General features: G+C 37.9%; 1 protein-coding gene across 1 annotated transcript; it reads left to right on the plus strand.

Annotated features, from left to right (window-relative positions):
• The first annotated feature begins 22,108 nt into the window (after nucleotides 1-22,108).
• LOC148833050 (cyclin-dependent kinase 4 inhibitor D-like) lies at nucleotides 22,109-24,852 on the plus strand. Its single transcript, XM_088919522.1, has 2 exons — nucleotides 22,109-22,249; nucleotides 24,493-24,852. The coding sequence occupies exons 1-2, from the start codon at nucleotides 22,109-22,111 to the stop codon at nucleotides 24,850-24,852; spliced, it is 501 nt and encodes a 166-aa protein (XP_088775648.1).
• Nucleotides 24,853-72,089: the final 47,237 nt, after the last annotated feature.

Raw genomic sequence — 72,089 nt, forward strand, 5'->3', positions numbered from 1 at the left:
TGGACAAAACACATTCTTAATTCTTAAAATAACTGCATTCTGTAATAGCAGTTTTTACCTACTGTATACTCATACAACTTATATACGTACTGTATGGTTAATACAGAGATACAATTTGACAAGATACACAGCAATATCCCAGGGAGATTTGATTCAATCAGGGACTGTAGCTGTAAGATTTTCAGTCATATAGCCCATGAGCCTGTTTAGCAAAATATGGAATTACAGCACACATTCATGCTGGTTAACGTAAAGGTCATCACTGTAGAATTCTATTAAAGCAACAGTGAATAATTTTAAACCAAATGTCACGATAGATTTCTGGGGTTGCAAAACTATTTGTGAAGGTCAGGCAAAGTATTGCCAACATATTTTAGACAACTACAAAAAAGACCTACAACAGCTGGTAACAAAACATATGAGAGTTAAAGTAGTTAAAGTACAGTAGTTAGCTGCTGCAGCATGCGTAGGCTGAAGAGGAACAAGTAAAAGCTCCACAGCTGAAACGCTGTGTTTCTTTTCTTCTCTTTTCAGCCTGGAATAAACCTTTACTTGTTCATATGACAGTTAACACTACCATTAAAGACAAGCTCTTCTGGTTATTGGTAATATTCTGGTTTCTTTGCTTTTTTTCCAGAATGTTCCTTTATTTGTGCCATCAAACATCCTAAGAGCAAGAAGACAAACAACTGTACATTATGAGAATGTATCGATCCATTTTCTAACTGCTTCATCCAATTCAGGGTTGTGGGGATGTTTTTACTAATAAAAAATAAATAAGAATGATTGTGGTCCAGGGGCATTCAACTGAAAGAATATCACACAAGTATGCCATCACTATTCACTGAGCATAAGAATGCTTACGAGCAAGAGGTCTACAGTAGCTTGTTTGGCTTTTAGTGGCTAATTGATCTAAGGATCCTGTCCAGCCTTTTCTTAAAAAAAACAAAACGAAAACATCGGATTCATTGGAAGAAAACCGTCTTTTCCATTTTACAAGCATTTCCCTTCGTTTCCATTTGCGCCCTTTGGTTTGTGGTCAGGTGTTGATTCTGAAGAAGTCCACTGTGCTGCCTTTGTCTAAGCCTTTGATGATTTTGAGCATTTGAATCAGGTCCTGTTGTAGCCTCCTCTGCTCTAAAAAACGAACAGGATTCAGTTTTTTCAGTCTGCCTTGAAGTCTGGGAACATATCTGTTATAAATCATAACATACTGCTTCTCCACATAATCTAGAATATGTACAGTAAAACATGAATCAGCACAATTATTTTGTAGAAGTAGCCTATTTAAGTTAAGCATGTCGCATATTATATTTCTAGTTTATGCATTTACTATCTGCATGCTGTACAACACCCTGAACTGTGTATGATACAAAAGTGGAAAATGAACAACATTGTTATGTTTATTCTTTCCAGTCCTCTGTCCTCATTCTCATACAATGAAATAACCAAAGCATGAGCACAGACCAGGCATGTAAAGTCTGAAAACACCCGCAGAAGCAATATTATGTAGTTCTATACAAAATAACTATATAAAATATAAATAATGTTTTTGGTAAGGCAAGAGAAAATGAAATTAGCTTATTTTTGCCAGGCTTCTACACAAAACTAAAAAGAAGGATAATTGATTCAGTATTACTGTACTTCTTGGCAGCATAGTTCACAAATATTCATTCAATTTTAGCCTACAGTAAGAAGCACATTTCATCATTACATACAATGATAAACCTCAAAGCCATGCAAATAATTGAATCGTTCTACAAAACATTCAAATTTGATTTTTGAAAAAAACAGATATTGAGTTTCTAGTACAAAATGCAGCTTGCTGTTACCAAACTTTGTTTACCAGCCTTTCTTTACTTAATTGATCAATAGCTCTATAAAGCCTGACAATTCAATTTGTTAGCTTAATATGCTGTATTACAGAAGTATCCAGTCATTAAGTAACCTTAAGCTTTAATAAGTACAATATAGGGTTTTCATAGACTTAAGAGACTCATTAAGCAGTAACTTAACAGAAATTATCTCCTGCCCCTCTCAGTCAGATTTCACTGGCCAGCAGATGTAAGAATTCCTGCCTGAAACGTTCTAAAGATAGATACTGTATGACACCAAGTGCAGCCAAGAGTTACAGTATATCGAATTGTTAATTTTGTTTTCTTCTGTGCAGTTCACTTTTGACTTGAACTGCCTGAGTGATTTTCTCTCCTCAAGGGTTCTTCAAGCTTCCTGTTCGATCAATAGACTGCTACCATTGCAGATATTTGGAGTGGAACTTCAACCAATTTGAAACCAAAGGCAATTTTACAAGCTGTATCCTGCACTGTGCCAATTTGCGATACAGCAAACAGCTACTGTATGCAGTACTGCTGGAAACTCAGGGTTGTGGGGGACTGCATATAAAGAAAGCTACTTTTAAAAGTAATCCATTCACTTACGAGTTATTTGTGTAAACGTTTACTATTTTAAAATCAACAAGATACTGAGGAAAAGGCCATCTATTTTCTAGCTGGGCTAGTCAATCGCAGGTGAGACACAGACACATACAGTACATACACACACTCACACCAGGGCCAATTAACCTACAGTACCAGTATGTCTTTGGACTGTGGGAGGAGACCCATACGAACTCGGGGAGAACATACAAATGCAGAATGCTCCCCAAGAGCAGATATGAACCCAGAACCCCAGCACTGCACGGCAGAAATGCTAACTACTGTGCTACTGTGCCCTCCACTGAGGGGGAAAATAATTTAATAATTCTACAATTACTGTTATCTAGGTACTGTACATACATTACCTCCTAAAAGCAATTTACCCCATTTTGTACATTTAGGAAAGTAACTAGTAACAGCAAAAGACTTATTTTTAAAAGTAACTTTAATGACTCTTACATATCAGCATTAGACAAGGCTGTAAGGTTAAAAAAAAAGGAAAAAAAAATTTTTCCCCCATCTATCTTTTTACTTTTCACCTTGGGATTAAACTCTGCTTATTCCTTTGCAGCTCTCAAACTGATGTAGATCACCACTCAAATTTCTTCCAAGAATACAACTCTCAGTTTTCCATTTCCACATTTGGAAGAAAGCAATATGGGAAATCAGTCCTAGGAATAGCCCGTTCTTGTATTAACAATATACTCAAGGGCTCTCACAGTGAAAGTGCACTAACTGAAGTGAAAGGGTGTAACGGGAGTGCTTCAAAAGACATACTTTCTATTGATTGCCCTGTTGGCTGAAAGTGCTTCTTAATGAGAACAGGCTGAGTTTAACGTGAGTCCATAAGAGGAGAAACTCTGATGAGTTGACTTCCGGGTATAAAAAAAACGTAATATTGTATAACTGTTATATTACATTTTCTTTGATTTTATTTGAATTTACCTTATCCATATGGACATTTTATGCTTAAATGTTGCTGTTGCTGGTGAATTCCGATGCACACCTCAATTTCTGGACAATCCTTTGGCGATTATTTCACCACTGTGAGCACTGTGTTCTTAAACTGTTTAATAAGAGCTAAAGTCTGCCTGTTATAATAGTTAAGTTATATTATAGCACCAAAACAGAAAACTCTTCTTATTGTTACACACCAGTTTAAATGTCAACCAGTTTCTAAATATAGCTTCACATATGTCCACTGAGAGTCCTTTCATTAATTAACTCGCAATCCTTGTTCATTACGTACAATACCACTGTGACCAAACATATATTCATCACCCATAGCTACCTGATCCTACTGATCCTTCGTGATGACATGGGGGAAAGACTACACCCTGGATGGGACACCAGTTCATCGCAGGGCATACACAGACACATGCACACTGGGGCAATTTAGAGACACCAGTAAATCTAGTCAGCAAGAGAAAGCCCACAATACAACAGGAAAACCATGTAGACTCCACACAGAAGGTACCCAAACCCAGGTCTTACCCAGCACCTAGGCAAGATGCCGCAGACATCATGGCAAAAATATTATTCTCATCTTTTATGTGTTTAATGAGGGACACTATGCTAGTAACACACCAGTCACTTCAGGTCCAAATTCTATTTAGAACAAAATGAGTTTAAATAGCTGTTTTTTTGTTAAGCATTTCCAACCTTTTTTATCAGCTATTTCCAATAGGCTGTTGCTAGCAATGCTGGCATCTGAACAGTGATTTGTTAAATTTCTTAAAAGTATGTTTATTTGGAGCCTTAATGTGTGTGCAGTACTCTGGTCCATGAGGGAACTGTTTTACGAAAGGCTACTTGCAGTGAGCCTCAAATGTAATGTCAAGACCACACACATCGTCGCAGCATTTATCGCCGTAAATCATAGAGGCCCGAGGTAACACCTGCTAATTTCCCATTTATTTGGGAAACAAAGCTTTCACCTGCTGACATGTGAAGGAAAACTCTACTCTAAGTGCTGTGTTGCCAACACTGGCTGCGTGCAACAATATCAACTCCAGCTGTGCTAATATGCTCTCAACCTGCCTCCTTCTAGAGCTAATTTCTCCCCCCAGTAAGACAACAGGCCTCCATACTTACTGTACCTCAACCCATTGACAGAAGCAGAGGTCCACTACCCCCACAGGAGGACAGAACACAGATTTTTCACAACACTTTGATCCATAACATTGCACCTTTCTTCAGCACTGGTTTGCACTGCACAGTACATGCCTATAGATCAACTAAGGAAACTGCTTTTCAGCTAAGAATTTGTCATGTCTGGTCGTTTGTCATGTTACGGTGAGAGAGGTGTAAGAGCTATTCACAAAGCACCAAGGGAACCATTATTTACTGTTCAGTAGAACTAGCCAGAAACTCGACTTTTATGAGTCACTTTAGTCACGGTTTTTGAATGCACATTCAACTGTTTAACCAATTACCGTCTAAAATGGTCAATTAAAATCCCTTCAGACAGAAACTCCTTTGGCTATCATTGTGTGCTTGGGTAAACACCTCACTTCAAGATTCAAAGTTCCCTTTGCTCCGGAAAGTAAAATTGACAAAGACTATTTAGAATATCGGAATACACAACAGTTTAAAATCCGTCTACAACTGAAAAACATTTTTCCTACAATCGGGATAAATACTATAACGAAAGGTCTGGTTAAAGGTATTTGCCCATTCACTACAATTACAGTATTAGGCAGCGCGTACTGTACAGCATACTGGTTTCTGTGCTATCCATTTTCAAAAGCCTTAACACAATAAACGTCCTCTACTTAAAATGCCACAGCTGAAAGCACTGGTGCCTTGGGTAATGTTTTTTCTGGGGTTTTTTTCTATGTGGTATACTGTAAATTCGGACGTTTCCACTTCCAATTTTTACCGAGGGTTGGTTATACAGTACTTACGAGCCGCACCAAATCGTCTAGACTCCAGGGAGGCCAAAATGCCGTTCTCTCCGTTTAAAATTAGAAACAAAAACACGCAACACAGGAAAACACAAAATTGCTTTATTGTGTGGCTATTTTTTTAAGAGCATCGAGTGTACTGTAAGTTGCATCTTCCTCTTTTGTCCACAAAGAAAGTGACAGATTCTAACATACCGATACCTCTGTCTCTACAGTATCTGCTGTAGGAATCCCTGAAAACAGACCTACTGTACTGTACTGTACGTGTAGAGGCTATGCCGGACAATATCTGCCACCTGTAATTCATCCAGTTAACTTTGTACTGTACTGTGGATAGCTTGAGGTCCAGTTAAAACTACTTCATTTTCAAATCCCAGTTCTGAACGTTATAACGTTTTAACTATGAACGGATGCGCAAAGGTACCGGATGATGAAGAGCTAATACAGCATTTGCATAAAAATGTGCTTTTTACACTTTTTAGAAATGCACACTATTTTTTTTTAACGTACTCGTATCATGTTTTGGAAAAAAAAAAACTCCGTCAAACAAAGCTTAGCGGTACTGAGGAAAAGGGACGCTCGAATACTAGCAAGAACGTCTTTATTTGAACTCAGAAAAAATACACAGGTTACTTACCTTTGGTGCTTTGGTCGTGGTGCACCTTGTAACACTGTTACTAACTCCTGCAGTTTGATTCATGGTCTACAAATGCCCCCAAATCTTAAAACAGCAGAAATACGGCTCCTCTTCGCCTCTCGTTGTGGCTACTCTTGGAAAATGTACAGTACATGAAAGGACTATAAAAGGTTTACTACAGTAAGAAATGACTCTATACCAATTATGTTTTTTTTTCTTTCAGGTTTGATCTCCTGTTGCGTGTTTAAACTTGACAATCATACAATTTGGTACTGGATGTTTCTGTAAAAAAACAACAACTTTTGTGTCCCCCGGGGATGGTTTCCTGCGCTTTGGATTCTGTTCAAGTGCCTCTCAAATCTGTTAAAGGCGCTGAACACGAGGATATCCTTTGATGATGTGAGTGGTTTTTTTTTTTCAGATGTTCACAGCCTTTTTTGTTCTCTTCATCCTCTTCTTTCCTTTATAAAACACCCTGTATAACTTCAACAAGAAAAGCACCAACAGTATAACGTCGGCAGAAAATTGTCCTGGTACCCTTATTGATGTAGTTTGATAATCCGTCCGTGTTAAGACCACTCGGCCTGCGCTAGCTCATGAAGAAACTTTCAGAAACGTAACCCTAACAAATGGGGGATCTTCAAGCAAGTTTAACTTCCTCTGCATCAATAGGGATTGTTAATGTCTGTTACGGAGTGATGCCTGCGACTGCTTTTCAAGTGCGCTGCCGCTTCTGAAACTCGGCACGGCCGCTGTTTTTTTTTTTTACACTATTTCAGTACTGTTATGGAAAAACGCAGGAAATTCATTTAGCTTGAAGTGAGCAATAGAAGCCGGTCCGGTTCATCCTGGCTGTAATTTGGGGTCCTCCCGGCGAAAGTAGAAAACGCAGCCGTGCACGAGCCTCCCCCAGCAGTTCTCGCGGAGCTGTCGAAAGGTGGCACGCGAGCCCCTAGCTGGAGCTGAAGCACAGGAAAATTGCTTCGGCACAGAGGTCAATGAAAATTTAGCCTCCTAATTACGACTGTGTCCGCAATCAGGCGGATAAATTGTTTTCTGGGTAACCGTGCTAAAGTTATTTTAAAGGGAAGCTGATGTGGGGGGCTTTTGAAATATACAATATGTGTATTTTTTACCTTCCAATCTCTCGGATTTAGTTTTTTTCCCCACCAGCCATCACTTAAAACTTACTCGTTCCACCTGATAAGCAGCCCACGGACTGATGCAGCGGTCTGCCTTGTCATTCCACGGCACTGACCGTGAGGATATCCGTTTCAAAACAAGCACGCCCCAGCACGACTGCTGCTACACGTGTTAACACTACCATTGATTAATACAAGCCTTTTAAGAATAATAGTAGCAACGTGTAAGTCATGTATTTTTTTAAATATTAGTAAAAACCACACTTTGGGTTTTGATATCCAACTTCCATATCAACTCCCTGCTTGCCATTACAATTCATGACACCAATATCCCAAGTTATACTGAGGAGCAAAAGATACAACTAACTTTTCATATGAGGAATGATAAGGGTTGGAAAAAAATCAAAGGCTCCTTTCACAGATGATTAATTAACAGTAGTAATTATTTTCAGGGACAGGCATGAATTGGATTAGATTCCATTAAGTGTAACTAATGCTGAGGTCATGATGCCACTGAATTAGATTCTCAGCTGCTGCCACTCAAAGCTTTAACAAAACACAACTTTTCCTAACTGAATCATTAGGACTCTCATCAACCATACATTCCATGCTTGTAAAGGCTTATTAACCCAAATGGTAAGCATATTAAACACAAGCAGAACTGTTCCCATCAAACTTTTGAAGGTTAAATTTAAGTCCTAGTATTGGTAGACTGAGAAGACAGCTATAATTAAATCTCGATCAATTCAAATGAGAAGCAGTTTCGTCATAAAGGTGAAGATTAAAAAGTACATTATTTGGCATTTTTTTTCAAAACTGGAGGGCTTTGGGGGGATCCCAGTTGTCTGCTGCTGAAGGCACTGTGATACAAATGTTTAAATGCAGAGCTCCTTGCTGCCTTTTCTAATTGAGCAATGCAAATGAATCACAGCAGTTTTTCGGTTCACCATAATACAGTGAACAGAAATAAATAACAGAAGAAGCTATGAGAACAGTGGGGTTGAGATAAAGGTGAAAGTCTAATTACAGTCAGCAGCTTCCCAAGAGCTGAATAAAGATCTTGTTATACACAGGATGTTTGACTGCTCGCATTACATAGAGATACAGTAGCCTTGGTGCAACTGCAAATGATAGAAGTGTCAATTTTGAGAAGCAGGCTTTCTAGTAACAGGATGTTTATGTAATGAGATTAGACTGTGAGGCCACTGAAAACGCATTTTTGTCTAAATGCTGGCACGCGTTTTGACACTAGAAATGCAAATTATTTGTGGTACAAAGTAAGGGTTAGATTTCACCTGTCTGGATGCATTTCTTTTCAAATCAATACATGTTACACTCCTCTGTTTTGGAAGAAGAATTGTTTTTGAGGGAGTGGCAGGGAGCGGTAAGCAGAGCTACAGTTAGGGAAGCCTAAGCAGGGCTTTTTTTGTTGAAGGGGTAATGGCTAGCATGCAGAGCTGTTAAGTCAGCTCTTTTTGTCTTTAGATAGGGCACATCTTCATAAAAATAGGCTGAAAACTAGGGAGAAAAGAAATTAAGACCGGTCTTATTCTATAAATACTTAAATTAAGCATACAATGAATTCTGCATTTAGATGTAACACATTGCCAGCATTTTAATAAATTGCTGAAGGACAGAATTTTCATACTAGGGGATCACTTGGTATATAGTAGAATCCTATGTACTGTAATAGGTAATTCTGAAATATGTGGCATAGGATGTGACCTAATTCCTAGAAGTTCCCTAACAGGTACTGAAGAGATCATCTACAGCACCTACTAAGAAAAAGTTCAATTCAATTGAAAGTGTCATTTTTAGTGGGGTTGTGATGTGTATTAACTGTGATCAGTATCTCAATAGGTAATTAACTATCTGAAATCAGGATCAGGCAATAAGAGAGGTAATTATTATATTGGGAAAGAGTTTTACACTGCAGATACAGTAGGAGAACAGTACAAGTCAACCAGGACAGCAAGCGCCAAAAAAGAACCTTCAATACAGAAAGCATATGTAGTAGCATATCTGTATAACACAACGTTATCCCAATTGTTCTGTTATACTGAATCCCATGGTTAGCATCTCAAATTATCGCAGCAATGTTCTGGGACCTGGGACTGTGCTCATTTAAATAAAAACAAAACTCTTCTCCTAACTCATGTTGTAAAAGAGATTGTACCTGGTTTGTAATCGCATCAATAACAACAGAATGCCTTCTTGTTTTATGACCAAGTGAGTAAGGGATTTAATAAAGGCAAAAGGTAAAGGTTTTTTATATAAAAGTATTTCATATTTTATTTTTGGATAACTTGTACATCAGTGGTCAACAAACCATGGAGCTGAAGAGCTCCAGTCCAGTTGTTCTCACAAGTCATCCTAAATCTCCTGCTATTTAAAGATTATGAGCATTTTGTTTAAGCACTTAATCAATTAAGCAACTAATATTTCAATAAAGGAAACATTGTTCTGTTGGGGCTGTAAGATATTCTCATTTTTATTCCTAATGACCTGTAAATGACTTAATTGAACACACCACCTATTTAATTGCTCATAATTAAATTGTTTCAGGCCTTAACAGATTGGCGATGTTAAGGAGACCTATAAAATCTACTGGACTGGGGCTCTCAGTGAGAACGATTAGTGTCCAGTGTAGTATAGGAAGAAGACATACTGTAAGGGACTACTGCCCTGTGATGGACTGGCGTCCTGTTCAGGGTGTGCCCTGACTTGTACCCGATGGTAACCCAGATAGGCTCTGCGACCTTGAATTGGAAGAAGTGGTTGGATAACGGATGGATGGAGAGACTACTTTTGAATAGGAATGCCAGTTGGAAAGGGGGGGGAGGATTCACAAAGAGATTAAAAAAAACACATTTAGAAAAAAGAAAATATGCAAAAGAGACAGGCAATGCAGGTGAATCAAAAAGAGGCACCAAGGGAAACACAAGATGATAACTGACTAGGTAATTAAATTCTTGTACCTTAACATTAAGATGATGAGGAACACAATGCAAAGAGATACAAGCAACCACATTGGCATGTACAGTAATTGGAATCGTGGAAACATGATTAACTGTAGAGAGGGTGAAGTAGCCTGATACTGTACATCACAAAAGAAGAATCTAGTTGAAGAAAAATAGTATGATGAACTGCGAGAGCAGGTTAGAAAGATCAAGAGAGTGACAGAAAAGAACATTCCAGTGGAGGCTAAAATGTTTTTTCAGCATCAGAATAGCAAAACAATAGTAAAGGACAAAGTAATGTCTGAGATAAAATAGGAAGCTTTTCGATCCTGAAAGGAAAATGGCAGGCTTATTAAATGACTATTTCACTTGGGTGTTTACCAAGGATAAAATGGGCAGTAGTAAAGGCTGAGCAAACACAGCATTCAGTCTTAAATAATACTAGCATGGAAAAAGAAGATACTATAAGCATTAAAAATCAACAGATTGCCAGGGAGTGATGGTTCTACCAATTAAACATAAGGAAACTAGAGATGTTAGTCATAGGACATTAACAAAACTCTCTCAGTTCACTAACTGGAATGTTTTTAGTGCACCTATCTATAAAATATTTGACAAAGCCAAACCAATTACTTATAGATCAAGAGATCTTCTATTGCATGCAAGGCCAAAGAAACAATAAACAGAACATAACTAGCAGACCATATGTACGGCCCCAAGATTTTAAGGAATGGTCATTGTGGATTTTGAAAATGTAAGGCTTGCTTAAATAAGTTGTTCCGTGTTCAAAGACTCCTTTGAACATAACAACAGCTCCAAGACAACATTAAGCATTAACTGGGTTCTTTCAAGTCCATGGAGAGAAAAAAAAGATCAATACTGTACATTTCAGAAGGCGGCACAACAAGAGTCCTACACAGGCAGAGTGAAGGAACTGAACCTCTTTAGTCTAGAGCAGAGAAGATCATGAAGAAACTCAAACTCAAAATGAACAGTGAAACACGAACCAGAGGCCACAAGAGGAAGATACTTGGCAGTGCATTTCAAACTGAGCAGAGACACTTCTCTACCCACAGGGTTGAGGGGATTTGGAATAAGATACTGATACTGGATGGATAAGAGTCTGATACTTTGCCATGTTTAAAGAGACAGTTGGATGAGATTTGCGGATTAATTAGCTACTCACTGCCAAATGTACTTAATGGGCTGAATGGCCTCTTGTTTGTAATTTTCCTTATGCTCTTAGTTTCAGTTTATTTTCATTCAGAACAGTCAAAAATATTAAATATGCATTTCCTAACTCCCACTTTCCTTGAGAACAGGTATAAAGATACACCTCTCCCTTTGTGGTTACTTTAACAGTGGGAGCATTAGCCCAGGTTTTGTAACTCTGGATAAAATTTATAATTATACTTCAATGTACTGCAGGTGGATATTTTTTTAATTTCCTTTTGGGATTTTTAATAACCACGGAGAGCTAGGACCTTGGTTTTTACATCTCATCCGAAGGACGGCGCCATCACTATACTGAGGCATTAGGATCCACACAGACTGCAGGATGTCCCACTGGGTCCCACCAACACCTCTTCCAACAGCAGCCTAAGCTTTCCCAGGAGGTCTCCCATCCAGGTACTGGCCAGACTCACACGTACGGTACATAGCTTCAGTGGGTTGCCAGTTATAAATTGCACAGCGATTTAGCCACTGGCTATAGTTAAAGAAACTCACCTTCCTCACCATCTCCTCCAGCTCCCATCTCAAGAGGAATTATAAATGAATCCATCTTTCAAACTGGTAAAGTACTAGGCCTGTATGCGTGAGAATAGCAAACACAGATTAAAGAGCGATAGAAGGGAGTATTGAAGTGAAGTTGAAAACATTTTTTTTTTCAGTAACAAAAACAGTAACAGATGAAGTCAAGTGTCTCTTTGATGTAAAAGGTAAACTGTGCATGAAATGCATTTCAAGCAGGGTTGTACCAAGGATGACATCTCAATCGTGTTCTGGGTAAAGTAGCTACAAAAGGCAAACAATGTTAGGATATCTGCAATGGACTGGTACTTACTCTAAAGGTGTATCCTACTCCTGTTGCTTGCCAGGACAGGCTCAACCACCTTCATGACCCTGAATTACGTGAAGCAGTTAGACAATGGACAATGGACAATTAGATAATTGATGTTAGAATACATAATTAAGAGTGTAGAATTTAAATAAGGGGTGTCATGCTAAAATACATTTGATACATTTCTGAGCTGAAAGGAAAGCTCTACTCTGACAAGCTAAATTAACCATTTTTCTATTTTTCTTGAACAGGGAACGATATGGCTGTACCTGATTAAAATAAGGAAAATGCTCATCAATAAAGTTTACTCAGTGGAATTCATCAGAATCAAAGCTGATGAATGATGTGGGCTTTCTCAGAATCCACAGTGGATACCTTTGGCAACTACATGCAGGTGCACTAAATGGTCAGTCCATACACTGACAAGTACACAATAATGAGATTCCTGTGTAACTGTGACGCTTTTCTGAAGAATTTCTTTGGTGATAACAATCCAATAAACAGGCAGGCTGAAAAGGAAAAAAAAAACATTTTACTTACAATGTGCTTTCATGCTGTGTTCAAAGATTCAGCGATGCTTTGAACCGCTGAAATAATGGCAAGCAGAAGGAACAGTGACTTGGACCTTCGGTACTTCTGTCTGCACAGATAAACTTGCTGTTTCTCCTGCTGATGGACTGCTGTGAAGAAGGGAGTGATTGTGAGTGACAGCAAAATAGCTCTGAAAGGCTCCTACACTGCAAAGCCACACGGCTATTACAGAACACAGCTCACAGTAGGCACAGAAGCTGGCAGGCACGGTGTACCAGAACACTTGGTTTCAAATTAATTTCAGCAATCTGGGAAAAAAAAAATGTCATCGGTTTTAATAAACAAACCAAGCCCTGTCCAGAATGCGACTGTATTGTATTATTGTTCTATTAGTAAGTGTACTATTGCAGCGTAGCCTGGGTCCTGGATTTGTAGTCCATCCTACGGAGTCAGATTATCCGAGTGTGATGTGTATGAGACTAGGAGCAAGCTCACTGCAGATATTACTAGACAACTGAAGACGGGAGCACTGCGAGGGGCTGAAAACATTAAGAACAATGGGTGAACAAGAAGTATGAAAATGACTCCAGGAGAGAACAAGAGCCCAGCAGGGGAGGGCTCATCTACATTAGTAGATATGAAGAGCAGGAGACAGGAATCTTTACAGGGTCTGGGGGAGGCTTTCATCCAGTACAGGATTGGGTTTGAGATATACAAATAATTTTTTTTCGCATTCTAAAAAAAAATAGATAATGAGTATGTCCTGAACTCACATGAACAGTGCAGTTAGCAACAAGCTGCCAATCGTAAGCATAATGGTTCAGTTGTGGACCTTGGGCACAGTGGTTTACGTTGCTGCCTTGCAGTGCTGGAGCTCGGGGTTTCAGTCTGGACCTGGAATCTGTCCGCTGTCTGTTGTCTGTGTGGAGTTTGTATGTTCTCCACGTTTGTATAGGTTTTTGCCTGGTGCCCTGGTTTTCTCTCACAGTCCAAATACATACTGAAAAACATACTGGTACAGTAGGTTAACTGCCTTCTGTGAAAATGGGCCCTGGGTGTGTGTATGTCTGTGTGTGCCCTAAGGTGGACTGGCGTCCGATCTGGGATGTATCCTGTTTTTTTCCTGTTTGCTTGCCCGGAATAGGCTCCGGCTCCCCCACGACCAAGAATGGGAAGAAGCAGTTAGAAAATGAATTGATGGATGATATTCGCGACACATGAAATGAAGAGCTTGAATATGCGTTATTAAAAAAAAAAATCGCACAGACATGATAAACAATTTTCATTGTGTTGATGGCAGAGTTGCGTCATCACAGATGTAAAGTCCGTTATTGTGACGTCTGGGTTGACGTTGCAAATGCGGCGCTGATATTTGCTGCGAAAGCGTGAGTTTATTAACAGTATGGATATCGAGTTTGAGTAATCATTATTTCGCGGTAAAACTGAACACGTGATGGACGGGCTCCATCACGATATACCTGACTATATTAGCTTCTGCCAGGTATGTACTTCTATTTACTTTCTGATAAATAGCCTTTTAAGAGCCATTGCTTATATTTTTATAAAACAACCCGACTACGGTAGATACCTGAATGTAACGGTTATCCGCTTTCTTTCAGCATAGATATTCCTGAATTTTAAAACTATGCAGTATGTATTTTTACATTATTTTGGTATTTGTGCATCTACGAAAGCTATTTTACACATCGTTCCCATTATTGTTCTTTAATTCGCTAAAGCATACGAAGCTCAACAGCCGAGGTAAGCAATGCCTACGCCTATACAGAGTATACACTTCCCCGTTGTTGCAGGCAATGTCTAGATATACAGAAAAAAAACACTTTAACAGATTTTGTCCGTTCAATTCAAAATCTGTCAAAGCGAGGTTTGCTGTATTCATTTTTTTCCGGTCAAACCCGACTGTTCGTTATCATTTGAATTCTGAGATATTAACGATTCCATACGTCGGAGTGACGTAATTCATTCTGTGACAGCATCTTCTAGTGTGCACAGACAAATCTACATAGAGACCTACAGTAGATTCATTATGTGTGTCTCATATTGCAAGTCTGAATTACCCATGCAACATGTACTGTATTGTATTTCATTTAATTTGTCTCTGCCCACTCTGTAATTTTGTTCAAATCTCTTTGTAATTCCCTTGCTGCTTATTCCTATGTTTGCCGCTTCCCCTACTTTTGTATTATTTCCAGTTTTAACTCATTTGCTACCTGCATCAGAATGTAAATTGCTGGTATAGATTAGGAAGAGCAGTGGGTTCAAAGCAGATCCCTGCAGTACACCACTGCTTATGTTTACCTAACAGAAGTTGTGCCCCATAAGATGACACACTGTTTCCTGTTCGTTCATCTGTTTTTGATTTACGTGTATTATTGTGAATTCTTAGAGTTTTAAATTTCAGTATCAGGCTTTTCATGAGGATTTAGCTTTTGGCAAGTCTAAATATATCACCTTTGGTGCTTTAGTTGTATCTATTATTCTTACTGTTAATTTGGGGAATTCTAGCAAGCTAGTTAAACAATATGTGCCTTTTCTAAATCACTATTGATCCTTTCTTAAAATCATTGTAATTGTTTTGTACATATTCTTCTAGTTTAATTCTAGGTTTTCTAAAACGTTTAAGTCTAACAGACATAAGGCCAATTGGTCGATAGTTTTATGGTTATATCCTGTCTCAGGTATTTTATATTTGCAATCTGTGAGTATTGCTTTCAAAGTAAGAAAAGAAAAACTCTAGTGAAGTCTGTAAATAATATGCCCCTTTTCAGGGTTCTCTCCTCCTTGAAAACTAGGGTCTATTAGGAATGTCAGCCTAAAATGTGTCATGTGTTAAATTTATTGTAAGGTTTCTGTTTGATGGCACGGTATGGGTATATATCTAACAAGAAGAAGCTATTAAAAAACCAAGTATTTGACAGTCATATTATCTGTTTATCCAAAAACATCTGTAGAATAAGGTATTAATTGTGGAGAAATTGAACAATAAGTACAAATATTTCTAATGTTACTTGCCCTTTTTAGTCCTGAATAATCTTGCAGAATCTTTGAAATAAACATAAAAATGCCCCTTTGGAATTGTCAGTCCTACCTTAATGCTCAACGGTACACATTTGGTGAAACAAAATATTAGTGGTGAAATGTGAAAAGTTCCCTACATCTGTCACGTTGATATAAAAGGTACTATAGAAGAGCAGAAATATTCCATCGATTCCATTGATAATAATATTGCACCTTCTACTAACAAGCCCATTTCACTTATGTATTTCCACAGTGTGGTTTTTCAGAATGTTATTATACAATGATTAATGGGTCTGCAGCACAGCACTGTTGTTCCAGGTTATGATCCATCCAGGGGATCCATCTGTCTGTGTGGAGTTTGAGTGATTCAGTGGGTTCTCTGGTCTCCTTACACAATCAAATGATATGCTCTCCAGGTTAATTGGAGTCTTTATATTGTCCCCCTTGTGCATGTGTGAGTGAATGTACTATATGTGTCTGCCCTGTCTCTCGTGTGCAGTATCTTGCTTTGTGCCCATGGTCTGACAGCTCGGGCTCCAGGTCCCGGATTGGACTAAGTGGCTATAAACATGGCTGGATGGATGTTTCGTGACATCTGTTGATTTCATTAGCAAAGTATTGATTCATTTCAATCTCATTTCTGTCAGTTAGATTTCATAATTAACTATGGGTATGGGTATGGGTAAGATCATTTAAAAAACATTATGCTTGATGTTTTTCTGCTTTCAACTCATCTTTCGCTAAATGCTGTAATTGTATTGTATTTTATCATTCAGTTTGAACTGTTTAGATTCTTCGTTGCTCTGTTGAACAATAAAGAAGATGGCTAATTTCAAGAACGTTCCCAAATCGTATTTGGGAGCAGTAGTCAATATTAGTGTGCTTGTCATCCAATTAAATACAGTTCTGCATTTTAGATAGTAGATGTATAATCTGCCCATTCTGAAGGGACTTGAATGACTAGTATAATACATGCAACCTTCTACAAAGAATGTATTTCCAGCAAAGAAAAAAAGTGTTTTATTTTAACATTTAGAACTTTTCGATTTGGCTCAACCACAGTGTAGTCATGGGTTTTAACAGAAGCAAATTATCTTAATTTGCTCCTTTGTTATTTGCACTCTCAAATGAGATAGTCAGCTTGTAAATGTAAATTATTTATCAGTAGTCCTTTTTCAAAAGGTTTTGGGAATAATTTATTTTAATTATCTTAATGAGAAAAAAAAAACTACAGTACTTATGATGCCCTTCAAAGTTAAAGACTTCACATCCAACCAGAAATAATGTAGAACACACTTATACTCACTAGAGAGACAGAAACCTGAATGTAACTTGCAGCTCAAAAGAGAAAAGCAGAAAGTCTACATGACAAGTGTGTAACTTGTGTATTGTTGAGCTATGGATTGTATTTAACTAATGCCTGGCACTATGGTTGGCTTTGCAGTACAGTATATTGCCACAAGGCCCTGCATTTCTTTCTGGGCTTAGAAGCCTTTATGTATAGATTTTATATATTCTCCTTCATATTAATACTACATTAATATGGATTTTGCTCAGATCTTCCAGATTGTTCCCACCTCTAACAGGTATGCAGAATAGGTTAGATTGGCAGCTTTAAATTTACTCCCAAAATGGAGTCTAATGAAAGTCTAGTGAAAGGATAACTGTAACCCTTACATTTACAGTGCCTTGCAAAAGTACTCAGACCCTTGACCAATTCTCTCATTTTACTGAGTTACAAATCCTACATTGAAATGTTGTTCTCTGTGATAGTTTTATTTGAAAGCACTGAAACTCAGACTTAATTGGTTTGGGAACCTTGGTTTTACATCTCATTCAAGGAACAGAACATTTTTTTACAGTATAGTGTCCCCATCACTATACTGGGGTATGAGGACAAACTGAAGGGTGAGTGCTTCCTACTGGTCCCACTAACACCTCTTCTAGCAGCAACCTCAGTTTTCCCAGGTTGTCTCCTATCCAGGCACTGGCCAGGCTCACACCTGCTTAGCTTCAGTGGATTGTCAGTTGTGAGTTTAGGGTGATATAGCTGCTGACAATAGTGTGATCTGTGGTGGGAAGAAGACCTACTGCTGGTGGAAGACAGTACTGTTTCAATTGCTGTGTATTACAAGTTATTTAGGGGTGTACATTTATGCTTTAAATTTAACTTTTTCCAACTACACTTTAATGGTTGTGTAACATAACCCTATATCTATCCTTAAACCTAACCTCAAGATTAACCATAGTTTTAGCAATTTAGCTCTAAACATAAACCTTAAACCTAGCCTGCCACTATACTACTCTGAAGTCCAAGTTTCAACTTTCAAGTTTGAGTGTAGTTTCTAAAAATAAGTAAAGAAGCAGCTGGTAGGTTGCCATATACTGTAAATGCCAAACAATTATCCACATAGAAAATATAATTATACATAAATATGATGACCTGTAATAAAACAAACGTCTGTTATTGACTATGCAAAAGGGCAGAATAGTAGACATAATGGATGAACAACATCAAACAGTAATTTTACAGCAGGGAAAATGAGAATAATTACTGTATCCTAAGGCATTTTAATCTGGCAAAGATGAGTCTTCCTAACAAGCATCTTTTATACACAATGAATCTGTTTACAGTTTTATCACCAGTTCACAGAACTGGATATTTGTAATTATGCTTTTCCTGTTGTCATTTTTATTACATTTCTACACCATAATCTATGTAAATGCCTTGTAATTTGCCTATCCATTGATTTTCTCATGCGGTAAATGGTTAAAGTTTATCTCACCTTTTTATGAGATACAGTATTGTATCACAGTATGTTTTAGTAATAATTAAAAGTAAATGGGCACCAAGTGTTTTGGTTGTGCATATATCTGTGCTGTTAACAAGTCATCGATGACCCATGAAGTCATAGGGAATAGAGAAACACAACATTTTTTAATTAAAATTAACAGCTACCTTTCCTCTCAAGATCAACCAGGATAAGGGAGTTCTTGTTTAGTTATCAGCCCCTTGGAGAATTCCTGGTCGCAGGTGAAATCCAGTCCACGACAGCACCTTGACTGGTTGAGTTACACTGCACTGGCTGATAAATACTGTATACTGACATCATGTCTGCATCTTGCTCAGACATTTTAAACAATCATTTACTATACATTCCTTTCTAACTGGGTGAAGGACTTTCATCCAAAACATTCAGAAACAAATGACTTTTTAAATCATTTACTCGTTGGGTGCAACATAAAAACATCTTTTTCAGTCGTTTATTTATGCAATGTAGTTCAGCCTCCTCCAAAAACCTAATTGTATATGTTTATGTAAATGCACATAAAAACAAAAGATATGACCATGTAAAATATATGCATGCATGTTTTTATATGTAGATGTACTGTACATGCATTGACATATACTGTAGATAAATATGTGTATTTTATACATTATTTCTTCCTTGTTTCTAATCAATGTCAATATATATTGTTCTCTGCATTTCTGTGGTAAGTTGGTGCTTTTGATTTTTGATCACTAAAACTGGAGATATACAGTCATTTATTTCTGAGATTCAACATCTTGGTGTACTTGATGCAGGTGCATGTCTCTAAAACATTTCTGACCATTCATTCAAGTAAATCTTTAAACAGTGCTTACTGACTGCAGTAGGCATGAGGAGACATTGGCACATCCCATGAGGCGCTGAGTAAATTCCAGACAGAAATGGCTGTGGTCAAAACAACCACAATTACGATGGAATAGCAGAAGTGAGGAGTTTGGCGGAGGAAGTTGGAGCCTGGCCAATCGGAATCCCCCAGGGAGAGCCATAGGAGCGCTATAGGGGGGAGGTGATGGGATACAGTAAGGGATGCAAAGCAGTGCCTTCTGGGAAGGGCTGTTACAAAAAAGTATTTGGATTACATAAAAGATGTTTATTTTTTTAAAGAAGAGGGCCATGCTGAAGGCCCTGTTCTTTTGTTCATGACTCCAACTTGGGAAAGGTCATAAAATGTTATACAGTAAAGGAAAATAAATGTAACTTATCTCTTAATCAACTTATCAGCTAAATAGGACCGACAAAAAAAATGAAACCATAAAAAAGCACACGGTTGGACGTAACGACAGAGAATATATAAACTTTAAAGATGGCAGCTCTTTTGTTCCTGAACATTGTTGAATATTTGTCATGATCGCAGTAGTAGGGCTAACCAAATCCGGGTTACTGTTCATAACCCCTAATATCAGGACCTGGCTCCTTCCTAAAACTCACAGTCACGCCCTGCTGTCAAGATCAAAAGCTTCCTTTTATGAGTTGAACGGTACTTGTTAAACTCAAAATATGTACGTCTTGTTTTCATACTGTATACTGTAGATCTTTTAAAAACACTAAACGTAGAGTATTTTAGATTTTTTTAAAAAATGGCCGTTCAATTTTTCATTCACTTGGGCCGTGAAGTCCTGCCTCAGGCCCCATTCCAATTTGTCCTCAGCAGTGGCTGGGGCTGCCAGTTCAAATGAAGGACTAAACAGCAACAAGAGAGCAGCCAGGACAAGGCTACAGTACACTGAGGAGACCTCACCAGGGAGAAACCTGTTTGTGGATCATCAATATTTAACAGCCTGTTTATTTATGTATGAGGCTATCGCAAACAAAAAAGATGTGAGGAGCACCATATTTGATTTAAAAATTAAAATCTTGATCTTCTCACTCTGTTTGTGTAGCAGTGTTGGGTTCTTAAGTATGTCGTTCAGAAAATCAATGTACATATAACCGATGCTTTTTTTTCCCCTGAGGCATTGGCACAAAGCTAATGTAGTCTATATGTAAATGGTTTATAGGTATATTAATGTAAGTTGCATAGTTTGTAATGGCGGTTGGGATCTGAGCTGTTGTAATATGGGGGTATTATCCCTAACGCATCTCATGTCTGCATGCTTATCCTCCAGAGAGGATTAGGCATGAAATGTCATTGGATATGGCACGCATTGCAATTTATAGGAATCCACTGTAGATGAGAAAAAAATGTTATTTTTCATTCTTCTAGGAAAGAAAACCCAAAAGAATCGTGTGACAGAGCCCCACACCAGGCAGCGTTGCCTAGTGGACTCCTGCATATGAGCCACTCCACACCCTGACACAACACAAAGCCACAGTACTCCTGGTGCTTCTCTACAGCCAACCAAGGCCTCTTCACTCAGTGCACTGCCTGCAATGGTCCCTATCAGCACAACTGTGCTGTGTCCTGTGTGCACATTCACATTCTCCAGACGTTCAATTAGACTTGACGAGCAATTACACACAGAGGTCGACTATTATGTACTGATTTGGCGGCCCCTAGTGGCTGGTCCATGGTCACTGAACCCTTAAATCTAAGGGCCAAGTGCAACAAGGCGCAAATCAGTTACTATCGTGTTTTCGAATACGGTTTAAGTTCACTTTACTTTAATACGTTGGGACTGGAATACTAATCTTATCTACACTTATGGAAAACGTGAACTACTTTCTTTTCTAGAACATGGTGTAAAAACTAAGGAATACTTGTAAGGGTTTAGAAGCAGGTAACGCTTTTATTTCAGTTGTTAAACTGGTCTATCGTATGTATGCAAAATGTTTAATTGTAGCTTCATATGGTAATACAAGCGCTTTTACCACAGCTGAAATGTGAAAGCAAAAGCATGATGAACTCGTGTGTTTCTCCCGTCTTCGCATCGATCTCTATGCTGCTGGACATTGCGATCTCTCTTTCAGTGCGGCAGCTCGCGATTGAACAGCCCGCCTTCTCCTGCCCGCTTCCCATTGGCTGGCCGGCCGGAGTTACCATGGCGACAGGGTGGCAACCAACCTGTGTCTCCGCCCTCTGGGCCTATGTGGTGTCAGGCCGCTCGGGGGTCCGCGCTGATTGGTGGAGATGCCCCCTCCCCCGACAGCGGGCGCTGAGCGCAAAATAAAGAAAGGTGAGCGGACCTCTGCCAAAGGTACCTTTTTATATCAAGTTTTTTCCCGAAATCGTTTATTCTTAAGAAATACGAGTATTTCAGATGTTAGCCAGGAGTATAGATATACACGTATGATGTACATATGTAGAATAGGTGAGTGTGTTTTCTTCAAAATCTTATAAAACGTAACATTTTTCTTGTAAAACTCGAAAGGCAATACATGACGCGTGACAGTTTAATTTTTTTTCTGAATGCTTTTAACTAAAGCGGTTTGACAAGATGTCAGTCCTTTCTACATACTGTGCATATAAATCAGTATTGATGCTGTTGCTGCACAGCACACAGGTGACAGCTCTCCCTAGACAGTGGCGGACGTACATCAACATGCAGGAGACACTAATTGATGATATTTCCAGACTTCTTCTCACTGTTGCTTTAAAACAGCTGATCCCTCCCCGCAGTCTTTTGCAATGGTGCTGGAAGAGACAGACGCCGGGAAGCGGCTGACCTCCGCTGCGGCCGGGGGGAGGCTCTCCGAGGTGCGCCGGCTGCTGCAGGATCAGCGCCTGCACCCCGACACGGTCAACGAGTTCGGGAAAACGGCGCTGCAGGTAATTCATGGGGTGGGGGTTGATCCTCAGGAAGGTCTCACCTCAACTCGGGCGAAACGTGTCCCTCGACCCCCGCCACTCTTTGCGTAAAGAGGGGCCCCACTGCTCTCGCTTTTAAACGCGCCTTTACAGCTCCCGCCCGTGTTGAACCTGAACTCGTCCGCTGCTTGGAGTTTGCCAGTGCCTTTGGATTTGATTTGCAACCCCCGACTCTAGGAAGGTCCGCTAATAGTATTAGAAATACAACTTTTAGACTGTGAGGTACAAGCCAAGTACGGTATTTGAAGTGTTCAGGGCGACACACCTGTCTGTTGGGATAATGTGTATGTATCCCAGCGCGTTATCGCTATAACGCGTGGTTTTATTGAGTGTGGTGCCGGAGCGCTCCTGTGATCCTTCGTCTTTAAATCGCCCTGTGAACAAGTTGCAACAAAACAGAAAGTTGTTTGGTTTCGACCTCGACAAGAAAGACCGGAGAGCCTCTGGTTTATTTCTTTTTTTTCTCCGAGACAAAACTGCGCGGAACGTGTCCCGTCCAAGACGCGCCTCGTACTCAGGGGCCAAGCCTACTGTGTACAAGGAAAGAAACTCCTGCATAAACTTCTGAAAAGCACTGCTATGTATATTAAAACTCATATTTTCGTTTAAAAGACATTTATTTGGCTTTGAAAACACAGGCGCGTCGTTGTTCCGCTATCGCGGGTCACCGAAGGTCGCAAACATCACCGCAACATCCTGACAACTTGATATGTTTTCCTACTCGCCTGTTGTTAACTAGTTTCTCTTCAGCGCGCAGATGCCACAGTACGCTGTAAGCCGATACATGTACATTTGTCTACACGTCTCTGAAATACAAAACAACGTTTCTAAATAAATAGGTGATGTGATGTCATACTATGGGAGAGTATAAAGGAGGAGTTATAATAAAACAGTGCTCTCCGGTGAGGAGTTTTTTTATTTCATCTGCGACATCGTTTTGCTATCTTCCAGATGAACGATTTTTGTTTCTGGTGCAGAAAGGCAGCTGAAGAAAACCGTTTATAAATGCTCAACTTTTTTTGTTGACCTGATTACAATTAATGTCCCATAAAATCATTTAAAACCCCAAATAAATCGATAATTACATTGAGTTAAGGTTGAAATAAACCCTTCTTACATTTCAATAAAATCTGATTCTACTGTCCATGGCCGACAAGACTATTTTTTTACCCTGCATTAAACTTAAATACTGTATTCCCCAACTCTACTTATAGGAGCAATTTTCCAAACAGAAAAGAGCAGGCAATAACTGGGAACAATGGCAGTAAAAATGACAGGATTAAAAAGAACGATTTAATCTCTTGGTTAGTCTGTAACTGAGTTGTATGTGTTGTTATCAATGTTGTTTTGTCTGATATAAAAATAGCTAATATACTGTACTTGTAGTCTGGTTTACCTTACTGTATGTTAACTGCCATGTTTGTATGGTACTCTAAAAGACATAAACAAACCGTTCAAGAAAACCCCAACCTTGAACAACAAGTGAAAATGTAAAAGGTTTTATGTCCCAATTTCTAAAAAGTCTGTACTATTTTAGAAATGTTTTAAGCGTTGAGATGAAGTGTGATTTATAGTAATAGCAGGGCTAGTCCTCCAGCACCAGCTGTTTGGAAAGAATGAAAAGGTGGATCAGTTGTGTATCACAGCAAACATGACCACAGTGCGGTTTCCTAGGAACACAGATCCCACAGCTAGAATTATAAACAACTGTAGTATAGCTCTGCTCTTCTGCTTTTAATTCGGTTTAGGCGTTTTGCAGGGCATGGGTGCTGGCAGTTTTATTCACATTGGTGCTGTTGATGCAGCATGGAGGCACAGTGGTTTAGTTGCTGCCTGGCAGCGCTGGGGCCCTGGGTTACTACCTGCGTGAAGTTTGTATGTTCTCCCTGTGCTTGTGTTCACATGGGTTTCCTCCAGCAGTCCAACGACATACTGGTAGGGTAACTGGGTTCTGGGCAAACTGGCCCTGGTGTGAGTGTGAGCACGTCTGTGTCTCTATGTGCCCTAGGGTGGTCTGGATTCCCACCCAGGGTGTATCCTGCCTGGTGCCTGCTGCCCGCTGGGATCGGACCCATGACCCTGAATTGGAAGAAGCAGTGAACAGCGGATGGATGACGCTGTTGTTATGGGTAGTGCATGTTGCCGCGGTGCCAGTCACGCTCGTTAGTAATGCTCATTTGTCTCTTGATCGCCCTGCTGCCCAGGTGATGATGATGGGCTGCTGCTCCGTGGCCCGAGCCCTCCTGGAGTGCGGCGCCAACCCCAACGTCCAGGACCACTCGGGCGTCACCCCCGCGCACGACGCTGCCCGGACAGGCTTCCTGGAGACGCTGCGGATCCTGGTGGAGTTTGGCGCGAAGGTCAACGTGGCCGACAGCGCGGGGGCGCTGCCCATCCACGTCGCCATCACGGAGGGGCACGCCGACGTGGTGGAGTTCCTGGCGCCCCGGTCCGACCTCGGCCACCCCAACGCCAGCGGGCACACCGCTCTGGACGTGGCCCGGGCCTCCTCCTGCCCAGACATGGTGCAGCTGCTGGAGAACCAGCTGGAATCGAGCCTGTAGTTCCAGTCACAGGCAGGGCGGCGCTATTGCCCCTTGTGCAGCTGAAGACTGTTCCTCGGAATTGTTACACTGTTGCTTTTGCAAACAGGCCTGTATAAAACCATGTGCAGGATGTTATGCGATTCATGTGGATGTTATGTGAAAAGCACTTTTTTTTTCTTCCCTGCAGATTATAATAGGTTTCAATCTCTTCTGGTTAGTGCTAGAAAATGTGCACACTCCAAAGACTTATCCTTTGTGTCCCGATTCAGTTTCAGACAAACTTTCCAAGCCTTTCGACAGTTGTATAAAATAGGATTACAGTGTGCTACAGTGTTTTTTCTCTAGTTAGCTAGGAATAGGTCATCTTTGTTATCTTTACACCAGCTACAGCTGTACAGCTCCAGTTCTGGAGGTTTTCATTCTTCCTGAGCTCTTAATTACTTCATAGATCTAGTTGTTGGCTTCACTAAACCTTCTAGGTCTGAATGTGAACACCCTGGTTTACAGTGACAGTCATCTGGGAATCACCAGTGTCTGCTTCTCAGGTTTGTCAAGTTGTTTAAGTAAAGCGTTCCGATAGTACATATCTTCAAAAATACTTAAATGTAGCTGGAATGTTAAGAAATGTCTCAGATGGAATTATAAATATGTATTATAATATTAAAAAGAAAACAGAGTGGAGCTATATTTTTACATTTTTAAAATCTCTTCTATTTAAATCTTAGAAAAAAATCTAAATTATTTTTTATTTATTCTTCGGGTAAACACTGTGATGGATTCAGATTATTTTTTCATCACATCAGCCTCTTCTTGCAGATGTACAGAGGATCGTTCTTATGATTGATGTGTCCACTGTTTATACATTGTACAGAACTTTTTATTTTGATTATATACAGTATATATATATATTCGAATTGCTGCACAAACGTTTATCCGTAGACATGTGCCATTGCAGAAAAATACAGATGTTTATATTTGAACTGGAAAAGAACTGTAAGTTTTTGCAATAACTGATTTAGTTGCACTGACATGAAAGCAGTTGTCCTTGTCTTGTATGTTTGTGTTTTGGCGCACAAATAAATCTCTTATCCATCAGTCTGTCTCTGTTGTTGTAGTGCTTGTGAAATCGTACCAGATTACTGTGTCCACAGAGCAGATGAAGAACAGCAAGCCTGCCTGCAATAATACCAGTACGTACTGTAGACTGACCACCCTCTCCTGAAGGGCGACCCATCAGGGTGGATATGAGAGTAACTCAAACCTCTTCCCTCCACCTAAACATTAAATTCCTGCCTGAGGATTTCCTTTCATTTATGACTAATTATTTGTTAACTTATTAACAATATTATTAACTTATTTAACAATACGCTTCAAGAGTATTGTTAGAAAGTATAATGCAGTCATACGTTCTTGCATTTATATAGTACCTTTGATTCGAAAAGCTCCCAGAGCACTTTTCCATATAGAAGGGGAACCCACTTCACTTCCTGAAATGCAGCAGCTACGCTTCATACAGTATGTGCCAACAGCTACACTTCACAGCAGATTAGGTGGAGAAATTGAGAATTTGTTCTAGAATCCAATTAAGAGGGACCTTAAGGTAGACCAGACTGAACAAAAGAGAGTGCAATTAAACAGGACACTGGGGCCAACACCCCAACTATTCTTTAGAGCAGTATAACCATGTAGTCAGGGCTTCTCACCTAGAGGACAGCACCTCCTAGAGTACAGTTTCCTCTGGTCTCTGTACTGAGGCATCGGTCAGGAAATTCTACTCCATAGGGGAGAGCTCTAACTACAGGTCTACCAACACCATTGGCAGCAAAACCGTGATTTTTTTCCGGAAATCTAACTCTAACTCTTGACAGGACCCAGCCTTGCTTAGAAGCTTAGACCTGGTGACTCTGGGCTACAAGATGGTAAGGCCTGCCAAACAATTAATTAGAAATAGATATGTTTTTTGCTAACCGGACCCACAAAATACATTGAAATTTGTCTGCATTCATGCAAATGTGAAATATAAAATAGGAATTGCAATAGAATTTCCAGTGTGACTGTATCGGACCTCTGTTTGCGTCACGGATTAAGAAGCAATCTGGAGGTTTCAGGAGTTAAAATGACATAGTGAAAGACAACAGTACGTCAAAGACCATGTGCCAATGTTCCAATAGTAAAAAAAAAAATCCCAGGACACAAGGAGTACAAAAAAGCTCTAACTGATTAAATTTAATTAAAACCATGTATTATTTTCCACATTGAGCATTTTGTACAGATCCTCTGTTTCATTGGGGCAGAGGCCTGTAATATGTGTCATGGAAACTTCCCTTTTAATTAGGAATGCAAGATAACAATAGCAGTGATGTAACTTGAATTAATTAATATTGTATTATCTTCCAATTACTCATTAATCTGAATTCAGTGATGCCTAAAATCCTTTGACTTTTGTCATTCACATTATGCATTCATTAACTATTTGAAGTGCGAACTGAAAACCAAGCATCCTACGTTGATAACCTTTATTTTATGAAGCATCTTTACTTAACAAAAGGAATTGCAACAGATTTATCATGTGTTTTATATATACAGTATTTCTTATATATTATATTATATTTTGCAGTCCATTTGCTTTCATTGTCATATTTTTCTAAGTTTTATATACTGAGCTATTTGAAATTATTATGTTTTTATTTTATTTTTATTTAGTCTTCTTCACTCTTGGGCTGTGGAACACACTTCTCTATGAAATCAGAAAGTCTGTATCTTGATTTTCCACCTCAAAGTTCCAACTTAAAATGTACTGGTTTAAGTTGGATTTCTTATAGTTTAATTATGTATAATGCTTATTGTGTTTATTGTTTAATGCTCTACTGTATATTGATGCATTGATTGTTTTGATTGTGTTTTTCAGCTTTAGTTGTTCAGAGCTTTGGAATACGTTTTATGAAGTACAGTATGTTTTATGGTGAAATCTGAAAGCTTTCACCATAAAACATACTTCATCAAACATATTTGTTAAAGGAGACTGATTCCTTTCATACCTTCAAAGCCAACATAATTATCTTAAATTCTATTCAAAAATGCACTGTGACAAGCACTGTATGTATTTAAAAGTTTCCCCCCTACTTCTAAAATCTACATCTCTAAAATCATGTTAAGAAGAGGTTTAAAAAAAAAACCTTCATAAAGTTGCATTATTTTCAGCACAGTTCATTACACTGAAATATTGTTTTATTTTTCATCACATTGCAGGAGAGTTTTCTCACTGATTAATTCAATTCTTAAATTTCTCCATCCATTTCCTAGCCATTATATCCACAGCAGGGACATACAGTAGGGGTGGTGGAGCCTATCCCAGCAGGCAAGCACCTCGAGGCAGGATACACCCTGGGCAAGACACCAGTCTATCACAGGGCACACACAGCCACAAACACACACACGCACACTAGGGCCAATTTTCCCACAAGCCAATGAACCTGCCAGCGTGTCTTTAGTCTGCAGGAAGAAACCGGAGCACCTGAAGGAAACCCATGTGCACTCAGGGAGAACATACAAACTCTTCGCAGATACGCAGATACGCAGATGGCACCCAAGGTCCAGAATTGAACCCAGGGCCCCAGTATTGCAAAGAAGCAATGCTAACCTCCACACCAGCGTGCTGCCCTTACTGTATTTATTTCAATGGAAAACATGAAAAGATCTACTTTGCACTCAGAGTGAGTCCTGTGGTAAAATAAAACCAATGTATTTGTTTTTTAACTACATTCGTGTTTTCAGCTAGTTAAATTTTGCCTTTAAACACATCAGTTCCAGATTGGCCATAAATGCCCTTCATTCTACATGAATACTCTATAATTAGCAATTACTTAACATGCTGAATGCTTCGTCTTGTGGATAAATTCCACTGGGAAGGCTTGATTGACAAATGGAGGATCTGCACTGAAAACTAGGTTAGGGACCTGTTTGGATTCACCCATGAATTTCCTGGAACCTTAGTTATATCCTCAATGATCTGTCAGGCTTACCTTACTTCACTGAAACTTTGCTCAATCAACTGCACACTTTTAAGAGAAGGCTAACACACAGCCTTTAAATCAGCAGTTAAAAATGCTTTCAGCAGCCTGTAAGTAGTGGTGATAGATGTCCAATCTTATTCATTGTTTTTCTTAATTTCTTAACAATTATCTTTCTGCCCACTTGACTTACACAGCAGCTCGGAGATCAGCAGAGGTCACGGACACTTAAGAGCAGGAAAGTGGAGCAGGCAGGGCAGACTCATAAAAAGGTAATCAGGTGCTGTGGTACACTTCTCCTATTACTCGGCCAACCAAGGTCTTAAACAGCTGCAAGGGCCTGGCCAGGGCAGCCCCGGAAGGGAAAGAGGTGATAGCTGAAATAAATGGATGAGCAGGCTCCCCAGGGCTGTGGGAATACAGTATGAAGTACTGAAGAGCTGGAATAACCTGTGTAAGGAGTGCAGGGATAGGAGGTGATGTTTGTCGTGCCAAGAAAGCGGTTTTGCTCCCATCCTGTCGCGTTATTGAATAGACATTTGGGTGGGATTCACGTTCTGTTCTCGCACTTCCTCTTACCCGAATAAAAGCTTCTTGGGTGAACTCGGCGCTACACACATCTTTCTAGCACCCCATCCTACTCCTCGACTTCACCATTGCAGCATTTACTCTGTGGCTTATCCCCCCTATAAGTGAGTGGGGGGGGGGGGGATTTCAGGCCAGCACTGTCATTTCCTCAGCCAAGTGAGTAAAAGCCAAAGTATTGAGCACGATATCTCTTTATATTCGTCAGCTCGTTTCGTCATTATCAGGATTCGACCGACCAACTGAAACAGCTTGACTTCTATGCTTTTGGACACTCAAGAATATCCGAAAACACAACATACTAACATATACTATGGCAAGTCAACGTTAGTGCTATTGCCTTAATACTTCTTCAGAGGTTGCTAATCTTCAGATTAACATGAACTGCCTGCAGATTGCAGGTTCATAGTTAATGTTTGTCCAGAATTAATATTATTATTTTTGAGGGCTTATACAGTATGTGTCAAAACAGAGACTTCCAATACCTTGTGAAGCAAATCGTACTGCTCTGCCATCTCACTGTACATTGTTACAATGGCCTCTATGCATGCTGGTGTTTCTTTTCTCAGTCAACAGAAACTGTGATGCTTGCTTTGAAGATCAAAGCAAATGTTTCCTTTATGGAGTCAGTATAAAAGGCAGAGAAATAACAGTACCCTAATTCAATCTGAATATTCATGAATAAGCAAATCTAGTTCACTTCTATTGAGTTTTTTTTTAAAAAACGACCACTTTTTCAAAGCTTTTTGATTTGGGGCAATTCTCAAGATTATTTGTCACCGTCCTTGGGAATTCATTCCTGTCTTTCTATTCCAGCTGCATTGTCTTTGATTTATTTGAAAGAATTGGCTTGTAACAGAAAGAGAATTAATAAAGAGTATTATTCTGGAAACGTGACTGTGTAAGCTTTCAATATGAAGCATTTTCATAAATGAATTAAGTGACTTGTAGTGGCGGCAAATGCAGTTATTAAGGATTTCACAAGGAATACTAATATTAATGTATTAGATCTGTTTAATGATTGTATACGTATTTACCTATTTAAGCAGCACAATGGTGCAGTGGTTAGCATTGCTGCCTTGCAGCACTGGGGTCCTGGGTTGCTGGGCTGCTACAAATATATACATGGAGTCGTATGTTCTCCCTGTGTTTGACTGGGTTTTCTCCTACAGTTCAAAGACATACTGGTTGGTTAATTGACTCCTGTGAAAATTCGCCCTGGTGTGAGATTCTTGTGATTTTTGTGAGCTTGCAGAAAAAGACGTTTCATTGCCAGCAACTACTGCTGCACGCCGTATTGTTGTGCGTTTGACAAATAAACTTTGACTTCGACTTTGAAACCAGTGCAACCTTAGCCGAGACTATTCCAGTTGCTTCATATTTATTGTGCTTATTATGTTATTTGTTGACAACACGTGCAAGGAGAAGAGTGCAGAGATTCAAGATGAAATACCAAGTACTTTGCAGTACTTTGAAGAAGACATGTCATAATCCCGACACACAGAGGTCAGAGGTCAGGTGGATCTTACTGTATCCATTTGTTAGGTCACTAGTTCTTTGGTGGTGCCTTATTAAACTCAAGGCACCAGCACTTTAGAAAAAAGATAACTAGGAATAATAAAAGGCGTTGCAGGAAATCAAGCAAAGCAGAGGCTCTCTTAAATCCATCTTTTCCAGCAGACTCAAACATACAACAAAAGGAAACATCCACTGATTACATGCGGGACTGATAACTACTGTTTGGTAATAATTTGGAAATCTGGAAACAATTTTTAAAGGGACCTCAAGTAGTCACTTCTTCCTGTATGTTTAGATTCGCCTTTTGCTCTTTCTCTCTCTTGCATATGCAATTTTGACTTCATCTAATGGGGAGAATGGCAGCATTGCAGTACACACCTCCTGTCCTCACCTCTGCTCCACCCCAACAGCATGCCTTCATCCCCGCCTTGCCACGCCCCCTACCGAACCCAGACCCCGCCTAGCAACATGCCCCGCCGTCACACCCCTCTCCAGTCGTCCTTTACCGCAGGTCCGGCAAGCAGCTGATGGTTAAAGGGTTAACAAAGCTCTGTTACGCGTAACTTATTTCTGGATATCTCCTGAAAGAAATTTATTCCTCACGTCAGTTAGCCTTTGTTCATTAAATGTTCATTAAATGTTAATCAAAAATATAATTCAATGATATTTGAAACAAATAATTTTATTTAATTTAATTAACTTTCTTAAAGTTTCATAATTTTGTACTATGTACAGTATATCAATCCAAAATGAGACAGCTGCTTATTCCTAGAGAGCATTGTGGCAAACAGGAACCTACCCTAAGGTTAACATATCCCTATTAATAAGGAATAAAAATGCCATTGTTTCAAATTCTTTTCTAAAACAAAATAGCAATTCTATGGTTTTATCAGAATTGCATCTATAATGCCTTAAAAAGAAACAAAGTAAACAATGACATACTGTATGCATTAGTATCTTCTACCAAGCTAATCATAATGATGTGTATTAACGGTGCATTAAATGTAAGAAGTATCTGTAGCAATTTAAAAATGTCTTAATTCTTAAGATTAATTAAGTAATCTAAAGATTAAAAACGATCTTTTCTCACTGAAAGCATACATTATGACACACTTTGAAAGGATTGCTAATATTATCGTCTGTTCAGCTAAGGTCAGTCGAATTCACCTCTACAAAAAGCCCTTATGTGAAACAAAGAAAATGAACCGTGCCTCTGAGTACAAAAGTTATGTGATATTTCTGGATGTTGCAGATTTCAAGTGCTATTTGGGCACCTTGTGCTGTTGACCTACATACTATTTAAGTGTTTTTGCTTTATTTATGCCAGACATAAAGGCATTGATCAGTCAATATTTAGAAAGTATCGTGTAACAGCCACACAGACTTTGTCTCCAATGACCTGCAAAAGATTTCCTGTCCCCAGAAGGTAGCAAATAACAACACTGCAGCTACAACTCTGCCTGTGACTGCTCCAAAGCACGTTTTGTTTTTCAAGACTATTAAAAGGGAAAAGAGAACCATTTCCACAAAAAAAGCAAGCAAGCAGCCAGTGATAATTAAAAAGAAAGCTAAAAGTATTCATCCATAATCACAAATCCTGCTTGATGTGCTTTTAATAGCCAGTATATGAAAATCGAAAGCGATGGTGAAAAGTCTTGAAAGTCACTGATCTGTTCTGCAGTAGGTTTAAATAAATATGAACTGGGACTTGTTGTGGAGTCAGTTCAAGCAGAGAAAACAACATTAAAGGATAATTCAGGATTGTTGTGTTTGTGCTGATATTTCAAAGTCCCTCACCACACAACAAGCAAATAATAGATTTCAAACATTCACAGGATACATCATGTAAAAACGCCTCATCAATGCACCAGAAATGCTGTTACGAAATCTTCAATGTGTCTTATCGCAAACCTGTCTGATAGCCGTCTAAAATACTGTAACGCAACGGGGGCTCAGGCGGGCGCCCTTGCCGCATCAGGTCGGCCCCACACCGTCCGGGGCTCGAACCCGGGACTTCCGCGTCTCTCTGCAGCGACCTAGCCCCGTGAGCTAAAGAGAGATCTCTCTACAGCCCAGTAGCTGTAGTCCTGCTATCACAGGGAAGGGCGGTGACGTCACCTGCTCTGGTACGCCGGCTCTTACAGTGTCTGTCGGCCGTAAGCGTTACAATACAAACAACAAATATTATTTTCTGCTGAAAATCCTGAATTGGACAGCAGCTTCTTTAAAAAGGGATCCAATCAAAACTGCTGCTCCTTGCTTGAATTTATTTAGGCTTCATCATCCTTACTCTGCGTTTACCATGCTTTTCTGTATCTGTATACAGTAAATCTTCTTAGGTTTAAGATGATTCTAGAGTAATTTAGAAATAATGAGAAAAAATAAGAACCAGCATGGTGTCTGCTTAGTCTGTGATTACAATCAGATGTACAAATACAAAATGCTATTTCTATTTTTATGGCTTTGATGTGGTTTTTTTGCGCTATTTATTTAATAACTTGACAGCTTTCAGTCACCTCTTTTGTCCTGTGCAAGCTGGTCGAGGCACCTGAGACTTAAAACCAGATATTGTACATTTCAGAGTAAGCGTTAGCGGTGCCTGTGTTTACGACGTCGACCTTATGATCTCTAACTATCTACAAGGTGATACATTATTACATTTATGGAGTTTGAAACAGAAATGCAGGAAGAGGTCAATAACTAATCTTAACAATTTTACTCACGTACCAAAAAAATGTTACGGCTCTTGCTTGCTCGTTTGTGCGCGTTTAGTTTTCGCTTAACTGTCTCCGCCCATCTTCGTCCTTGCGGCTGCTCCGTGCCCTGCCCGAACTACTGAGGTATTGATTTATATATTTATACACAACTCTTACTCGGAAACAAAACTTTTTAAGACATCCATCTAGCATGTATTACTACTAATTTATTGCTGAAATGCTGCTTGTTCAACACTCTTCAGCATGTCTTTTTCATGACACATGATGAGTATGTATTGGTTATTTATTACTACAGTAGGTAAATACAAACATAGCCAAACATTATACAGTGATTGTCCAATATACATAATATACTATATATAGTATATGATTAGTATATAAATATTAGTATATAATAATAATATTATTTGTTAATGTGTGTACAGTATATGTGTTAATACACCATATACTGTATACATCCATTAACTAATTTCTTACGTAATTAAACCATGTATTAAAAGTGTCTCCTATTCTAAAATATTACTGCATTTTGAATGTACTGCAAATGTCTGATGAAGAAGTTACAACCTTGATTTTACTGAGAAAATCTGCTGAAGCATTTGATTTGTTCCCAGATGTAGTTGTGTTATGTTTTTGCACACACGAACATGAGAAAGGAACATACTGTAAGAAAGGTTACAAATCAGAAGAGGCTATTTGGCACATTTAGACCATTTCATAGTTATCAGTTAAAATTTAATGGGTCCATGGATCTCATCCAGCCATTTTTGTAGAGGGTGATGGCATAGCTATACAAGTCCAACACATTTAAATTCAGCGCAACCGTCAATCGATATTGTAAGCAAGATACAGAAATTGCTGACATATTATCAGGCTATGAAAAAAATCAGTTTCCATATTGACATAAGTTTCTAATACTGAATCGCTGTTAAGATTCAATGTGCAGCACACAAAGCAATTTTCATACAATTGACAACTGATTAGTTAACATGAGGATAACTACATGTACAGTAAAATGATTCACTAGCAAAAAATGTAGCATATCCAGTAGTTAAGATCCTATGAAATAACAAAGTGAAATTGGTTAGAATTAATTTTTAATACAGTTATTAGATTCAGCAACATTCCTTCAGTTATCCACTCTAAAGTGCCTTTCTACACTGTTAGAGTGTAGAAAGGCACATTATAAAGCTACTTACAGTATGTGCCAGTACTGAAGTGATCTGTGCTATACTGTAAAACTGTCTGCAACAAGTAAAACTGTACTCGATGATCTATTATAAAAGAGTCAATTTGAAAACCGTGCATTTTCAAGGTGTTTAAATTCTACATACTGTACATAAGAACGCGAGGAAGTCTGCAAACGAGAGGAGGAAGTCAATCAGTACATCTTGCTCATTGGATAAGTGAGCAGCTAAGTGAGTATGAAATTTCATTCAGTCAATTTTTGTAGGAGCCCAGAAACTAGGCTTCAACTACCTGGCTGGGAAGTTTGTTCCAAATTCTTGCTTCTTTCTTGTATTTCCTATCCCTTGTCCTAAATGAATTAGTTCCCTTTTGGTGTCCAGTTGTGATCATACTGTATCTTTCATCACTGAGAGTGAAATACTCTTCTTGGTTGACCCCATCTACTGTATATCATTAAGAATTTTGAATGCTTGGATCAAATCACCTCTTAATCACCTTTGTTCCAAACTGGAATGATTTATTTCCTTTAAGGCCTTATATTACAATTGCCTGAGACCAAGACTAAATTCTAGACCAAGAGTTCTACGAATGCCACTCTCTCGGCTTAGCGCATGACTAGTAGACCTTTGACTTCTTGACAATATTCTTGTAAGCCATAGACAAGTTCTGCGACTGTCAGTGAAACTAGCAATCCTACAGTGTCTTTCTGGAAGAAAGGCCTTTTGAAAGTGCTGCACCATTGAGATAGTATAACTTAGCCTATTTTATCTTGTTGGAAGAAGTTTGAAAAGTGAAAGATATGGGGACTCCCGGCCTTTGGGCCCTAAACAACAGAAAGTGCAAATTAAGATTGACAATCTTTAATTAAATAAGGTTCTGCTGTGAAATGCATGATGGATAGTCTTTCCCATTTTTGCTGCACGCTATTTCTGAAAACCTATTCTCATGCAATTTCCGTGGAGGCCTGGGAGAGCAAACCACCTTCGTATGAGGCACATAAAGACAGATTTGCTCTCTGGAAAATAGAATAGTCAATAGTCAACATAAAGTCGCCATTTACAAACGTAAGCCTAGACCGTAATATCAAGGCTCTCCAGTAAAACAAAGTTAAGTTCAACGGCGGTCAATCTGTGTTTGCTGACAAGTAGAGACGGAAAGAAAGACAAGCAGGTCCTGGTGTCTGAAGAACTATATCAAAACCAAGCCTTTAGAATTTTTTTTTCCAGTTTTCCAATACAAAATGTCCAGAAAGCACAATATTATAACTGCAACAGAATGTGGAACTGCAGCTGTGGAAGCAATTTCATGCTTCTTGAACATTGACATATTTCTTATCAGATTGTGCTATTATCTTTCTTCACAAGATTTCTCTTACAGTTTCCACCCTTCTATATAGGAATAGAAGAACATTTGCAAATGAGATTCAGACCATCTTGCTCACTTGGATGTTAATAGCTAATTGGTCTGAGGATTTTACCAAGCAGTTTCCTGAACGAAGTACTGTAATGGTTATCAGCTTCAACAAATTGGCTAGTAGCATGTTTTAATCTCCCAAACGCACCTGCAAGCCTTAGTTTCAAATGCACTTCCAAGCAGTTCCAGCTTGTGTCCTTTGCTTTGCTTTTCACTGTCATTTCGGAAGAGGTTGATAGAGTGGAGAATTTGAATGTTGAATCAGGTCCCCTCCTATTCTTCACTGTAGAGAACTCCTCTCAGTTAAAAAGTAATCATTGCATTTAGTCTGGAAGTGTGGAACATTCCTTTGAGCTTGGGAAGATACATTGCTGTTGTTCCTGGAATGATTCCAATTGTAGTAGCAAGGATTATAATTACGCTTAGAATTGAGTGATTCAAAATATTTTTTAAACATCCCTTTCTGCTGCTTTAAATGGACAAGAACCTGACACATCTTAACTCCTCTGTTATATGCCTGATAGTCCTCTCTGATAAGCAACGTCTTAGCAGTACATTGTAAGTTGTGTCCTTCAATGATGAAATATTTCATAAGAGAATGACTTCTCTTCTGCAAATGGCTACGTTCATGATCCCTATATCATAATACTTTGCACTTCAATTTAACATAATTTTTTTGGGACAGATGTTTGTCCAATTTTAAAATCTATCTACATTTTTTTAAATTTCTTTTGATAGCCCTTACTGTATATTTTGGTATAATTTGCAAGTGTGACTACTGTAGCTTACTTATTGTAATAAAATCTAGAACAGTGAATACAGATTCCCATGGTATTCTAACTAGATCACTCCAACCTGAGTCACTGATCATTCCAATCTGATTAACAACTTAACTATACTTTTTTTTCAATCCATTAACCCAGACCATCTACCATATGAGAAATGATCTTTCATGGAATTATCAAAAGCCTTTGCAGTTTACGGTTTTCAAGTATTTGTCTGGGTTTCCTCCTAATTATTAAAGACAAGACAGTTACATTTAACTGCCTACTTTAAGTTGTCCATTTCCTGGGTTTTTGGGGAAAACAAAACACAGGCTATATAATTATAGAGAAATAAAAAATCAAAATGAGGGTCTGAAGCACCTCTTCTTACTGTGACCTATCTGATATTCTGAAGTATATTCTAATTATCATAACTCTCTCTTCAAGCCTTTCAGTGGTAATATTTTACACAAGTCTGCAGTTTGTTTATTAGACTCAATTTTCAAAATCAAGCTTAATAATTCATGGTATACCCATAAATGGCATATAGCTCTCAGGGGAGAGACATGTTTTCTAGTAAGCCAGAAATAATTATGTTTTCAGTCTGGTAAAAGAAAAACCTGTTGTGTTTCATTTGAAATTTTTCTAGTATTTTGCTTTAGGTAAAAACAGCAGATCCAAAACCATAAGCCTCAGAGTGTTTTTCGGTTTTTTAATGAATGACTATGAATGTCTGAGTACCTTCTATTTCTAAATGCTCTTATTTAAGTCCAAGGCACGTTTAACGGAAACGTGGTCAATAACAGTTTGACTGCATTCTAGGCTCTTTGAAATGAGACTCTCTGAAACTTCCCAAGTTGAATGGTGAAGTGACATATAGTCTTTCATAGGAAATATTCCAGGCACAAACAACAGGCTCAAATTTTAAGTGTTTTTCGGTTTTAGGGATATAGCAAAAGAACATCAAATGTAGTTTAATCAAGATTCCACAAAAAATAAAAAAACAAACCTTTGAGGAGACAATTCATGTATATGTACAGTATATGTATATGTATTCTTAAGCCAGTCATTAAAAAGCCCTTATATGACGGTACCTAAAACATGGCTTTCTACCTCTCATCACATAAACAAGATCAATCTTTATCAGCAAGAACTGCTGTCCGATTAGATTTTGCTGTAGATGTTGTTTTCTTGGTTGACTGAATACTATGACCACAAGAACACAAGTAGGGTTACAAATATAAGTGCAGATCATTTAATCGCCATTAGCTAAATGATTGGTGGTCTGATCCATCTGTTTCTTGAAAGAGGCCAGGGTATTAACAGCGTGGCTGGGTAGCTCATTCCAAACTCCACAGAAAAGCACCTCCTGTTCTCGGTTGTAAGTGCACTTCCAGCTAGTTTCCACTTGTGTCCTCTGATCCCATTTTTGTTTGTGCCCATTATGTCTTCTGTTTGTTCAAAAAACTCAACAAAATGAAAAAAAAAAACAAGTTACTTATTTAACGCCAACCTTTGTTTAAATCTATGCAGATTAATCCCAAAAATCCTATCATGTAAGTGATCCTGTGTTGTATTTCTAACCTTTGTAGTACCTTTCATGTAATACAATTACATGCATTTGGGCTAAAGCTACTTGATTTGATTTTATCACCACATGTAGTTGAGTTCTATAGTGTATTAGAAATTTTCCATCAAGGCAGCAGCAGGGAGACAGACAGGAGTCATTCAGTAAGCTGCAGCTCTAGAAGAAAATAAAATGGATATAGACAAGACAAACTCCCATCTCAACCTTTGTATTTAGCTTGAAGTCGAAGCTGGGATTCTTTTTGTCAAAATCACTTCATGACTCTAAGACATGTCCCTGAAGGTCCTCACATTTAGGCTAAACAAATCTGACTCTTTAAAGTCACTGTTTTTCTTTTAGTTCTTTCTCATTTTGCCTAACCATCCCTGTTGTTTGAGTGCAGTACATAGTCAAAATCATCCTGAAAATCCTGATAAATTAGCATGACTCCTTCTTAAATCAGTTAAACCTGTTCACTTATTCACGTGTTCTACTTTATAGCAGATTTCACTGGCACTGTACAAATACAGATAGATTTTTTATTTTTTTATTCTTAAAACATTTGTGCCTCCTTTTTTATTCTTAAATTAGCCGTAAAAATTAAGCGGTGAAAGGCTAGAAAAAGTCATCTAAGCACTAAACTATCTTTAATTATTGCCTTTATAATCTTGTTAGGGATGAGATAATTTGATCTGTGACTACTAGGTCCAGTGTTATAAATAAATATAAATAAGATTAACTCAAATGTTTCCTAACAGAGCAGTAGCATATCATAATGAGCATGACTCCAAAGAAATTCATACAGTTTTCATAAAGTTCTTCCACGCCCTGTAGTATTATTATTATTTTTTGCTGGACAGTCCCTAAGTAACTCAATGCCAAGCTACCAGATTTGAATGGAATCTTTTTTTCATTTTGCTTCATGTTTGTCATTGTTTCATTATATCTGTCTCAAGACTGTTCAATATGACAGGGACCTTTAAACAACATTCCTTATGGCTTATTTCTCTGGACTAGGAATGTGGCCTAGAGCATGCTATTGAAATCGTACCCCTGCTGTAGAGTTTGCTTACTCTGATTCTCAATATGAATTCAGATTACATAGACTGAAATTACAGCTGGGCAAAATGGTCCCTTCCTATTTGAAGCTATATGCTCAGGTTTAAACCAAAGACATGTGTTCTAGTATTAACCCTTAGCCTGCAAGTTTAATTAAGCGTGTAGTGCAAGGATCACATAAGACAATCCCAGGGGCAGAGTGGTGGCTCTGTGGCTAAGCATCTGCGCCTGTGGCTGGGAGGTTGCCGGTTCAAATCCCGTGGCTGGCAGAGGAATCCTACTCCGTTGGGCCCCTGAGCAAGGCCCTTAACCCCAGCTGCTCCAGGGGCGCTGTACAATGGCTGACCCTGCGCTCTGACCCCCAGCTTCTCTGCCTGTCAGTGTGTGTCTCATGGAGAGAAAGCTGGAGTATGTGAAAAGATAAATTCATCATGCAAGAAATTGTATAGGGCTACTAAAGCGATCTGATCTGACAATGAAGGTAACAGACCTTGAGACCTCTGCTCTATGCAGTATGTGGAACGGGTGAGCATGCAAGGCTCTTGTAATACAGTCACTTTGGCTCAGGGTATTTTGTGTTTGAATGTCCAGCAGCTTGCATATCCTAAGTTTGCTAAATTACTTCCGACTGGAATAGCCTGCAATGCGTTGTTTGCTGACTTGGGAAATTTATGGGATTGCACATGCAGAAATGTGATAGATTACTAATGGAACCTCACGAGACTTCTCAGATCTCACAAGTTAAGCAATACTGGGATAGGAGACCTGCAAGGAAAAACAGGTTGTTGCTTTAAGTACTGTGGGTTTGCCAGTAGGAGATGCTCTTCTCTCTGGATCAGAATTTCCAAACACCGCTCCAGTATGAATACCAGAGACATTGCTTGCTATAGAATGTGCTCGGCGGTGGGTGAAGTGAAATTTGGACTGAAATTCTGGGATCCTTTTGAATGAAAAGTGCCAAATAAACAGAATGTATTATATTTGCTGTCCTGAAAAAAATATTTCAGATGAAAGTTTGCCTAAAAGATTCGTTTCTAAAAACTTTGAAAGATTTATTATGTTTGTTTCTTTAAAACCCGCTTTGTTTCTCAATAAATGCTAAATCTGGAAGAAATGTAACAAAAGTTAGGTTGAATAATCCAAGTATGTCAACCAATATTATTTTTTAAGACATAAAAGGTGAAAAAAATGTCTTTGGGCACAAAATCTTTAATCACAGAAAATTTGCTGGAAAACCTATCACCAATATTAATTAGAAAGACTGATATATAAGAAAAACAGGTGGTCCATCTATCACAAGCATACTGAACCAAGCACTGAACTTGTATTTAATAATCATAATAAAGCAAAGGTTTCAGTGTCCACATTATAAATTAAAAGACATTTCTATTTCTGGAATTGCTGAAACTTTAGCTTGTTAGTTTTAACTTTGTTAACATTGAATCTTTGTGTGCAACATTGATTTGAATAAAGCAATTTAACTTATTCATTTGAGGAATATTGGCCCACCTCTATATTTTTGAGGCCTTTAGGAAAATTAGCATTTTAATTTTCACTCTGAAGGTCAAACAATCTGCTTTTCTGACAAATGTTATTAACTTATCCTGTGAAGTATTACGTCTTTAATGTAAAGAGGCAGACACCAAAACTACAAGACAAGCTACTGTCCATCTTAATTTACGTTTTTTTTTGCAGTAGAGCTTTCTACTGTAAAAGTGGATACAGTAGCAGTTACTTCAGCGATTTTATCACTGTGAAGTCTTTGTAGTAATAGCAATTAAAATACAAAAACAATCCAATTGCATTCATTTCCATGAACTATTGTTACTTTTTTAATTAAAGTGTGGAAGCAATATTGGGGCATTTTAATTGGAATAATCATTGGATTATTGAAGTTTCATGTCATTGTTGAGTTTCTCACCATAGACTGCAGTTTATGCTCTAAGGGATAGATTTGTTACAGTTAGCAAGGTCAGTTACATCTGCATCTGATAATGTGATAATGTTTCTTTATTAGCCCTATACAATTTCTTGCATTAGGAATTCGTCTTTTCGCATACCCCAGCTTTTCTCCATGGAGACACAGACAGGGAGAGAAGCTTGGGGTCAGAGCACAGGGTCTGCCATTGTACGGCGCCCCTGGAGCAGTTAGGGTTAAGGGCCTTGCTCAGGGGCCCAACGGAGTAGGATTCCTCTGCCGGCCACGGGATTTGAACTGGCAACCTTCCAGCCACAGGCGCAGATCCTTAGCCACACATCTGGCAACGTGTGTCCTGATCTGTGTCTCATTATTGATTCTTATTAGTAAACTGTGAAGATACAGTGCAAATGCATTGGTTTATTGATGAGCGTTTGCCTTAATAAAACCCATACTTTAAAAAATGCATCTTGATCAGTAAATGTAAAGGTAAGTATAAATGTAAAGTGTCTCACCTGCAATCCCCCAGTATACTGTAGATCTAGGTTGACCCCTCTGCCTTTACAGTACATGGAGCAGAACTGCTGCATATTGGTAAGAAAAACAGCCATAGATTTCCTGTTACATCAAAAGCAAAACATGCAAAACATATTCTGTCCCTCACATCAAATATATAGACCCAGGACTGCACCCATCAGCAGGCTATTTGAAAATACTGATTTAATTGTCAGCCACTGAACCGTGTGTTATGTTGCATGAAGATCTGGATGTGCCAACAATGAGAAATTGAAAGCGATTCCTCTGCAATCCAAAATTACAGCAACCTTGCAGTTTGAACCACACAGTCGTTCACGGACAGGCAGGAACTTTCACAATCCTCATTTGAAAAAAACCCCATCAAAAACTCATCACAGGGGTTGTAGATAGTCTTTCCAGGCACTGTTTCCCTATTTCTGAAGAAGACCGGTGAAAAGGAAAAATGCTTTTTTTACAACATCAGTGGCTTTCACAAGGAATATGTTATGTAGACAACATGGATTTACCCATTAAAACCTGCAGGCATCAGTGAGACTGAAGGTGACCACTTCTGAAATGCTCGCATCATCTATGACTTGACATGTACAGTAGAATTATCATCATTCTAAGCAATTATCCCAAGTTAAGCTGTAATGGTAACACATGAGCAAAGCGTTCAGAATGTCCGAGAAATACAAACCATTGTAATTGTAGAAAATTAATTCATAGTACATCCGTGCGGAATATGTTGTCTACAGGTGATGAGGAAACCTTGTACACTTCACTCACAGAAAGAAGAAAGTCAAGACAGTATATACAGTAATAAAGTTCACTGTATTACTGAGAATGTTATTAAAAGGCCATTCGGATCCTGAAAGCTTGTGGATTTGTAAAACAAGGTCCACCTAAATCAGAAAAGCTGAGCAGCTGAATGAAATTCCACTGATGGCACTGGTGACCAGGAAGCAGATGTCAGTTACACTGCTGATGGGGCTGATTCCACAGATATTGCAGACGTGAAGTGCAAATTTGGCAGATCTATTAGACGTGCCTCTCTCAGACCCTTTTCATACACAGGGGGGTGGGGATGGAGTGGGGAGGATTAGGGAAAACCAAGAATAAAAACTTACGTTATGGCTTTATGCTTTCCCTCATAGCACTTGAACACTGCTGATCGCTTTTGTTTAAAAAAAAAAACACATGAATTTGAACAGAAGCGCAAGTCCTCTTAATAAAGAATCACATTTGCTTTTGTTTAAATATTTACACAATTTGTGCAATTCTCTTTCCCAAAGGTGTCTCCGTACAGATCTCAGGACAAGGCTGGGCCTGGTACTGGGAGAGAGGCCTAAGGAAAACAAATAGTGCCAGTAGGGGGCGCTCTTCTCCCTTGCCCAGAATTTCCAAGTCAGTGCCCCATTATGGTAACCAGGGACACTATCCTGTAGAAGACAACTGGCAAGTAAGGTTCATGACCCATAGTGACAGACATGGTGCCTTTCGAAATATTAGTTGTATTAATGCTGGTGTCCTAGTTAAATTATGCTCTGGGCCTGCACAAACTCAAGCTGCTTATCTTAATTCATTTGGAGAAGCACTTCCTCACTTCTCCATGTAATGTGCTGTGTAGAGGGACTGTTGGCGCACAGGTAGGCGACTGCTTAACTGGTGGATGAAATGGGGCTCTTTCTGCATGTAAATTGATTAGAATGCTTTTAGATGAAAGGTGTTATGTAGCTGCATAGATACATTACAGCTTTATCTGCTGTACAGTACTGTGCAGTAGTGGAGGAGCTTGGAATGGGGCTTGCTAATCCTCTTATCATCTTTTATTGTTTTCTTGGGGGCACGAACAGCTGTTACTGACACGGAGGGAGAAGAAATGCTTGATTCACACAACATATGTAATGCACTATTAATTAAAGGCATTGCACTATAAAATAAATATATATATTTACACTTCTGCATATGCTCTCTGCACTGCATATTATGAACAATATATTGCATGTTAATATACAAAGCCTATTCGAGTATTGACATTAGTGTCAAGCAACGTAAACTGAGGTAGAGTAGTTCCACAAGCTTATTTTGTCCTGTGCCTGGTGAATTGATTACCAGAGTGATGTATCTGTGAAGCATCGGGCAATGGAACAGCTGCAAAGTATTTGTTAATGAACGTATAGGGGAGCACACTGGTAAATGGGAACCAGCCTTGAGGCTGTTATACTGACACCTAGTGGCAGGGCCATGATAATTACACATCTCTGACACAAGTACTTTACCACGATACTGTACCTGAACTGAACAGGGACAATGGTGAAAAAGAATATAATGAATTGCAAGCACAGGCAAAAAAAAAAGGATATTATAGAGCTCATGTAGTTGCCCCTCCTTAAAAAAGGTAACAAAGCTATTAAGGATAATCTTTTTTACAATCATAATCTACTATAAATCTAAGTTATAGATCAAGTATGTCTTACTTCTAGTACTTCACAATAATTAGAACTAAACTAGAGGACCATGTATATGAAAACTGGATCGCAATGGATATTCAACATTTAAAAAAAAATGTTTAACTTGAGTTCTTTGAATGAGTAGCAACTGTACTGAAAATACAAAAAGAATACAGTATGGTATTTTGTTAAATGTTCAGAAGGTCTTTTGTTTTGGTAAAGATAAAGAGAACAGATAGTACAGTAAAGGGGTGATTGCTCAAATTATAATTATCAAAGTACCCCTGGGAATCTATATTAAAACCACTCTTCTTTATTTAATCTGGTATTCTGGATCAATATGGTAGATTCAGGTTTTTTGTGCAGTTAGTATATTAGTGTATTAGACCAAAAAAGGGGAAGTTACAAAGATTTTAGAAGCTTTGGTTGAAATTAAAAAATATTTAGATGAAAATCAAGAGCAACTGGCAGATAATGTTCAGAATATGCCACACTATCTTACACCTAAGCTTTCAAGCATCTGAAAAAGGCTAAGTTGATTACAGACACATCACTTACATCTTGTTGACAGTGCAAGGAAGTAAAAAAGGCAAACAGAATTTTACGATATAAAGTTAAAAGCACCGAATTTCATTCAAGAGATCCTACGCTAAAATCATTTAATGCACTTGTAAGGCCTCTAGAATATTATGTACAATTTTGGTCATCACGTTACATAAAAAGATACTGCTGCTCTGAAATGAGTCCAGATAAGAACAAATAGATGCATTCCTATGCTTAAAAATCCTGCATTGATTAGCTGAAGGAAACAAGTTTTGAGAAGAGTTTTATGAAGGGACCTAAGTCAAGTATTGAGAATTCTCAAAGGCACTGACAAAGTCAACCACTTCAGAACCTACATATAAGAAAAAATATGAACCAGAAGACAGAAACTGAAGAGTAATGCATTTAAATTTGAATAAGAAGAGCAGGGACTTCTTCACACAAAGAGTTGTGGGAATACAGAACATGTTATCCAGTAACATTTTTAAATCTAGTAGTATCAGTTTTCAAATCTCGTGAAGATTTCCAGTTGTAACCACTTCTACCGTTCCATTCCAAATGCGTTGTGTCTCTTCTACAAATGCTTCAGATAATGTATCTGTCTTCTCCAAGACTTAAAATAATATTTTATAGAGAGAGAATCTGTGACTTCCTTTGCCTTTATCACATCCATCCATTTTCTAACCACTTCTTCCAGTTCAGTGCTGCGTGGAAACCGAAGCCTATCCCAGCAAGCAATGGGCAAAAAACAGGATACACCCTTGACAGGAGGCCAGTCCATCACAGGGCACATACACAAGCACATACACCAAAACTAAGGCCAATTTTTCCAAAAGCTCAGTATGTAACTCAGTATGTAACTTACCAGTAGATTTTTTTAAACAGGGGGAAGAAATAGTAGCACCTGGAGGAAACATACCTGAATGTGGGGAGAACATACAAACTCCATGTAGAGAGTACTCCAGCATGAACTTAGGGCCCACTGCACCACTGCGCCACCCGCCTTTATCAAGTACTGTACTAATCCGAATTCCACAGAATACATCATTAGCAGTTTGTAGGGATGCAAGTCACAGTCACAGTGCATGTCAGTATAGCTCTGAAATAAGTTTAAGTAAGACCAGAGAGAGCAGAGAGAAATACCAAGTTATCTCAGAGGTCAAATCTTAAAACACAAGCACTTTAAAGCACATTTTATAAAACGGACACAGCCAGTCTTTTGTATGATCAATCTTTTGTATTATCTCAAAATTCATGTTCTGGACAAGGATACAAAGATACTGCATTGAAACACAGAAGATAAAAAGGCATACATGATTCAGAATAGGGATATTTTTAAATACCAACACCAAATGTATATTCCAATGTTTGAGAATACCACACACTCTTAAAGTCAGTCAAAGACATAAATCTTGTCACTTCTGTGGTCACACAACAAGTGTACTGCCTGCTTTCCTGAAATAAAGGAGCTATGTCTGAATTCTGAAAGCTCAGTACTCAGACCTGGTCAATTATTTTCATACTAGTTTCTATTTGGTGCTTTGACACTGTTGCGATTAATGTTCTGGTTCAATATTTGTTGTGATTTACCCTGACAGCACCAGTGTCAGTGCTTCCTGATGTTTTTGATGGTTACACGAATGAGGCCGGCTACTGTGTCTTAACAGGGATATATGGACATACTGTCTATTTTTTTAAATAACGGATTTTGCCTTCTGCTATGGTGCTATGGTTTAGTTCTTCCCTTTGCGAGGAATGGGGCTGTGAAGTCAGTGTGCCTATGTGCACAAGGACCAAATCCTGGCAATGGCAGAACTGCATTTATTTCACATCCAGGTAACATCCCCGCACTTCCAAGTCAACCAGCAAACCCTCACAGTCTTTAAAACATCAGCGCAGCAGGTGAACATGGCACTGACTCAGGTGTAGAATATTATTTTCACTCAAGCAGCAGTTCTTGAGCTCAATTAAAAATCTACTCCATCATTTCTTCTTGCACAGTTCACTTTAAGCAGCTGTTGGAGGGCTAGACAGCGTGTTTTGTTTTTGTTTTCTTCGAAACAACATCAATGATTTGTTCCCTTCTCTGTGAATCAAGAACAAACCAACAAGATAATTAATGATCTCTGCATGGAGCATGTTTTGGTCTTGTTCATATTGATGTAATGCTGACAGCAATCTCTCCGCTTATTACTGAACTTTGGACACATGCTGGTGCTTAAATGCATTCAGCCTTTAGTGTTACAGACAGTTTTATTATCAGAATTTGCTTCTGATTGGCAGTCCTCGTTTTTTTTTAATCTCTCAGACCGGCTATTTTTAAGTAACTGCTCAGCCATCGACACGCTACATCATTCCAATTTTAGACCAGCGGGACAATTTGTCCCAGGGAGCCAATACATATCATTAGTTCAAAAAGCTTTTTGGAGGAAGGCAGTTGTAATATTAAAAAGGAAACCGAAACAACAGGAGCTTTTTCAAATTTGAGCCACCAATTTTCTGCAATCTTTGAACACAATTCTAAGCTCTTATTGCTCTTATTGTCTCCACATAATATGCACATCTGCTGCAGTGTTAAACATAGGTAAAAGGTTTTCAGTTATGCATTTTTTTTCATCTCTCTTCATCCATACCATCAAACCTTTCTACATTAAAAAGTTTATAAATGCAGACCTACGATAGACTCTGTTTTATTAGAGCACATTGGGAGACATTATTAGCCAGTTGTGGCACCCAATTGGGAGGAATGTGCTACAGCCAGGTGAGGCCTCTTGAGTCTTATTGTGAAACAACCAGTCCACCCGTGATGTTTCAGGTACCTGTTATGTTTGAGTATTATGAACGAGAGCCGCGTCTCTTCTCCAATCAGTACTGTCTCTGCTGTAGCTGCCGTGAGTGGAAAGGGTAGTGGAGATTTTGTAAGAAGGCAACTAACATCCCCTGTAAACCCAACTTGATTACTGTTGGTGATAAAATTAGAGTCCATAAAAGAAAAAAAATAATAATTTGAGGTTTCGTATTTCTAAAAACTAAATTATTCACAAGCAAGGATTAGGAAAGCAAGAACGCTTTTACAAAAGGTTACAGATAAGAGGAGACCATTCAGGCCAACTAGCAAAGGCTTTGAGAATTATTCAGTAAACTGTCTCTAGTGAAAAAGCCATTTAACAAAATCAAATATGTGGTCTTTCAGATTTTCATAGGAACAAATCTTGGAATGAAGACATTTTGTTATTACGTTTGATTAAATCCCTTAGTGTGTATCAGTCTGACAAGTTCAGTTACATTTTTTATACTTATTCTGATTTTGTTTTATTTTTAATTTTGTGATTGCCTTAGTGCGTAAGTCTTAAAAATAATTTGCTGGAAATAAAATGTTTTTTTCTTCAACAAAACAAGAAAAGATATTTAAAAAACTGTGTATTCTTTCCACAGTTATACTGTACATGTAATACATTTAACTTCTGTTAATCCTAAATCTTTGCTTACTTCTTAGCAGCTCTAGTTATTATTTTTCACTTTGAGGGAGGCCGAGATTAATGAAATGAGTTTGTGCAGGTACCTGCCTGCCAAAAAATACATCTTCATCAATCAGTTTTAGCTGATGTTTCATGATAAACTGCTGAAGAAGACTTACAGGAAATTGCAGTGCCGATGACATAAATGTACACATCAGCTTTTCGAAATTCTCAATTTGAAGTGAGCACTCGACAGTTGCAGTACAACTTCAAAAATGATTTGTCTTATGTTTTGTCAACCTTGACCTATATTTCCATTTCTTTAGATATTGTGTGTTCCTAGTTCCATACATGCACAGCCAGTATTATAATCTACTACTTGTTATTCTTCACAGGTGTGTAATCTTGAATGCGTATTGGCAAAAGATGCACATCTGAAGGCGACTTTCATATTTTTTCTGATAGATCTATTGTATTCCAACAGAATATCATGTATATAAATAAAATCTCACGGCTTTGTGCTTTATCCTTCCGAGAAATTCTAAATTTTAAACTATAACTACTGTACCTAAGTATACTTTTCCTAAACTTGAAAAATATTCAAAGTCACTCAACATGAAAACCATATACAGTATAAAGCATACAGTCATATAAGGAAAAAGTTAGAAATATAGACAGTTGTAGATTGAAGGAAGCACGACCTATTTATTTATCTATCAGCAAAACAATAAAAAAATATTTGAAATGTAACTCCTCGGAAGAACGTTTCCCATGCAGGGGCCAAAATAGACACAAAATCGTCAAAATGACATTGTCGATCACTATAACATATTCAATCACCACAGAAATTTATCAGTTTTAGAAACATGTCACGATCGCTACTCCCCCTCTTAAGGGCGCTCCAGCCCTTCCTCGTTTTCCCCCATTGCTTACACCTGTTCCTTTGCCCAGCCCCTCTTTAGTTCCACCTTTAAAGCCAGACACAGGCGTTTGTCCGAGGCTTCTCATTGAATCCCGTTTCCTGCCGCATCTGGCTCCGTCATGGTTTTAGTTTCCTGTTCCTGATTCCCTGCCCCGCCGGTTCCGACCCGGTTCTTGTTTTTAGTTCCTTTGGATGGATTCCCTGGTCTTGGACTCTGCCTCCCGTTTTTGGATATCCCCTTTGGATTTACCCTTGGATTGTTCGCCTTGGATTCACTCCCCCCCGGACACCTGCACTCCTCGGACACGCCCCCCGTCTCCAGACCCTTCTCCTGCATGACTATTTTCCCTATTCTATCCTCACATTCCGGATCGTGTCGTCCGCATAGGGCCCGGAAAGAACTGATCGTTACAAAACATTTCTTACGCAAAGCTTATTAAGGACAGATAATGATTTGAATGTGAAATTCAGCCCAATTTAATTGATTAAAAACAGTAACTGGACTAAAAACAAAAAAATAAAATAAAATAGTTCATATGATGACCCTGGGGTCTACTAGTCTCTGAAGATTAATGTTGTTATGCATAATTTCAAAGCCATGCATTTCAACAATTATTCAATAATTAAATAGTTCAGTGTGGACTTATCTTCATTGAAAAGTTTTGTACCCTTATCACCGTTTGACAATTATATTTTCTCCAGAAAATATAAATGTCAAATTTCACTCTCTTTTTATTTGAAAGCAATGAAAGAATTTAATTGACTTTCTCGGCATGTTGAAATAACAGCTATTGCTTTCCCGTGATGCATCTTTTATACGTGTCCATTTCTGTCATTTGCAATGATTTGATTTGCCGCAAATGTGAAAACACATAAAAAAAGGGGAGAGAAAGACCCAACGTTTACTGTAAAATGATTCGTTCAAAGCAGCAGCTAAATCAGAATGGCATATGGTTTGCGCATTTATTTCTCACTCAACACAGATCTCAGAGCCATCAATTTGCAATTATATACAGAAGAAAAAAAGAAATCATAGGAAGGACAATAAAACGTCATGCCTGCCAAGGCAGTTAGCAGTGATCCTTTTAAATTAATGACACATTAGCCACACTGCATTTCATAGTGTTTACCCATTCAAGGACAACCTTCACACCTAATTGCACGAAACAGATTCTCAGCAGGGGAAATGTGAGAAATAAATTTGGCCCATTCTTTACTTACGCTTTGTGTCCACTGAATGTATTCCACTGCCACCCAGCCTTAGAGTATAACAAAGTACATATTACAGAAAAAACAACAACATTTCTAATCACTAAAATTCACAAAGCAAAGCAGGGGAGTTTCATTTCAGAACACACGTACTTCCAACCATATCATGTTTTTTAATCATGTACCATGGTAAATCTGTTCTATATAACCATGCGGAATGGCCTCTTCTCTTTTGTAACCATTCTTATTTTCTAATGTTGTAGACATGCAAGTGGTAAGTGGTAAAAATAGCATAATAGTCGTTTCAATAAAGGTTATTCTTTGTGCCAAAAAGCACAACATTTTGAAAAAGACTGTATTTAATGTTAGACATAATAAGTGCTAAGCAATTCAGTATCACAATATAAAATAAGTTATTAACTGTATTAAAAATAATGTTGCACAAATAGTCTCATGAGTGCTTAACTTTGCCTGGCTTAATTCTTTAATGTATAAGCAGTAGTGTCAATGACGAACATTTTCCAAGAGCTACATGGTTTACCTTTAAAAATGGTAGACACATTTCTCACCAAAGAACATAAGAATGGTCTCCTTGATATGCCATATGACAAAAGCAACTGCAAGTTCTTACATTATATTATGGTTTAGACCGTGGCATGTGACCTGAAACTGATACACAATCTTTCCAGAGGAGTTTACTGTACATTATATGGCAAAAATACAGGTACAGTACAGCACATTACTCAACCAACTGTGGACTGAGCTTAAAACCAGGTCAATATTTCTGGGGTCTTGGAAACAGAAGAATATCTTCTTCGGTCAACATGTGCACACAAAGTTAAGTTCTAATTTGGTTCCACTTACACTGTACGTCTGTGAGATGCTTCCCCCCCCTTTCCGTTTTTTTTTTTCATTGCAAATATTGCACTTGTCTCACAGATGATCATACAATGGACTGTATAAGTCTGGCCATCTCAGACTATGTCTCAGATCTCAAAGCGCTCTCAGACAGTGTGCATTCACAAGAGACACAGTGACAAGTGAGCATTATGTTACTGTTGGCAAACAGTTTTGGCTTTGTGAGAAAGTAGCATTTTTAAAGGACAGACAAGATGACAGTAATCCAGAATCGAGCATCATTTACAGAATTCTGTTCACCTCACTTTTTTCCAATCTCGGGCAGTTCCTCCAGACTAGGATTTGTCAGCTTCATTTCTCTTTTTTATTTCACCTGCCAAGACTGCCAGCTCTTTTTACATCCACCAAAGTTTATCCTGAGCTCCAAGCCATGAACTCTCCAAATCCCCTTGCATTTATGCTGCCTAGACAGACTGAAACAGACTAGTCAGTCCATTCTTTTTTTCTGGCATTATTTCGATTGCTGTTATTATTTCACAACTGTAAATCAGAAGAGATCTATTCTTTCAAAATCCTATACCTGATAGATACTGACATTCTGACAGACGTTCTCTGTTCTATCAGAGTCATTAATTCTTATTAACAACCATTAGCCCATTTAGCCCATTTAAAGGGGAGCTGCAGTCCCAATTTTTCAGAATGGTTATTAAATCTTGGTAACAAAATAAATTCAGTGATGGCAAAAATGTACAAATTTCAAATTAAGCACAAAGTCGTGAACTTTGTGAAAGTCGCCGTGTTGTCGCAAAACTCTGGTTTCGCCACAGGCAAGAGCCAGAGTTCCCACGAATTGTGATGTGATGCAGACCTTCCTGCTTGCTAGTCGCTGTGATGACTAATGTAATGTGATGTACTGTACGAGTGAATAAGCACAGGTTGTGCAGCAGACATTTCACCTCAGAAATGTTCCAACGTGACCTGCATGCAGAGTTAACAAGCAAGTTGTATTTGTCAGCAAAACCATCTCGCAATTGAGAGCAATATTTTTATTGGATTAACAAGAGGCTATACACAAGCCTGCTTGATAACAATGTAATAGGGCTGCAACACGTCACCTGAAGTATTATTGCCTCATTCTGAATCACAGAACATGACACTGCTGATACTTGGACATTTCGTCTATTTTGTAATGTAAATTGGAGGTTTTACTGTGAAGTTGCTGCATACATTTTACTTTCAGTGTGGTTTGAAATGCACTCATTAATGCTGATTCTTTCAAAAAATAAAAAAATACCGTTACAGTTCCCCTTTAATAGTTTACAGCTAATTGATCAAGTGTTTCCTCCAGCCTTTTCCTGGAAGAAGCCAGGGTATCAATGTAGTTTGTTCTATACTCCCACGGCCCTCTGGGTAAAGAAGAGTCTCCTGTTCTCGGTTTCAAATGCACCTCCACATGGTTTCCAGTTCTGTTCTCTGGTTTACATTTTAATACCCATTCTCAAAAAACCTGCTACTTTTATGTAAATTGATGTAAATTATGTATCAGCATGAACACATACTGTAAATAAGTTCTCCTACTAATTTGGCATCATCTGCAAACTTGACTAGTTTGCTAATTATTCTGAAATCAAGATCTCTGATATCTGTTAAGAAGAGCAGTGGTCCTGGTATAGATCCATGTGGTACTCCACTAATTACATTACACCAATTTGATTATTCAACCTTCATCTGTACCCTCTGTTTATTATTTAATAACCAATTCTCAAACCAAACACTCATATTTCCATGATTGCCTACAGCCTGCAATTTGAGAATTAATCTTTTATGGAGAACTTCTGAAAATCTAAACATACTATATTATATGCCTTGTGAGAATCCATCACTGTCAGCTTGCTCAAAGAACTCTACATTTCTTTAATCAACACCCTTATAAACAGTAGTTGAATTATTGTGGGACCATGGTAAAAAAAAAATAAAAGACTTCATGACTTAAAATCTGTATCGATTACAGTAACAATATACAAGTACTCAGGTAGCTTGCCTCCTACATTTGTCCAATTTATCTTACTTGACTACCTTAACAAAAATTAAGTATTTATTATTGTATTTTAAACAAACTTATATTAGTAATTGTTGTTCTTAGCTTTTTATGCAAATGTTTTCAAGCCAAAAAGTTTTCCCTGAGGCTTAATACTGTATTGAATTTGTCTTGTGATTTATAGCAACTATTTACTAAATAAAAAAAAAATTGAGGCACTGTGGCAAAAAAAAATAGGCCCAGCAACATTTCAATTACTAACATGCCAAAATGTCACTGGAATAGCATATAAATGAAAAATGCCGTTTTTTAATTCAAATTCTTGGATTGTAGAAAGATATTACAATTACATGAATCTCTGAGATCAAATTTAAGAATGGACATGTTTTATATTAAATAAAAGCTTCAGTTGCACTGTATTTTACTCCTTCTTTTCAAGCTGCAATTCAAAGTGCATTGGTTTTTAACCTTGGGAATCTTACTTCTTGATTTTTCCCTTAGGGAATGCCCTTGTACTTGATATACCTATGAAACAATGAAAACCCACTACGACCTTAATTAAAGAGTTCTTCTAAGTTACACATTTTCGTAGCATTTGACATATTTTCTTTTTCACTGGCACCTTGATCAGAAAAGGGCATGTGATGCTCTGATCAATTATTAGCAACCAACCAGAATGGATATCCTGATTAACCAGTCACAGCAAGTGCCCAGGACTATTTTATCATAATTATGTATCTTTGCATTCAAAGCACACAGTGCAGAGTAAAATTCACACCTGGAAATCAAAGTATGTCAGTTAATCTGTGCCACTAGTTCTTTTGTTCTGAGATATTTATGCAAAAAAAGAAGTCCACACTCAATACTTTCTTCACAGACCACGTCTTTCTTCCAGAAACATCCAAGCATCAACTTCAAGCAAGTAACACATCTGCTGGCACCACATTAAGTGGAATAATATGCTTTCCCTTATAGAATAAAAATTTACATCCCATTGATTATCTCATTGACATACTTTATTTGATCTCAAGGTTAGTGTTCTTCAAAGACATCCCCAAATCCTAGTACAACTTGAGCAGGTGTTTGTCAGTCAATGGAATAGAAAGTCATTCCACTGCATCAGATTGCAATTCTGGATTAGATCTATGATGAATTCATAGGACACAGACATTATTATAAGGGGTAGTTACAGCCGAGCACTGAAAAACGTGGCTTCGTCTGAACTTGTCTAGGCAAAGTACACAAAATATAAGGGTGATTGTATATTGGGAATGACATACGAAAGAAATTGTAAATTATAAATGTTCGAAGTGTTGCAGTTTTGCAGGATTATGGACTGCTTTTTAAAAACAAAATGCCAGAATACATCTATGTTAAATGTACAGTTTTATCTGCAGCAGAGTAAACTTAGTGGATTCAACCTTACTCCTGGAAATCTGGATACAACTTAACACACTACAGACAGTAGCTAGAGAACAGGAAGACACCTGGCAGGAATGAATAATCATCTTCATGATCTGATCTGAGTCACAAGCATAGCCACAGCAACTTCTGCTGCCTGATTAAGCTCTTAGTGCTTTTCTGGTTACAGTTTAACATGGTGCATTACATTTCATTACTGGGTTCACACTTGTAAACCTCCTAAAATCAACAGTCTGTCATGTTTTGAAAATGAGCCATATGGATAAATTGTTATCCAAATGAAAGGTGATACACACTGCTCTTAAAGTAGATGTTTTAAATAGTATTTGGTCTATGTGGAAGCACAATCTGCAAATATGTTTTTTTTTAAATAGAAATAAAATTATTGAATAAAATAATTAAAAAACAGAAACATAGAGGACACAGATGATATTGACTATGACTTTGTAAAGTCATAGTCCAGTGGCACATGTTTTGCATGGTTCCATTTCTATATATCACAATTTTTCTATCTTACTACAGAAGTCTAATGATATATTGTAGTTGTTTGAATAGATCAACCAGCTTTCTAAGCATCAGTGTTTTTTTTTTCTTGAGCACAACTGTCTGGTGTTTAGAAAATTATAGCTAATGTTTTTAGCACTTTTCAATAGTTTATCTTTGAACAGTCCTGAGGTTCTGATTATTAGCAGCCACCTTTCCTTTACAATATTTTTATAGCCTCAGGAGGAATTCAATACACTTTTAAGTGTGACTGATATTTGAATTTAGCAGTACATTTTATGTTCTTTGTGACAGAATTCTCGCTGCTGTCAGTCATTTCATTAAACACTTACGTTAAAAAGGATAGAAAAGGTTTTTCATGCAAATTTTACCCCATAGTGCCCATAAAAAGAACTTCAATAAATAAAATACTTACAATTCTACTCATTATGTGTGTGTTCTTTCAAGGACACTATTTGCTATTGACTAGAACTATGAATATTTAAGTGTACTGCTATGTGTCAGTGAACATTTTGGTGAATAGAAACAAGAAGTGCAAGAGATCATATGAAGATGGAGTTTTGAATATTGCCATAGCTAATCTACAGTATGAGCTTTGCTCTGAAGACATGCTATCTGAGTTTATATATCATTACTACTAATTAAAACAAAAGACTTTTGAAATAATGATGCTGCATTTCAGGTGGAAAAAAACAATTTAGCAAATATTTTGAGAATTACGGGTGCATCAGATGGGCTGTTTAGACCATCTGTTAGCTTAACCTTTTATTTTACAAAATAGGGAATATGCGTCAGGTGGAGATAATGGAGAATTTTATAATCCTAATATTCATTTACCTGTAGTATAAATGGTATTCATCAAGAAGAAAAGTGCTGCTGAAAATGGTCAAACTGCAACCAGTTGCACAACTCATGGAATATGCATTTTTGCATCTTCTGCCATGCAAAATGGCTGATTTTATCAAACTGTTTCAATGGCTCAACAGTTTCTATGCATGATATTGAAGAGAAATCACATCATAATGCCAAGTGTACAGTAGCTTTGATGGATTACTCGTGTGACGCATGAGAAGAGAAGGTAAATTAAATACCCTGACAAGAAGATATATGGCTACAAGTTTCTTAATACCATGTTCTGTATCATCACTTTACAAGAATCATCCTGATGCATTTTAAAGTAAGTGTGTTTTTTCCGTATCAGAAGCCATTCATTTATAGTTTATCTGTAATCACCAGAGAGACATGGCCACAAGGCAAGCATTTACAAGAGTGTACCTCCATCAGCAACGTGTTGTAAGATTGCATTCTGTCTTCATGAAGAAGATTAATGTCACTCTTAAAACTATTCTCCTCCTCTGTTGCTCCTTCATTTTGGCTATAGCTGGAAAGTGTTCTTATTTACTTAATGTATTGTCCAGCTTTTTCTAAAGAGTCAGCTGTGTGTCTCTTTCTTGAGCAAGAAATCTTTTCGTTCTCAAAAAGCAAAAAGTAAGATGAGACAAAAGTAAGGGCAAGATGAGACTGTTGTAGTGACGTTAATTTCTAGGACTCCTAACGGTATTTGAGCTCTCCACAGCAACGTGCTGCTGTTTTATCCTAGAGTGATGATCTGCTGCTCAGTGGGAGGTTTAAGATTTGCCACAAGTTGGCGGTTCACTCCTACATCATGAATGAACATGTCCGTGCTGGGTGTCAGACCTCTGATATCGATGCCTTTTACTGATGTGGGTATTACTGTAGATTTTGGAGAGGAGAGTATAACAGATCTCATAATAATCTAAGCTGATGCACTGGAGCAATTCTCCGGTACACCCAACAACATCCAAAGCCTATTCCGCTCAGGGGCTGACCTTTTAGCAAAGAAGACTTATCTGCTTTTTCTGTACACTGTGTGACTTGGGTACTGGGAGAAAGATATGAGGCAGTGGAATTAATCCTAATAAGAGAATATCCACAACATGCTGGATTTTTATATGCAATCTTACTTCATGAATATTATATAAATGTTGTTCACCTAATTATTATGCATTTAGCAAACAAAGAGAACGAAAGAAAATAAAAGAAAGATTTTCATTTTGATGTTAAGGGATAAATTACAAAGTCTCAGAGAGACTCATACATCTAAATTGCATTATTATTCATGGGGAATTGAAGTATTGACTACATTTAAGAATTTTGGTGCAAGGTCACAGGCATTTAGGGTACTTAAATGGAACAAACACAGTTTTAAACACAGATCACAGACAAAAACAGATGTACTGTAACATACTGAATGAAAGAGTGTATCCAGGAAACCATAATCTGTGACAAGCTATTCTGACTTTTATGGTTGGGTCAACCATAGTGCCAATCCTACCAATTTTAGATCCATTGTATTACTAGTACAGACATAATGAACTACTGTAGTTAACCAAACAGAAAATATTCTCTATTATGAGGCAGTGCACTTGATTTTTTTAATCTAAAATTAGGTCTTCAGGTATTGATTTTGAATTACTTTTCTTTTTTTTTTAAATGAATGATTCCCCAATGAGCTACAGTAGGCACTTCACTGGGATTGCTCTATAAAAAGACCAGTTGTATGAGTAAGGTAAGTAAAATAGATTAGTAGGGTCCTGTGCAAATAATCGCTTTGGATAAAAGCGTCAGACAAATAAAATAAAAATAATACTTGGTGGTGTTACTGCCTTTTTCACATGGACTTTATCCTGCTCCTTCTTTGGGATTTAGTCTGTACTTCCAGATCTGCTAGTTTACAGACTCTTGGCACTCTGAAATGTTATTGCTCCTGCCTTTTAACAGCTCCAGTGCGCTTTTGAAATATACTGAACAAATCTTCTGTGCTATGTTTGCAAAGGTGAATGGCCCAGAAATAATTTTTACTGTGACAACTGAGCAATAAAATCAAACCCTGTTCACATTCAGTCAATCTGAACTTTTCTTCCCTCTGTGCATCCACAAACTTTTTGTCTTTCAAGTGACCTAAATCCCATTTTTTTAATTACATCAATCTTGGCCCACAATTTCCTTTACCACTCCTGTTCTTAACATTTCTTTTAGCCAGCCTACTCATTTTTGAAAATGGCACTGACCCTTTCAACAGCAATTCCTTACAGTTCTGCATACTGTAGTTTCGTTTTTCACCTCTTAGCCAATATGCGCTAATAATGCACTACTAAACCTTTTGCTAATGTTAGTCACGGCCTGCACCATCAGGTTCCTACGGGATTACAATCTCTTCAATTTCCCACCATTCCCAGTGTATTCTGGGAGGTCGTCTTTTCTTTTTCTTAAAGCTCCCTGCCTGCCTCGGTCATGGGCTATGGGCAGAAACATGGGATTCAGCTTTTAGAGACACCACCTTTCACGAGGAATAATGTTATCTAAGAATACATTGTGAATGTTTATGGAGTATTTAAGTAAGTTTTAGTTTCACTTGCTTGGTTAAGGAGGTAGCCCCCTGACCATAGAATAAATCAGAGGAGTTTCAGAGAGGAGTCAACCAAAGGTGGAGAAGGGGTGAGTTGAACGTGAACAATGCAATGTTGTTAATGGTCATTTTTAGGAACAGCTGGGTGAAATTGGCTAGTCTGTCATTATCCCTCACGAACTTCAGATAAGAACTTCCATGTAATATCTGTATCTACTGTACATTTTCCTGTTAGATTTTCTTTTCTCTCAGTTTCTATAGTATATTCTTAGAGAACCTGACTTCACCATCTTCTGACCAAATATGGAACCATATGGCTTTAACGTTCCAAAACCAAACTCAACAATATTGTTTAAATTCTGTTCATATGTGCAGCAATTATTGAATGCAAAATAATTATTCTAACTTTATTTTCCCTCCACGTGTTAAATATTTATCATGCTTTGGACCTAGATTGAAATGCATCTGCTTTTGCATAATTCTGATGAGTAAAACCATTTGTAGAGGTACAATAGGCAATCTGCAAAGCCGTGATTAGAAAATACATGGGCTCTTTGTAATGCACTCTGGGGAAAATTAAATTTAATGAGGAAAGTAATCTAGCACTGAGTTTAATAGAATCACTTGTATATAACCAAGATGCGTGCCCTGAGGTTAAATGAATGACACTTTCCCCCCCGTTCAGCATTAGATTGATAATTGAAAAAGGCATGAGCATTGTTTTATAGTGGACTCATCATGAGCAGGTTATTATTCTGGGCTTTGCTGTGGAATATCTGAATTACAAAAACTCTCAAAATACCTTTTTAAAATGTGTAGATCTCTGAAAAGATCTGTGTAGTGTTGTGTTGAGAGGGTCTCTGGGAGCTTTGTACACACTTTTCCTGCAGAACATGCAATATTTTATAAGGTGGACGTTCAGAACTGATTTGAACTGGATTGGAAGAATGCTGAACAAAAGCCTACTATGTAATCCTATACTGGTACACAGGTATGTGTGCTACAAACCTAAATAACCAATTGTATTAAAATAAGTTATCTTTAGCAAATAGGGAAGCAGGAAGATGTGCGTGATTTTGGAACAATGACAATCTTGTAAGCACAATGAAGCATGATAGATAACAGAAAAATATTTAAGGACTGTTCTAGTTTAATTACTTTGAGAAAAATACCCCAAGCATCTGTGTGTTTCGCTCCCATGTGCATGAAATAGAAAATTCTTTTAAGGTTTTGAGACGGACTCCTGACTTTTAAGGGGAAGCGGGAAAAAAAATTCTCCAACAATTGCATAAGTACTAATGTAATAAAATGAAATATTATTGCAGTGAAAAAGATCACTGTTCGCAGTACAAGATTAAAAAAATATATCTAAAAAGCACCATTGCATCACTTTAAATTGATATTACACTATCTGGCTCTTTACTGCAAGCCATGCCTTATAACTGAGCAGCTTTATCAGTCTTCAAAACTAGTAAGAGAAGACACATAGGAAGTCATGTCACAATTATTGTATTTCAAGCTTCTTCAAAATTAATCCACATACAACAAATACATCATGAGGCTACCCTTTGCATTAAGTTTTCAATATTCACTTTATGCTCTGTTATCCTTTGATTTTTAATGGTCTTACGATCGTTAATGGAAAAAGAACCAAAAGGTATTCCAAAAATCTTGTTTCACACTTGTTGTGTGACACAATCCGGAGAAATATTTGTAGTGATATAAAGCAACAAATCCGTGTCCTTTCCTGCAGGACCCATTTGATATAGTGCCCTTCAGCTGTGTTCATATCCCTGATGAGATAAGAACCACAAGCATCAGATTACAGCTTGGAAGTTTCTGTCATAAACAATTGCAAAAATATTATCTTAATAGCATTGCATAGAGCAATGTTGTAGTTGTCATAAATAATTAAAGACCCTATACGTATATGACTCCAGAGGCTTCCATTGCACTACCAAAGAGCAGAATGCATTTGTAAATTTGGTTTAGTTGGATTCCTTTAAAAATGATTCCCAGAGGTGTGAATGAATGTGACCCTCTTGTGTTGTGGAATGTTTTCTGGAATTATTTATGACCACTATGACTTTGGACCGTGCGATGGTATTAAGATTACAGCATAACATACAGTACATGCACAACATCCAGGCCTTGGCTCTACCAAATGATTCTTTTGGGAGATTGCTTATATTCAATGTAATTTGTAATAACATATGGGAGGGGTTACAGAGGGAGTATATTTTGGGCCAAGAGTTGTGAAAAGCCTCTACGCACTATAACCCAGTCCATGGAGATCCCTACCTTGTTGGAAACCTGTACATTTCCAAGTAGGCAAAGATGATTAGCTTGTTTCCTGCCTGACAAGACTCAGGTATTATTGCTTAATATGCCTCTCAGAGCTCTATGTATTTTGTTTGAAGGATATGGAACACTGAAGTTGCTCTATAAGAGAAACTAGAGAAAAGAGAGATTGAAATAGAGGTTTTCTGGAGAAAACTGTGATGCTCTTTGGCCATTGGTAAAAGGTTGGGAAATAAAGGTTTAGATAGCCAACATCCAGAGAGCTTGAGAAATTGTTTCTGGGGCCCTAAAGGTGGAGATTGTTTTTAATTTTTATTGGGTCTGGTGGTGACCTAAAACAAGGATATTGGAGACCATGAAGGCCACTTATAGAAATAAAGTGGAGGCCACTTTATGGAAATAAAGGATTACATTTTAAGAGGAAGCTTTTCACGAAACTAGATTATCACCGTACGCTAGAGTTGCTCTAGAAGACTGCAGCCAGTAGTGATATGCTGTCCCTAAAATTGTCACAAACTGCTTATACAGTATTTTAAATTTAGTGTTTAATTAGGTAATGGATGACGAATCACGTAATCCTGTGTTGAATATATCTTATACAAATCTGTCTTTTTTGTGTTCCACATATTCACAGCGTAGGGTCATTACATTTACTGTATATAGTGCTTTTCTTCCTAAAGGATCCCTAAGTGCTTTCCATTTAGGAGGGGGCCTACCTCATCTACCACTGCAGTCCAGCACCTACCAGGATGAGACGGTACATTTATTCTGCTAAATGACATACTTATTTTGTGCAAAGCTGCTCAAGTGAGAAAGAAATTAAAATGGATCATTCAGGACAGTAAACTGTTTCCTCTTGGCAAGCTTGTTTATTTTTAATAGGAGCAAAAAATCCTGACAAAAGCCTTGTCCAAGCCAGTCGTTCACACATTTGCCATTTTCACAGCTGTAGCTGAGAGAATGGATCATTATTTCATAAAATGCCCAGTACTGAGGTATTTTGCAGGTATTTCAGGTTTGTTATTTAGTAAGGCTTCCCTTCTACAATGTTGCAGTCCTCATTGTCTCCATTATACTCTATGTTAATGTTGCAGAACCTCTAAGCTTTGCAATGTCACTAGCACTGGAAATTATTTTCTTTTTAGTTTAGAAATGTGCATCCAAACAGTAGAAATTATACATTGAAGAGCATTGAAACATGAATGCTGTTAGATTCAGTGAGTGCAGAGCAACATGAATTAATTTTGAACATAGTGTTTTAAAATAAAATAAACAAAATTAGAGGTTAGTGCATTATGAAAAAAAAAACTTGGGAGGAAAGCTATGGAAAAGAGATGCCTTTAATTTTTTTAAGTTGCCTCAACATCTGCCTTCATCATTCTTGGCAAAGAGATTATGACATCTCAGACCCTTTTTATCTGTTCTTCAAGTATTTATAGACATGTTTGCCCTACTTGTGCAGTTCAACTGAATTCAGTCTCAAATGTTTCGTGAACATTTCCAGACTTGTAGAAATGCAATACAACTTTTCATTTAAATATATCATTACGGCTCAAAGTTTTTTTTTAAAATATAAGAAATATCATGGATTGTGAACAGAATGTTGAGAATGTTGACTAAGGTGTCTATAGATTTATTTTTTTGAAGAAAACACAGAGTACATAAAGTAATGTCTGCCACACCACCCATTACACCTTTTGAGACAGGGAAGAATAAAAATCTAACTCTAAAATAATTAATTTAATTGTATTTGTATTGTACTGTATGTCTACTGAAATTCTGATCCTAGAAATACATCTGACAATTTTGCAACTTTATGGCCAAAGGGTGTTTGTGGTTGTATATTATTATAAGCAAAAACTGTTCAGATTTTTTTTCATTTAATAGATGTTAATTTCTGAGGAAAACAAATCAAGCCTCAAAATATGGTGGAACAAATTAAATGGTGTATTGGAAACGTAGTTTCAAAGGTTGTGAACTTTTTCTTCACAACTTTGCACCTCCAATTAAACATCCAACAAGTCTACAGTTATCCATCCACTAAACACACCTTCAACCTGTAACACAGGACACAGATGCACATTCAGATACAACACTTCTACTTGTACATGTTCAGCTAATTATAGATTCAGAACAGATACCTGTTCATATTTAAACCTGAAGCAAGTGGAGGTCTGTAATGCCAACATCACAACATTCCAATACTACTCCTGATCAGGATATGACAGGGGAGACAAAACATGACAATTACAACATTTACATTACAGTATGTATGAAGGGCTGTTGCAATATATACACTTGATGAGGATTTGTGTCCATGTAAAATGTTCGAGTGTCAGTTTTTGATTGTGTCTGTTGCTATTTGTGTCTCTCATTTATCCACATGCCTTGGTTGCAAGTGATAAATCAGGGGACAATGGTGTGCCTACCTTTTTGTGTGTGTCTGGATTGTTTGTAAGGTCTCCATGACACCATTGTCACACCAGGCTTTACTTTCTGGTTTTAGGGCTCAGCTCCATGCTTTTCCATGTGGCTATCTGAGTCTTTCTCTTTTTAACTTCACTGAGCAGGGCTATTGTTCTGCAGTATTCTATAGTATTGTTAATTTCCATCACAGAAAAAAATAACACAGCATCAATTACAGTTGTGTTGGTATTATGGTATTCTCTGTAAATTTAGCATGGTGAAAGTTTTTTATTTAGTGCATCAACTTATGCTTATAAACCGTAACAGTAATTTACATTTGAGTAACCATAAGAAATAAATATTTCATGCAAAAAAAAAACATTTGCATTTTTACAATGGAAGACGGATGCATTTGTTTAAGGAAGACATGTCAAATGGTCTGCCTTCCCAAAAACTAGAGCGGTGTTTAATTTAATGAGGACAGAAATGTTTTAGAAAGCCTTCAGTCCACTTTTTGAAAGCAGACCTGAGAAGAAATGCACATGTAACTGGGGTGGAGGTTTCCCATTATCACCCCAAATCCCTCTATACCAGCATTACTTTAGCTTCTTCAACCATGCCAGTTTAGTCCTTTATTTTTATTAATTGGTTGCAGTCGTGAAATTAAATCAGAACAACTGTTCACTTCTTGTTTCATCCATAATCTCCTGTCTTTGAGTATATTAATTCATAGATTTTTTTTTCTCTGCAATGTTTATGACATAAATACCTTTATGCTTTGTTAATGTAATTCAAAGGTAAAGATTTTTATATGATGTTAAAGCCAATTATTATTTTCATACCACACCACATATACAGTAAGTAATAAACAACACATTATGCTGTGTAAATGCATAAATGATGCATACTGTTTTCTTCTATACAGAGTGCTTGATTGGTTTACATCTAATCTGAAAATAGCTGGAGGAGGAGGAATTATTGCATGCCAAGAACATTTAATATTTGTTTTTTAAAAACTTTTCTTGCATGGAAAAGTAAGGGTTGAAGCTGCAGATGTGATTAGTTTTTGCTGACCACTCTATCTGGCCTGGATCTGTAACAAAGTCAATAATGTAGAAAATTTAGAGCTTTGTAAAAAACAAAACTAGATCTTAGATCTTAAAACTTTTTATGCAATTTCATGTGCTTCATAAAAATACTAAGAATACTATTTAATTCTCTGTAGGTTTTGGCCTAGGATAACCAATTTTATTTTCAAAGGCAATAAAAAGTCCCACTGCTTGTTGTTTTATATACTGTATGTTTATTTAAAAGTTTCTGTAATTATTACTAAGCAATCTGAAAATTTTTCCTTATGCTCTGATAATGAGAATTTTTCTAATTCAGAAATCTTAAATACATTTCATTCAAGAAATTTAACCGTGTTTTATCTTGCAAAATGAAAAAAAAATGTAAATATTGTTTATTAGAAGACAGAGCCAGCATGATGTTTTCTTTATTTTCTACATACTGTATAAAGAAGAGTACTGTAAGTTGTTGATGAATTTCAGTTTCCTGGTCAGATTTCATAATACATTTTAAGGAGTTCTATTGAAAGTTCGGGAGGGATGAGGGCAACTGGACTAAATAAGCTCAGTTGCTGCAACACACAGCTAATCCTGACGTGATTTCTCAAATTGCCATACTGTATATACCACACGTCACTCTCTCCTCTTCCTCGCTCGTTGTGCGCACCTCCTCCACCCCATCTCCAACTTTGCAGCTACGCCTTGGTTGCCTTTTCACTGACCATGGTGGTCGTAGCCTGTCAGGAAGCTAACCCTCAGTCCAGCAGGTTAAGCCAAGCTTTCACAAACTCCATAAACACAATTCTCCTTTCACACAATCTTCAGTTGCCCTCATTCCCCGTGAACCATTTTTAGAAAGGTGGACTTCGGGAAGATGGAACTTTTCGTATGTCATTGTGCACGTTTACTTTGATCTTCCACGGACAATGAATGATGCTGCACAAAACCCAGTGCTCACAACTGACTCGGGTATCGCAGAAATACATTAATTCAACGAACTCTTACAGTCAGAGAAGTATTCTGACAACAGTCTCTGTGTGCAGTTCATTTCCCTTGTATTCAGTAGTGCTGTAATTCTGAATCGCTATAATTATAAAATGTGTGGACTAAGAAAGACCGCTACCGACGTACTGACATTCGGTTTTTTGTACTGTACACCACAGAAAAGTCCTCATACTTTTAAATGTTGTTATATCTTTAAAACTTTAGAGGAAACAGTGAGAGATATGATCGTGTTTCTCTTGATGGAAAATGGTTAGATGTTCCTATTAAGATCCTAAACAATTACTTGTATGTTTAGGTGTGAAAAGATAGAGAAAAGATTGAAATCTCCTTTGAAACAACTAGGCGAAGACAAGGACACAATCCAAAGCATATTGCCTGTTAATGTGCAGCTGGCAGTTAAATTCAAGAATGATCTTAAAATTCTGTTGCTGATTTAAAAAGCCTTGAATCATGTAGCTACATTTGCTCATTAGCTATATTCTATTACATAACTCGTGGTCTAAAAATGTCCAGATTCCCTGAATCCGTGAATCAGTTATAAATGGGAGTTTAGAGCATTGTTCCAGTGTACCAAGAACATGAGCCTCTATCCTTGGTCTATTTTTATTCATTTTATTTTTTATTCTGTTATTTTTTTATTCCTTGATTTTTTTTCTCTTATTTGATTGCATTATGTTAAAAAAATGTACTGTGTGTATGTATATGTACAATAGATATATGAAAAAGGGTACAGTAATTTTAAAATTTACTTTGCACCTGGAAAAATCCAGTCTTTGCAGAAAGGTTTCAGTAACTTGTTTTGGGGTTAAATCAACTAAACTTCTTTCACATTTTATTTTAAAGTGTTCATTCATTAACATAGGGTCTGAGGCTATACAGCAGACCCTGGGAATATTTAAAAGCCCCGGAGCACTGCGTAACACCATTATCCTTTTTCAAAGCAGAAGAAATCCTTGTGTAACTTTAATAATTTAAGCCACTATTAAAAATGCCTGTTCCCTAGATATTTTATTTTGTTTTTTTACCCCATCTAAAGTTGTATTACATAAAACCTAAAGATAAAATGTACTTGCTTGGCTTATTATATCCTTACTAGCTCAAGAAACCTGGAGAAAACAAAAGCCACAAAGCAGCTGTGGTGTAGTTCTTCAAAGTGCTGAAAGTAAGCACTTACTGTTTATTGGAATAAACATGGTCTTCAGTCATTGTCACCTAAAAGTTCTTGCCTTCAAGCATAAAACACTGAAAAAGAATAGGTGAAAATCTCATAGATACAGTATCATTACATTTAAAAACAAAAAGAAATTATAACAGTTAAATCAGATTATATGTTGACTGCACTTTTGACAGAGCAAATGTCTTACTGTGGCTACTGGTCCAATCACCAGGTAAAAGCGGGGACACACTCTGTCTGGCCTTCTGGCTCTAGTCTGGGCTGTCTGATAACCCTCTGCATCTTCAGTGTGGTTTCCCAGCAGTAAGAGCTTGTGGTCAGGGTTCTCCCAGTTGTCAGTGGAAATGCTTAATTTCGAGAGACATGGCTTGACCTTTTTGTCACACCAGAGCTTTGGTCTCCCTCTGCACTGCAGGCAATGCTGGAGCTGGCCATAAACCAGTCTTCAGCAACAAGTCTTGAGCTGCTCCTTATGCGTCAGCCAGAAAAGCCTGCAAGCGTTCAGCACAGTTAACGGTCACCGTAGGCTGGTTCTCCCAAGGATATTGTTGATGGTAATCAAATGCTCTCAAGTGATTTCTTGAGACACTGGAAGTAGAAGGAGTTCAATTTCTACCCTAGCTTGGAGCACATAACCCAACTTTCACCACTGTAAAGGAGAGTACCGAGGACACAAGCCTGACAGACTAACAACATCGTGCTCAGAGTTATCCCGACAGAAGAGATACATTTGATACATTTGCCACACATAAGAGGCTTTACTCTGATATCAAGATCTGTCAAGGCTACAATGTCCATAATTTCATTATTGAGAGTTTGGACAGAATGCTCATGCTCAGTGAATGGCATTCTGCCCAGAGTGTATCCCACCTTGCACCTGATGCTCCCCTGCAACCTGTATTGGATGAAGTGGTGAGAAAAAGGATGGTTGTGTACTGTATATGCTCTATGATAAAACTTTTTTTTTTCCTACTGCCAAACAGTAAGATGAGTGACAGACTTTTTCTCTGGTATGTGCTGATGCTGAAAATTCAGGCACCTGTCCTCAATTCAGTTGAGGACGCTGGATTGATCATTTCCAATAGCATGGCAGAGAAGAAGAAAGCCAGGACATTAGGACACATTTTTGCTTTATACTAAAGCCCACCGTTGATGATGCTTCACTTTCGTACAGGATGCTTGGCTTCGTATTTTCATTAAACCTTTTAAAAAGAACACTTTTGTCTTAAAGAATGAGCTGTCTTTGTCTGCCATGTTACAGTCATGCCATGTGGAACAGTGAAAAAATAAATGATACCAACAATTTGTCCACATGACATTGGGCCGTAAGATGATCAATCTCACACAACAGCATAATTCTGTTATAAGCATGTACAATATCCTCCATAAGTGTATTCTGCTGTAATAACAATTTTGATTCTTACTGAAGTGGATTAGTTTGGTTGAGAAATCAAGCTTGTCGTTCAGCGATCATTAATTCACATTGATCAGAAGCTGTATGTCACAAGTTCCATTATTTACAGCGTGATTGTTAAATGTAATGTTTGTGACCTAAGGAAATGTAGTGACTGTATAGTTCGACAACATTGTGCTGTCAGGCTTCCAATAGAGCCAGATAGCCTCACAGTCTCTCCAAATGTTTGCTTGTTGCTTCTCAGTTGGTTCTCAGCTGAAGTTTGATTCTCTGTTTCCACAGTCTCAGTTGGCCCGTTCAGAAGCAGATGGCAGATAATTATTGAAGCAAGTTCCTGGCAGAGCAGGGAGAACGAGAGCTCAGCAGAGAGAAATGATTACCTGCAACCTCTTCTGAAGTGCTGCACAGCAATACCACTGAGGAACTGTAGCTGGATTTCCAGTAATAAATGTACTAAAAGAAAAAGCAAAAACAAAACGGGTGATGTGTTTCTAATCTATCTAAATCATGATGTGCATGTTAAATAATAGCACCAAAGTGCAGTGTTGGAAATCGCACTGCATTCAGATTATTTCCTTTTACAATATATCACAATTTCAAGAGTTTTGTTTTCTGATTAGTGTTTATTTTCTTATTAAATTAAAAACAGTTATATACTTTAATGGAAATACTGAATATTGTGATTGTAATCTCAATATGCAGTTAATTGTATTAAATTAAATAATTTAATGTATATCTGAAATTAAGTGCATCTTACCCAACTTAGTCAATAAATAGGAAACATTAATTCAAAGAAGATTTTCATACACAGATGAACATACACTAGACATGCACTAAGGGATGTCTAGTGTATGTTTCCTACATTCCTAAGGGATATTTTCACATCAAGGTTTTTTGATTGTTTTAAGCAGCAAAGGTTTGATCCACCAAACGTTCAGAATAATATGTGCATTTTAAAAGCGTAAGAAAATTTGCTCTGCAAGCAGGCCAGAGCCATTTCTGCAATGAGAAGGCACGCAATTCATGCCAAAAGTGAAAAAAAGTGCACATGTGGAACAATCAGTCCACATGTAGTGTATATTGAGTCACGTCCTGTGGCCAAATGGAATTTCTAAGAAAAATATAAAAGCTGAAACACATTTTAGAAAGCTCAAGAGTGGAATGACCCAGGGAAATACAGCTGCAAAACTGCATGTTTCACAGTCGGTTATCTAATTTACTCAGGTGTGAAAATTCAAGTTGCAGCACTATATTTATATATATACACCTTCTGATCACTAGGGGACAGAACTACAGATTGTAAAATGCAAAGACAACATTCAGAACATTTTTTTAGTCACAGCTTTTGCATCTTAAACCAAAGTATATGTCAGCAAATCATGAGGCGAATCTGAGAACCCAGAGTGCGCTAACCTGAGTATCGTGGTTAGAACAATGTGGTTAGACAGCTATCAATAACATTGTTAAATGTTATGGTCAATGTATTGAGTTCCTGGGAGTCCAGTGTCATGCTTGACTATTGAAATAGCCATTACTGAGTTTTGTATCATATGGGAACCTCCTTCAATAGGTCCTCTTGACCACATTGTAGGATAACATCACTGTGACTGACAGAACCGATATCAGCATTGCTTGCAGTCATGACAAGGCTCCACACAACCTCCTAAATAAAAACAATCACGTTTGAACCCTGATCGAGAGAGATTCTAGAAAGTATGTTTGTCAAACAAAAAACTTAGTTTTACATTATATTCCACTTATAGACTTCAGTAACACACCTTAAACTTTGGAGTAAAGCGACTTGTTACGTCCCTGTATTGTATGTGTTTGTGTGTGCGTATTTGTTTCTTTCTCTTTCCTGGTCTTTCTCTCCTTCACTTTCTCTGTACAGGTACCCTGTTTGCCATTGGTACATCTTTCTGCCATTCTTCATTAGCGATGTCACCACCTTACCCCCCCGTCCAATCAGAACCACGACCACAAGTCTATAAAACGGAAGAAGTTTTGGTCCCACACCCCAGCCTTTTGATAGCTTCTCTTTGTTTTCTTGGGTTTTTGCTAATTATTGCTATTACCTTGCTAGTTTTTGTTTTTGTATGTCAGTGGGTTAGCTGTTTTTGCCGTCACTGTAAATATTAGTCACTTGTCATTTTGTTGCTAGTATGTATTTGTTAACTGTGACTTTAGTGAACAGGTAAGAATGTCATGTGACACACTTTTCACATACGTAGGTTTGGTTGTGACTGTCTGGACACAAAACCTATTTAGGTTTTGCTAGTTAGTGTAGGTTTGTTAGGGCATCCCAAGATGCTGAAGACCTTTTTGTTTGTAATTTGTTTGGATTAGATAGGTTAGACCTCACTATATTCGTTCAGTTTTGATATTTCCTTTTCTTTGGCACCGCTCATGTGAATCGTGAATATTAATAGAAATTTAGCCCTTATTCTTTTCCTAAAGAGAAGTATGTCAGTGTTACATGTAGTAGCAATATGATTTAATAAGAGATTTAAATGAAAAAAGTCCATTACTTTGGGGGGTAAGATAAACCTTCAATACAAATATCTTCTCCTTTAATGTTTGAATGCTTTATCTTAAGCAAGACGTCTCAGCTATCAGGTTTTGATTCCAATTACTTAAAAAAAAATACCTTGAACTTACCCCTTCAAGGAAGATGAAGCAATGACAAAGCTGAAAGCTATACAAGCACTCCTTCCATTGCAGACAGCATAATCAATATATTTCTAAATTAAACCCAGACGATAAGGTTTAAAAATAAAACTTTGAAACAGTGCAGCAGTCACATTGTCTTGCTAGATGATAAACCATGAACAGAATTACTTCATTATATACTGAGCATCAAAACAAACTTATTGTAGTATTTTGCCATGTCATTTTTTAAAAATAAAGGATGCATTTTGATTATTAAGAGCCTTTGGTATCATTTTGATTAACTGATTGTTCTTGACTCACTGTAGATTGGGCACAGGTGATGACAGGGTTTATTCCATTGAATATCCAATGGGATGAAAATCAAGAAAGGAAGCCAGCTCTGCTCCATTAACATATTGAAAGCTGGATTAAATTTACCTCATTTGGACTCGTTGGCAGTGTCCTCTTGAGCGATGAATCAAATGTTTGTGTAGTCCATCCTGACGGATGTCAGAAAATGTGGTATATTACAGTATAAGCAAAAATGATACAGTAATTTGCATGTACAACACACTGGTTGATAGGAAGGTTAAAGTGTGATGATCTAGAAAGGAGTGTGTGGTCACTACCAGACCTGGCAGCAATTCAACTTTGTGTTGCTACCTTGAACAAGTTTTGAGACCTCACTTGCAGCTCCTCCTATGAGTCCCCATCTTGATTCCTATGGGAATGATCCAGCAGGACATCACACGTTCTCATGCTGCTCGTGTAACAATGACTTTGTGAGATGAGAATATGAAAGTTGCACAGTGTCCTACTGTATACCCACATTTAAGCCCCACTGTACATTTGTTTGATTAGAAGGGACAATGTGGCACCAAGGGCTCACAGATTAGTGAACAGGCACATAGTTGTGCAGGGTATGTGACAGAAAAAGAAAAACAATTGGACAGATGACTGATGTCAGTGGGTTATTCATCACACCTTTCTTGGAATTTAGTGCAGATCATCTTGTCTGAAAGTACCACTCTCGCACACTGACAAAAAGACATTCCCTAATAATAATTTTGTGATTTTTTTTTGCCTTTTTTGATGCAAAAAGAGGCTTTGATGAATGTTTCTTGCTGGAGTCCCAGTTGAACACAGC

Source organism: Atractosteus spatula, chromosome 6, assembly GCF_055471065.1.
Source record: "Atractosteus spatula isolate fAtrSpa1 chromosome 6, fAtrSpa1.hap1, whole genome shotgun sequence".
Classification (NCBI taxonomy): Eukaryota; Metazoa; Chordata; class Actinopteri; order Semionotiformes; family Lepisosteidae; genus Atractosteus; species Atractosteus spatula.

Coding starts and splice junctions, on each gene's coding strand:
- LOC148833050 (XM_088919522.1), top strand. CDS start 22,109: ATGGTGCTGGAAGAGACAGACGCCGGGAAGCGGCTGACCTCCGCTGCG. Junction 22,250..24,492: donor TCGGGAAAACGGCGCTGCAG/GTAATTCATGGG, acceptor CCTGCTGCCCAG/GTGATGATGATGGGCTGCTG.